Below are 72,089 nucleotides of genomic sequence, written 5' to 3' on the forward strand. Positions count from 1 at the left end.
ATGAACAGGTGCCAGCGTCAACACAGCCACATTTTCACAAGGACACACACACATTGACACACTTGACAGGGCCAGGTGTATGACTCACTGGTTGTGGGATTGCCACATCACATCACTGTGCAGGTATTCCATGCCCCACACAGGTCATACTGGAGCTGTATGAGTGAAGGGTATGGAAAGGTGTCTGACATCGGACAGCATGCTGCAGTATGCCCATGGGGGTTGTAGGGAGTATGGAAGTAAACATATGCAGCAGGCAACACACACAGAAACACACAGGGTTCCAGTATTGACATGCATGTGTGCATGTCTGCACAGGTGTGTGGTGTTCAACTGTGCCAGATGGTTGTCCAAGGCTTGGCAATGGGTGTAGCTTGGCATCACGCCACATGATGATAATCTGCATTGTGGCTCAGGTATGTAGTGTCTGCATTTGCCCACACAGGCGAGTATTGTATCCCCCATCTGGTCACCTGGGTGACTATTGTGTGTAGCCAATGCTGTGCATCGCTTGCCATGTCTGTGTTCCTTTGTCCATGACATGGATGGCATCTGGGATGTGCACACCTCCCACATGCATGTACAGTGATATGTGGAACTGTACCTGGGGTGTCCAGCCCATGTTTTGAACACAGATTATCATCAGATGTATTAGTCCTGCCCACCTGTGGCAGAAACTGGTAATGACCAGCAGCTTTACCCTGCACCTACATTGAGTGCATGCTATCAGCATTCCCTGGTGTCAGTGGCATCTGTCCATATGAGCATGTTGTCAGGCATGGTATATCCATTGTGGGTCACATGTGATGGCACCACAGGTGGTACAGGTGTCCATTGGAGAACATGGGGGAGATGCACTGTCTGCACGTATGTGCATATTGGACAGATGGACAGGGTGACATGCCCTCTGTGGCCCACTGCTGTCACTCCATAGTTACTATCAGTGGCCAATATGCAGTGTACTACCCACATATTGGCTGTTACCTAGGCATGTGTATGTGTGTATGACATGGGTTGAGAGTGTGCTCTGGGAAATACTGGAGTTTCTAACTGTGATTGCCTAGCCTTAATGTCACATGTCTGAGTATGGCTTTGCACCCCAGCCTCTCAGCCATATCACATGTGTTGTGTTATATAGCATAGCCACCATATAAGAAATATGCAAAACCCGCTCCACATTGGCCACAACCACCTCTACACAGGATACAGGTTACAAATACACACACACACACACACCTGTCATGTTTGGGTGTAGAAACCCCTACCTAACTAGTGTATTACACTACAGCACTATGCAGTTATAGTACATGCCACAGATATTACAGGAGAAGTCCTTCCCCAAAAGTGTCTTTCACAATGATTGACATCAGCAGGATTGGCAAAATAGGGCATTTGAAATGACTGCAAGTGACTAGCCTAAAATGCATTTCTCCCTACACAGACAGTGACACACACAATACATCCAGAACTGCCATGTGTGGGGATGGAACCCTACCACAGTTCTAATTCACAATATAACAATATGCAGTTACAGGATGTGCTACGGTGATTACGGGTCTACAACCTTCCCAGAGGTGTATTTCTAGATGCGTGACATCGGCAGCCTTGCCAAAGGTGGGTATGTGACATGTAAGGGGTGTGAGTACCCTAAAAGCATTGCTCTCTACACAGTCAAACATGCATGCGTATACACACACACAGTTGGCAGGTCTGGGGTTAGAACTCCCAACTAACTCCTTAGTCACACTATGGCCATACGCTATTATGGGACATGCTACGGAAATTACTGGGCTAAAATCATCCCAGAGGTGTATTTCAAGGTGCGTGACATCAGCAGCCTTGCCAAAGGTGGGTATTTGAATTGCAAGGGGTGTGAGTAGCCTAAAAAGCATTGCTCTCTACACAGTCAGACATGCACACAAACACAGACACACTTGTCAGGTTTGGGGATGGAAATCCTACCTAACTAGTTTATCACACTACAGTGATCACAGTTATGGAATGCGCTACAGAGTTTACTGGGCTGCAGCCTTCCCAGGGGTGTATTTCTAGGTGGGTGACATCAGCAGCCTAAAGTTGGGTATGTGAAATGTAAGGGGTGTGAGTACCCTAAAAGCATTGCTCTCTACACAGTCAGACATGAGCACATACACACACACACACACACACACACACACACACACACACACACACACACACACACACACACACACACACACAGGTGGCAGGTTTGGGGTTAGAACTCCCAGCCAACTTGTTAATCACACTATGGCCATACGCTGTTACGGGACATGCTATGGAGATTACTGGGCTAAAAGTGTCCCAGAGGTGTATTTCAAGGTGCGTGACATCAGCAGCCTTGCCAAAGGTGGGTATTTGAATTGTAAGGGGTGTGAGCAGCTTAAAAAGCATTGCTCTCTACACACTCAGACATGCACACAAACACAGACACACACTTAGTTGCCAGGTCTGCGATTGGAACTCCTACCTAAGTAGTTTATCACACTACAGCAGTATGCAGTTATGGGATGCGCTACAGAGTTTACTGGGCTACAATTTTCCAAGGGGTGTATTATTAGGTGGGTGGCATCAGCATCCTTACCAAAGTTGGGTATGTGAAATGTAAGGGGTGTGAGTACCCTAAAAGCATTGCTCTCTACACAGTCAGACATGCATGCATACACACACACACATAGTTGGCAGGTCTGGGGTTAGAACTCCAAGCTAACTCCTTAATCACATAATGGCCATACACTGTTACGGAACATGCTACAGAGATTACAGGGCTAACATTGTCCCAGAGGTGTATTTCAAGGTGCGGGACATCAGCAGCCTTGCCAAAGGTGGGTATTTGAATTGTAAGGGGTGTGAGTAGCCTAAAAAGCATTGCTCTCTACACAGTCAGACAAGCACACAAAAAGAGACACACACACACAGCTGCTAGGTTTGGGGTTGGAACTCCTACCTAACTAGTTTATCACACAACAGCAGTACGGAGTTACGGGATGTGCTACAGAGATTACTGGGCTACAGCCTTCCCAGATGTGTATTTCTAGGTGGGTGACATCAGCAGCCTTGCCAAAGGTGGGCATGTGAATTGTAAGGGTTGTGAGTGGCCTAAAAGGTATAGCTCTCTCCTCAGTCAGTGACAGACAGACACACACACATACACACACACAGACTCACACACGTACAGTTGCCACATCTTGGGTTTAACCTCCTTCCTAACTACATTATCACACTACAGCAGTACACAGTTACAGAATGCACTACAGAGATTACTGGGCTTCAGCCTTCCCAGGGGAGTATTTCTATGTGGGTGACATCAGCAGCACTGCCTTAGGTGGGTATGTGTACACAGTCAGTGAGAGACAGACACACACACAAACACTGACACACACTCACACAGTTGCCATGTCTGTGGTTAGAACTCCTACCTAACTAGTTTATCACACTACAGCAGTACACAGTTATGGGACGCGCCACAGAGATTACTGAGCTACATCTCTCCCAGAGGTGTATTTCACATTAGATAACTTCAGCAGGCTTGTCAGGGTAGTGCTATGGTGTGGGCGGTGTGTGCATGGCCCATAAACCATTCATGTAGGGGTGACACGCCACAAGCGGCCACACACGGGGTCATATGTCACAGGTACATGTATAGGGCTACTAGATGACTACTTTCTTGTACAGCCATGTTGCACAGCTGGCACGTGGACCACATAGTCTGTGGTGCTGACAGGAACTAGTCATTAGTAACTGCAGTGTGTGACATCTGCACCTGATGAATTTGGGGCCCTTTGGCTGTGTGCAGGGTGGGACAGGCATGGATGGCTCCTTGTCATGGTCACCCTCTTTCACACATCTATATCTATCTACCTTTGGCTTATTATGGTGTGTTGCCCTTACATATGTGTCTGTATTCCTATCCACTGTGTGTGCAAGGCATGCGTGGTGCATACTGACATGTGTTTGCACTAACAATTGCAACTGCCAGAGGTGTCTGGTCCACTGGTGTTTGCATACATGTCCTTCATGTGTTTAACTGTGTGAGCATGCCCAGTATGACCTTTCAGTATGTTGATGGCTGACATTGCCTTAATTTCTCTAAGTGTGTGAGCATGCCCAGTAAGGCCATCTGTTTTGCATGTGTGGATCATGTCCAGTGGTTTGTACTGCACTGTTGACCTTTGTGTTGTACACTGACAGGTAGCATGCTGTGTCTGCAGGGTATCCATCGATCATTTGGCATTGACTGTTGCAACATGTCTGCATAGCGGGGGGGAACACCTGACTATTTCTATGTTTCTACACAGGATGGGGGGGCACATCTGACTGTTATTATATTTCTATGTAGGATGGGGGGGGGCACACCTGACAGTTGTACACATTTGCTAGGACTGTACTGCAGTCTGCACCTGTCCTGCTGGCTGTGACTGTTGTTGGGTATGTGACCCTCCTTCTGACTGGCATGTGTGAGTCCCTTATCTTGTGGGTGTCCCAGTATTGAGGGTGGTGCTGCAGGGCTGCCTATGTTGGATGCACATAGTACACTGCCTACGCATGGTTAGGCACAGGTAGTGTAATGTTTGGCATCCCTTTTACTATATGTGAGAGTCAGAGAGAGGTGCTATTCCCTGAGTCCCTCCCATGTCAGAGTATGTGCTATGTGTTGCCTCTTTGCCAGGGCTAAGGCATACTGGGCATGCCTCCTTTTGCCTACTGGGGCAGGCTCAGGATTTTCCTCCTCCGAGTCACTCTGTGCCTGTACAGGCCTTGGCATTGGTGGCAGGCTATGTGGCCCTGCCCCTTGCTGCTCCTACTGCAGCTGTTTCTACTGGATCATATTGTGTAGCATGGCACATACAAGGACAATTTGGGTAAATGTAGTTGGTGAGTACTGCAAGGCTCCACCAGATGTGATAAGGCACTGGAACCGTGACTTGAGCATCCCAAACACATGCTCTATTATGATTCTTGTTTGTGCATGTGCATCATTATGGAGTTCTTGTTCAGGTGTGTGTGGGTTTCTGATGGGTGTCATCAGCCATTGCTCCAGTGGGTATCCAGCATCCCCCACTAGGTGACTGTGTGGGATGCCCCCATTGGCAAATTTCTAGTACAGCTGCATCAGATGCCAGATGTGGGAATCGTGATAACTTCCAGGGCAGCCAGCACACATGTTTAATATTATGCCCTTGGCATTGCACATGATCTGGCAGTTGATAGAGGTGAAATCCTTGTGGTTAGTGTAGACTCTACCCTGCTCACCAGGTGGTGCTTTGATGCGTATGTGCGTGCAGTCTATTGCACCCACTACCTCAGGGTATTCTGCTATTTGGTGGATGAAACGCATATTGCTGGCCAATGCCTCACGGGTGAGGGGGAAATAAACGTGCTCACCGACATGTGCTGCCATGGCATCCAAGAAATGGTGGAGTACCCTGGATGCTGATGCCTGTGAGATCTCTATCATATGTCCAGTTGGTCTTTGGAAGGTACCTGTAGTTAGTATTCTTAGGCCTACACATACCTTAATTTCCACTGAGATGGGTTCCCCTCTATTAGTTCTGTGTGTCAGGCATGGCCGGCACAGCTCAACAATTTGCTGTAGGAGATCCCTGTCCACACTATAGCTCTCCACTATCTCCAGCTCATGTAGCCCTTGGTAGGTTACCCTGGGTCTGCACACTCTTCTCCATCTCCTGTGGGCTGGTCAGCAGCATTCACATCCTCACTACCCTCATCCTCTTCTACAAGTTGTATGATAGCTATTGCAGCCCCTAACATTTTGATGTTGTGAGTGTTAAAAGTTCCCTGCTTGTTTACACCAGTGGTGTAGGGTGTGGGAAAAACCAGAGGGGTAGATGTCTGCATAGTTTATAGTGGCGTTCTGGGCTGGGCCAGTCTGCCGCTTGTGTAATTTTCTCGTTCTGATACATTTCACCTGGCAGCAAACCTAGTACCCATTAATTAACTCACTACAGCTGCTTTCCCTTCCCATTGCCCTTCTGTTTCAGCCCGGGGGCATGCCGCGCAATCGGTGTACTCCAATGTGCACACTGCTGCTATTTCCTGGGTTCACTTCCTTTATCTTCCTGTAGATCAGGTGCTCACACCCACTTACACTTTGTCATACGTGCTGAGCAGGTTTAGACACACCCCCTGGCTTCACTGTGCTAAGCTGGATGCAATCCCGAGCCACAGGGCTCCAATCCACTGACAGTATGCCTGACACACCCACCCATGATGTCACCTACCTCCTAGTCTTGCACTCAGCTATTCATACTCTTACACTGTTGGGACCTACCTCACATGCTGGGGAAAACCAGACTTTACTATCCTTCCTCTCATTTGCATAGGATTGCCTGCTAATACATAGTTACATATGTCACACTGTGCCTCCCCCCTTAACAACCACTATTCACTGGCCAGGCTGTATTTTGCCTGCCATTGACTTGCATGGGGAAATACTGATTTTAGTTAGACTGCTTTTTAGGTTTATTTTCTTATTTCCCCACCGATCTCATTTGCGCGCCGCTGCCCTATGCTTCAACAGCCTTGATCGGCGGACATATAATAAAAGTTGTAGTTCGTACATTTTGCATTGTTTGCAATGCTAATGGCCTTCTACTTGGCCATTGGCATGCTTCCTCAATGATATGCAGCCTTTATTTGGAGCTGTCATGTTCCCGTTTTGGATTTTGCAGTACCGTACTCAGTTACTAACTGAGTACATTTCTGCATATCACGCTAATTCTGCACGCCCTGATTCCTGCTTCCTGGATGGCAGATTTACCTCATTTGCATGGTTTAAACCTGCAAATGGGGTAATTTGCATACGGGGCTGGGAACGTGCAGCACTAGTGCTAGACTACTCGCGCACGTCAAACGAGCAGGTACGTGGATCGCTCAGCCGCCATATTGGCAAAATTTCCTCTTACACTAATCACTCATACCATGCAAGCTGTTGAAAATCTGGGGGATGGTGTACTTAATTCAGTTTTGCATGTCCTGTGCACCAAATGTCGATGCTTAGGACTGGTTTTACACCATGAGAATTGCCAAACGATCACCTACATTTTTTACTAAAGTTGGTTATACTTACAAACAATGTGCAGTTTGCAACCTTCTTACAAACCTTTAAGTAAGAAAATCATTCTGTTAGTCTGGAGAGCTTGAATCTATTTGGTTAGTGGAGTGCAGCTGGGCATGAAGGTAAAGAGGCCCTCCAGATTCAGTGACATTGTACTCAAACATTTGAACATATTTAATTTGTACCTGTTTTAATATGTGTGTTGTACTTGTTTTATATGTTAAAACATGTTGGTGCAGTTATTAGTTTTGCTGCCTCATAATGTTTGGTCACACAGTTTGTTTCTGAACTTGGGGACTTACTGTGCAAAGTCTAAACATCTCCCTGTATCTGTCCTTTTTTTTCTTTTTTGCCAGGTACACCATTTTTTTTACATCTCTGTGATGTGCAATAGGTGAATTAGAATTCGTACAAAATGCCTGCAGGGCCATGTGCTCCACGTGTGTGTGTGTGTGTGTGTGTGTGTGTGTGTGTGTCTGTGTATCCTTTGATGGAATGGTACACTGTTCAGAATTAGTTTTAGTGCCTCGTGGCCACTGAGTTCCAGGGTAGGCATGAACTCTCCTGTAATCATGAATTAAATTTAAAGGTTTTTTCAGTAAAATGCTGAAAATTTTGAAGCTGTGGCATAAATAGGCTGAAGAAAAAGTTAAATTCAGTGACAAAAGACTCATTTCGGAAATGTGCAGTCAAGCAAGAAAGTGGACAATAAAGAACATCAAAGGACTTAATAACGGGCCGAAATAGAAAGTGGTAATAGGTTTACATGTAACCTCAAAGCTTGTAGCATTCTTACAGAGAACTAAACTGAAAGGTGTCAAGCTGCATTGTCATTATGCTATTGAGTCTCTTTATGTTGTCTCTGAATAATACTTTTACCACTTTGTGGCATGTCCAATGATAAACTACATGGCACTTTCAACATTGTGTACTCATATAATTACATGCAAAGTGTAATGCACGAGTTGGTGAGTCAATGATCCCCTTTGCAATGTGGATAAAGTTATTTAATTATTATTTTCTATAAAGACACTAAACTGCAGAATCAGAAACAAATGTGGGTACTGTGTTGCTATTATACTCCTTACTTACCATAGTTTGCACCCTAGCATAATCCTGCCACCCCATGTATATCTGTGCAATATTATGGTGGCACCAGGACATAGCATAACAACTAGGAGCCCAAAATTGCTCTTTGTGTCTTGACAGCAACACAGCGCATTAGCAACAGACAGCTACTTTACTCCTCTGAACTGTGACCTGTCAAGGGGTTATGACTTCTGAAGACATTGAGGATGGCAGGGTCCCCATGTGGTGCTCCAAAGAGAGCAAAATGTGTGTGCTATTTTATAGAGAGAACACTATCAGCACCTACTGGAGGACTCTTATGAGAGTCCTCAATATAAAATGGATGTCTGGCACAACCTTCTGGTGTTGGTGGCTACTGCATTTAATACCATACATCCTGGCGCATGCACCACTACAATGACCTCAAGAGGTACCAACTTGATCTTCTATGCCAATGGTATAAAGAGGTTACTGAACTGATCCTGTGATAAATAATAAGTGTACATAACAGGTCATTGTACTGTATTTTATAAATTATTAAAAAGGCCCTTGCAGGACATATACTTAATGATGTTTTTTTTGTTACTATTTTTTAACCCATGAGCAGCTAGAGGAGAATATGCTCCTCTTTCAAAGACAGATGAAATGACACTTCAGATACAGCGGTGATTTTCATTGTTGTCATACTATAGACAGACTTTGTATAGCATCCCATCTTATATTTGTCTAGTAGTAACTGTAATGTTTTTGTATGACACAACTACATACTGCTTAACCAACCCTCTGTCTATATGCTGACATATCCGCCTAAAAAGCCGATTTTCTAGAGTTTATAGGTTCATAGGTTAGTACTAAGCTAACTGCTTATGTGATTTAAAAAGCTTGTTTCAGCTACATATTGTACTTATTTTACTGCCTGCACTTTAACAAAGTTGTTTTGTCTTTAGATTACCTGTTTAATTGTTGTAGGCTACACACTCAAGTGTGATAGCCATTTCTGTGCATTTAAAGTGTTCATTTGACTGTATCTGCTTTATTTTCTGAACCCCCCCCCCAAAAAAAATACTTGTTTTCTCGCCTTTCTAAGCTAATTTAGTCCCGTTTTTAGGTTAGTGCTGAATTCAGGGCTGTGTTATAAGTTTCTGTGTTTGCTCATACCTTACTTGGATAGAAGGAAGTTTCTCTGTTCACTGTGAGAGAGGGAGCTTTGAGCAGCCTATCTGTCCCTGGAGGAGTGGTTTCAGCCCAGAATTTAGTAGTTTATTGGCCATTTTGGGCTAATTTCTATCTCTTTCATTTCCCTTTGCAAGGTTATTGTGCTACTATACAGCTCAGCAAGCTCCTGCCTGGTGCCCTGCAGAGTTCTACAGCAGCAGAGAGACAAAAGAGAGACTTTGGAGTGATTAAGTATTATTTTTCTGCATTTTCTAGCTGCCTTTAGCTAATTCTCCATAAACACCGATTTTCTAGAGTTTCTGTGATTTAAAAAGCTTGTTTCAGCTACATATTGTACTTATTTTACTGCCTGCACTTTAACAAAGTAGTTTTTGTGTTTAGATTACCTGTTTAACTGTTGTAAGCTACACATTCAAGTGTAATAGCCATTTATGTGCATTTAAAGTGTTTTTTTGATTGTATCTGCTTTATTTTTTGAAAAAAAAAACAAAACAAAAATATATATATATACTTGTATTCCCACCTTTCTAAGCTAGTTTAGTCCAGTTTTCAGGTTAATGCTGAATTCAGGGCTGTGTTACAAGTTTCTGTGTTTGCCCATACCTTACTTGGATAGACGGAAGTGTCTCTGTTCACTGTGAGAGAGGGAGCTTTGAGCATCCAAACTGTCCCTGGAGGAGGGGCTTCAGCCCATTTTGGGCTAATTTTCATCTCTTTCATTTCCCTGCTATAAAACCTGCATTTGTGTGGTTTTGCACGCCGGGCAGTGCTGGTTAGCTAGGGTATAACTATTCCAGCTCCACAAAGTCTACTCTTCAATTTTTCCCTTGGAACTAGACAAACTTTTAACTTAAGCACTCAAATCATTCACTTCTCATGCCTGAACTTGCCCAAGACTCATAGCAAGCCCTAATAAACTTTAGCACTGGACCACCCTATACTGTAGAGAAGGACAAGGCTCTCTATTCGACCTTACCAGCCAATCACTAAAACAGTTCACTGTACCTATCCAGGCATGTACAAAGGGCAGTTTCAGGTGTACTCTCCAGTTCAACTGGTGAATCTGGGCATTTTGAGGCAATGTTACAATTGCCCGATGTACACAGACAACCCTCTCCTCCTTCCACCAAACACTAATACATGCGAGAGATGCAATTATATAGCCAAAGTGGAGGCTAAGCTCTCTCAACCCAAGACTGGATCAGGCAGTCAAGAGGAGAAGGGAATTACTTGCATCACACCACCAGTCTCACATAGACCTATGAAACCAGCACTGGCAAAAAACACACATAAATACACAAAAACATACTCAGAGGCTCAATAAAATCTGCAAAAGCAACAGAGACCTCCAAATCAGACATCCAAGCAACCTCCACACCCCCAACACAAACCATGAAACACATACTTCACAAAACCAGTGTGCCACACAATCACAGCCCTTAAGGCAAAATAACATACCCAACACACTAGTAATATGTGACTCTATAGTCAGGAACACTGACGTCCCACTCACTAGGCTGAACAAGGAGATGGTTACTGTTTGTTGCCTGTCAGGTGCCAGGATCCGCCACATAACACAAGCACTCAGGTCACTCCAGAACAAGTACAAATATGACTCTGTTATTGTCCATGTTGGTGTGAATGACCTGAGCCATGCCTCCCTGGACTACATGAAAAGAGACATGGAGGAGCTCTCTGATCATGTAGCCCAGGCTGGTATGACCCTGACCCTGAGTAGCATCCTGCCCTCACCAAGAATGATACCACGGTATAGAGAAAAAATTATCAATTTCAACAATTGGCTAAGCTTCTGGTGTCATTCAAAGGGGATCCAGTGTCTGTCAGCCTGGGATGACATGCTCGACAAGCCACGCTGCTTTGCTAGAGACGGCTTGCACCTGTCACCCTTAAGCTTTTGAATACTGGCCAAGGCTCTTGCCACCCCATAGTGCCTCTTTTAGTCAAGGCTCAAAAGACAAACCCACCGCCGTAAATAGTACAAGTAACAAAAAACTGAGGGTAGTGCTGTTCAATGCCAGAAGTCTAAACCTCAAAATGCATGCACTCGAGGCACTCCTCAGTATGGAGAAAATCAGCACCCCAGCACTACCAGTCTACAACTCATACCATACATTTTGGCCACAAAACCCAGACCGGAATACAAAATGTGGGAGAGTATCCATATTCATCAAGGATACCCACACCTCCAGGTTAGTGGCACCAGGTAGAGTCTTCAGAGATCATCCACATGCAACTAACAATGGGCAAAACTGCTATTCAAATTATAGCTTGCTACAGATCACCCACCATGTCCCAGGACCCCCACTCTGCATTCATGGAAACACTGGGAAACATAAAGTTCCTTCCTAACACCCTGATATTGGGTGATTTCAATTATCCAAACATTAACTGGGAGAACTACTCAAGTACAAACTCCCTGGCCCAACATTTCCTAGAATTTATAAACTCAAATGCCCAGGATCAACTGGTTAACACCCCCACCAGAGGAGACAACATATTGGACCTGGTCATCACCAACAAGGGCGACTGGTGTTCCACACTGGAGGTCAACCCCTCCCTGGTTAAATCTGACCATAAACTAATCATTGTGGATATCCACATTCCACTACCACCCTCGGTCAAAGAAAGCACCATGAAAAACTTTTCAAAAGCAAACTTCACATTACTTAAGACCGAGGTGGGAAGTTTCAAAGCCCTCATGCTAAAGGATAGTGCTGTCCAAGCTGCAATATCCTTTAGTAATGCACTCTACAGGCACCTACAAGAATGCATGGATCATGCTATCCCAAACAAAACCAAGACTCACTCCTCCAAGAAAAGGAAACCAGTCTGGTGGACCCCTGCCATAAACAAGCTATACAATAGAAGGAGGAAACTAGTACAGAAAAGAGAAAAATCCCAAGAAGGGAAGACATCCCTGATCAGTATCAGCAAGAAACTATGTTCCCTCATAAAATCATCCAAGGCTAGCTTCAAAAGAAAAATTGCCATGGACTCCAAAGATAACCACAAGGTATTCTTTAGCTATGTCAAGAATCTAAGTGGCAATTCTCAGATCTGCTCAGAGTTAGTGCAGAATGCCACAAAATACACTGAACCAACCGATATAGCCAACATCCTGGCAGGCTAGTTCAGTGCAAATTTCACCCCCTCTCACCCCCAAAAGGGCCCATAACTATACCAGAAGAATGTAGTGCCCCTGAAATCACAGACACTCAGGTTAAAACAGCCCTTTCCAAAGCCAAAAACACAGCATCAATGGGACTGAACAGTGTCCCAGGCTGCATCCTACATGAGCTCAAAGATGAACTAACCCCTCACCTAAACACACTGTTTATACTCAGCCTATCCACAGGCTACATGCCCACAGAATGGTGCACAGCAATGGTTATTCTGCTCCACAAAGGTGGAGCCACAATGGACCCCGGGAACTATCACCCTATAAGTCTGACTAGCTTGGTCTGCAAAGCTATGGAGCACATCATCATGGATCTTATTAACAGAGACATTGAAAACCTCCAAACATTGGACCCAACCCAGTTCAGCTTTGTTAAGGGCAGATCATGCCTTCTAAACCTGGTGGACTTCTTTGAGACAGTTACCAAGGCTATAGATGAGGGAAAGGTGGTCCACACAGCCTACATAGACCTTGCAAAGGCCTTCAACACTATTACTCACTCAGATATTATAGACAAGCTCACCAGCCTGAACATAAACCCCTATGTCACAAGATGGGTTGCCAACTGGCTCACGGACAGAACCCACATGGTAAGAGTTGCAGAAGCTAGATCTGACTCTAAACCTGTTACAAGTGGTGTTCCCCAGGGCTCAGTCCTAGGAACCCTCCTGTTCTGCATATACTTCTCAGAGTTACAGGCAAGCACAGGAGGACTATGGCTCACCAAGTTCACAGACAACTGCAAACTAGGGGCTATAATTGACTCTCCGGCTGACACAAACATCCTCCAAAAGTGTCTCAATGAGACAGATACCTGGTGTCAAAACCATGGTTTCAAGCTAAATGCCAAAAAGTGCATAGTCATCCCCTTTGGAAAAATCAAAGTACCCACAAACTACCACATAGGTGGTAGCCCCCTAAATACTGAAGACGTAATAAGAGATCTGGGGACCCAAGTGGATATTAACCTCTCCTTTGATAATGGCATTACCAAAGTGGTTAGAAAATTTGTCTATGTGGCCCACCTAATCACAAAAGGGTTTGCATCCAGATCAAAAGATGTCATTGGGCCCCTCTACGCATCACTCATCAGACCCATCATAAAGTACAATGCCCCATTTGGGATGTACCTTACAAGACACCTGCAACAACTGGAAAGACCACAGAAGTTCCTCACCAAGAGGATCACTGGTCTCAAGCAGATGCCCTATGCAGCTTGACTGAAGAAACTCCAGCTGTACTCGGTTGCATACAGCATACTCAGAAATTATCTCTGCCTGATATACAAGGCCATGTCCAACCCAGAATTGATGGACATGCTCCACCTAAAGAAAACCATATCCCCTCAAGCCACACACTCCAAGGATCTAAACCTCACCACAACAATAAATAGGACGTGCTGGAGGGATAGATTCCTGTCCCAGAGACTTCTCATGCTCTGGAACAAGATTCCAATCTATATTAGGCAGAGTTCGTTGCTAACCCTTTTCAAGAGAAACCTTGACGAATGGATGGGAAACAGAAAGTTTACCCCAGGGATCACTTCAATGGCTCTGCTGGACAGAGGCACAGGTAACTAATCTAAGGGGGCAGTGAAAGCCAACACATTCCGGCTAGGCTTATAAATGCCTTCGGGCAGATAGCCTAGTACCTACCTATGAACCTATGATGTCCACCATGTACATGACATGTTCAGAGGATTCATGGATTTTCTGACTACAGCATGCCATTGCATCATGTCCATTGCTGCACATTGACAGACGTAAAGGGTTGTTGGCCCACTGTCATGCTATGTGCATTGAGCAAGACTAGGACATCCTACAGAAAGCAATGCATACATCTCCCCATATTAGCCTTGCATCACTCAAATGAATGCCCAGGCTTGTGCTACTTATGCCTGGTGTAATCATGGCATGCAAACATTATAACACATCTCCCATTTACACATGCATCTTATACCATAGCAGTTGCCCAGCATATGTTAATAGCTGCATGTGTTGCCAGCAGTGTCTTGTCTACCTTTAACAGTGTTCATATCCTCAATACCCTCCTTTGTACCTGTGCCACATGACATACTCCCCACTTACACACCCACACACACCTTCCATGGTCTCTGATGGCAAATAGCATATTACTGATGTTAGCGTCAAACATGCATCCCTGAGGCCATTAATAGCATGCTACTGCAGCACTGGGCACACATAAACATAACTCTGCCTATGCCTAGTCAAAGTTATGGCTCATGGCATTATTGTATGCCTATCGGATATTTAGTAAATCTGTAGGTATCTGTAAGGTCGATAGATGCAGATACAATAGTGATGATTTTATTGTCTCTCTCTCTTACTCTTTTCTTTGCTGCCTTTCCTGTTTTATATTCTAATTTTACATTTATTGTTTTATTTCTATCCATTTGTGTTACTATTTTTCCCATGCTAGCCACAGCTCTGACTATGGTATGCAGTGGTTCCCACTCCATTGTGTTTTCCAACCTTCTAATGCTAGGTAACTATCTATTTCCAGGCCTGCCTCTCTGTTGAGTCAAACCTGGTGGCCACCAGTGATAGATCACATTAAGTTACCTGATCGAAACTGGAGGAGGTAGTGGTGGATTTTATGGACTAGTAGCTTGATGCTTACATTGGCCAACTGGAAATCATCCTCATAATAGCACAGTTGCATTAATGCTTGGAGCTGCTTAATGCCTCATCTGAAACAAAACCCAACAAGGAGGCTGAATTAACTCTTTCTGTGTTCCACACAGGCAGGGTAAAAAGGACCCAGGAAAGACACAGTATTGCCAAATAAGGTGTTCTCCTCCCTTTTGTGTCACCTCCCTCCTTTGCTTTTGTTCAGTCCGCCCCATCACCATCTTCCCTGGCAGTATGTGTGCCTATCCATTGTCAACCACCCCTTTGTGTCAAAAACTTTTCCTGTTGGTGTCTGTCTATATTTTCTGTTTGTTCCTGTGTTTACTAATTTTATCCTTATACCCTCTTTCTACCCCCCAACTTCACCGTACATCCTTCTTCATCTTCCCTTCCTGGAAAAAAAATAGGTACATGCCCCCCCCCCCCAAAAAAGAATGTATTCTCTCTTCTCCCCACTCCCAGTCTTTCCTTCTCTGTGCCATATCTGTGTCATGTGCTTATCTGTCCATGTCTAACTTTCCTGTAGTCCCATTTCCCCCTCTGTTTAAAGGAATTTACTTAGAATCTTGCTATAAGACACCAGTCATGGCTCGGAGCAATTCTCATAGCATCGCAAGGTTGCATGTCGCATAAAGCATGTGCATTGTCACATACATTCAACATGCCCACTACCACTACTTGTGAATTCTTTAACTGTACTTATGGTACATCTATGTTTACTGTGAATGTCGTTTACACAAGCAGAATTCTTAAACATTTAATAATCAGGGTACTAAATGCCTCCTTGCTAATTCATAATTACCTTCAAGCATGTCTCTGAATCCTAGGACTCATGGATGCACTGTACAAAACCATAAGAAATTAAGGCCATAAAAGTATATTATACTGAGCTTTACAGACAACTAAACTGCATTAATGCTGATAGAGTGTGTGAAGTGTTGTGATTATGTTCTAAAGTTATTAAATACTTCAGATTTTTTTTTTTAGTCTGAGTGGTGTGAATCTGACTGTAGGGCTTCCTGTTGGTCTTTGATGACCCCCCCCCCCCCTCTCTCTCTCTCTCTCTCTTTCTCTCTCTCTCTGTTAGTGGCAAGTGCATTTGAGCATTTAAAGCAGTCAAGCATTTAATGCTACTACACTTTGTTTTGCTACATTTTGTAGTTCATGTGAGCAGGTAAAGGTTCATATGCTGCCAAGGATTATAATTGGGCATCTTTGATCATAACTGAGCTTGTTATGTATTCTTAACATGACCATCAAATCAAACACTCTCACATGTGCATCTCCATTCATGCCTGCATTTACTCTGGCTTACTATACAAAATGGCACTGAACTTGCACATGCTCAGCAACTTATATGCAGGTGCTATCTAGCTACAGTGGCTGATTAGGTTCAAGATACACAGTGAGCTACATACTCCCTCCTTAATTTGTTTGACATGCAATAGGATAACAAGACACGTTACAAGCTAGATATCAAATCAACATTTTAACAACAACAAATTTGAACTCGTGTCCAAGTTCCTGTGTATTTTGGATTGGGTCTGGAAATTCTACCTGATCTAGTCACATAAAAACTTTGACTTGGTTTAGCAACAGGGACAGTCTCTGGGGATTCCTTCACAATTGGAACTTCAGGGATTGCATCAGGATTATTTGAGGAAAGTACACTGTGTTCTGGAATTCGAACAGGTGTAGAGAGAGAACAGAGTCATTGACATAGGCAATCTGCTGCGTTACTGGTTCAGAGACTGGTAATATATATCTATAATTCCTTCTGAAATCCATTCCTTCAGATTGTGTAATATAAGATCTCAGTTCTTCACAAATATTATTGATGATTCCCACTCAGTCATATCCTTTAGATGTTTGCATTCTCACAACTTCACCTTGTCATAATAGTCTAAGAGGTTTACTGGACTTACCGTAGTACAACTTTTGTGACTGACGTTTTCTCAAAAGTTCAATTTTAACCTTTCTTTTGTATTTGCCTTAAGTACTAACAATTGTTTACAGATCAGAAGAGTTGTTCTAGTCTGTCTGGACATCAGTCTCTGAGCAGGTGAACCAAGTAAGTTATCCTGAGGAATGTTTCTGAGATTGAGTAAGTTAAGAAAAACATCAGCACCATCTCTCTTGCATTTCTCCAATAAATGTTTTGCACTCTGAACTGCATGTTCAACTTATCCATTAGACTGTGGATACTCAGGACTACTAGTAATCTGAACAGTCCCAAGACTCAGCAAATTTCTTAAACTGCTGACTTATAAACTATGCACCATTGTCAGAAATGACTGTGCAGACTATCATGGACAGAAAAATGTCTCTTCAATTTTGTAATGACTGTGTTGGACATCAAATTAGGAAGAAGGTTAGTTTCAAACCAATTCGAATAATAGTCAACAAACACTAAGTAATGCTGACCATTCCATTTGAAAATATCAGTAGCAACCATTGACCATGGTAATTCAGGAATTTGTTGTAGCTGAAGTGATTCTTTTTGTTGGTGCTGTTTGGTGCTGTTGCAAATTGAACATGCTAGAGTTTCCTTCTCTATATCTTTTGACACAGAAGGCCAAAATACAATGCCTCTTCCCTTCTTTTGGTTGAATCAGTACCTGGGTGATCACAATGCAAGATTTTGATATATTCCTGTTCTAATGCTTTAGGAATTATCAATTTAGGACGTTTCATAATGATTCCATCTTCCATCATGATGAGCTCTTCTCGATAAGGAAAATACTGCTGTATGCCTAGTGGTAGACTGGCTTGTTGTGCTGACCATTCTTGACTGATAGCGCTTTTTAACTTTTGGAGAATTCGGTCTGAAGCTGTGTGACTTCTGAGGTCATCAAGATGTGATGACTTCCATGACTTCAAAGTCTGCTTTCACATTGTCATGTTGTTCTATTATTTGTCTGGGTGCTTGTGAAAAAGCATCAGCAAAGTATAGATATTTGCCTTTTGTATAGACAATATTGAAGTTGTACTTTTGCAATTTTAATATCATGTGTTGCAAGCATGTTGGGGCTGTATGTATTAGCTTCTTTAAAATTATCACTAGAGGTTGGTGATCAGTTTCTATTTGGATAGGTCTTCTATAAATATAGTCATTGAACACTGAACATGTGAACACTACTGCCAAATGCTCTTTTTTTATTTATGCATATTGCATCTCGGTTTGGGTTAAAGTTCTGGGTGCATAGACTACTGGTATACCTTCCTGAAAACATGCTGCACCAAGGCCATACTTTGAAGTATCACATGAAAGAGTTACAGCTTTGTGAACATTATAATATCTCAATGTGGGTGGACTAGCAATTTTCTGCTTCAGAATATCATATGATCTTTCGTATTGTTCCAGCTAGGACCATTTTACATTTTTGCATGTCAACTCACGTAACAGTGCAGAAAGCTCACTCAGGTCTGGGATGAACTTTCCTAAGTAGTTGACCATGCCAAGAAAACTTTGCAAAGATGTGCCATTCTCTGGAATTGGCATCTCAAGAATTGCTGCTTTCTTAGACAGATCTGATTCTAAGCAAGAACTGGTAAACAACTGACTCACATAAGTAACTTTTTTCAGTTTGAATTTACATTTCAGAGGATTCAGTTTATCTTTGAAAATATCAGCATATTCACTAAAATATTCTGGTAAAACTATCTTTGTTGTTCATACTTATATGGTAAACCTCTTTATTAAATTAAATCTGTACCATTCTCAAAATGTCTTTGAGGCCTAACAGTGACTGAACATGTCTTTTGAATAGTCAAAAAACTACAAGTTATAATTGTTTCCCAAAAAATGGCATGAAAGATTTACTGCACCATCAGTTTGAATCTCTTCACCACCATAAGCAACTAGTTTTGCACACTTTGCTGAATCAGGTTTCTCACCAGCTTGTATTTTAGCAAATATTTGTGCAGACAAAATGTTGCATTTAGATCCAGTATCTATTCTAATCTCTACAGGTTTCCCATTGATTTGTACAATACAAAACATTTCACTCTTTGCTGCCAGCTGATGGTCTACTGTATTAACAGTTTCATCGAGCACAGACACATCAATTTAAAAAAGTTTGCTCACAGCTCTCTATCTGATCTACTTGCTTTTTTGAATGCTTTCTTTTAATAAAATATTGTGCCACTTTAGACTTGCAAAGCCTTTTGAAATGATTCCACTTTTTACATTTCTGACATTGCTGACCAAAAGACAAGCACTTTTCTTGTTTAGGTTCATGACTGCATCCACAATTATGACAGTTAACAGTGATTTGGCTGCCACATCCTTTGGTTTATATTTCTTTTTCATCTTAACTTTATGTTGTACACTATCAACATTTACACTGGCAGATACTGCAAGCATGTTTTTCTCATCCGTAACCATATTTATGTGCTTTCCTGTAAGCTCATGTATTTGACAAATCTCTTCAGCTTTTCTCAAAGTTAACTCACTATCTCAAAGCAAGCTCTTTCTCACATCATTATTAACACCACACACAAGACAGGCTTTTATCAACTCATCTCATAAATCACCAAATCTGCACGTTTGCTTTATTTCTCAAGTTAGTAATATATGCTGCTATAGTTTCACCATGATTTTGATTTCTTGTGTAAAATATGTGCCTTTACATTGTAATATTCATTTGAAGGTTACACAGTTCTCTAAATTTACATTTTAATCACTGAGTCTTCCCATGTTTCAGCCTGTATCACGATATGGTGGTTCTCCCCCTCCCCTGCATACACGTCAGGTGCATACACAAAAGAATGTTCCCTCTTGATGGCTTCTGAGCCAGCTAAATTGAGGAGTATAAATGCTTTTGTATGTGTGTCTTTATTAGAAAATGCAGCCTGTATGAAAATTATCATAGTCTTGCTCAAACACTTGCCAGTTCTCAGCAAAAAAATCCATTTAAATATGAGCATAGACCAGGTACTTGTTTGTAATTATGCTACAGGTGGGCATACCAATCTCTCTGAAAAGGATTTACAATAACATTGCAAACACTGTGAACATTCTGGACACTTCAGATACTTTGAAAAGGTTTAGTTAATGTGAAAAAATAAAAAAGTCATGCATTGTGAAAAAATTGGTTGTTTTAGCCTTTTTGTACATTTGAAACACTTTGGAAATTATTTCAAACACTTTTATTAATATGTCACTATTTTGGATATTTTGTTTATCTTGGTAATTATTTTGAACATTTTGAATGCTTTGCCATACATTCAGCAACTGAAAAATCATTTAAACAAGTTTAAATACCCTTGAATAACTGCTGACCTGTTTGAGAGCTCACTCCTGTGTATTTCTACACTTCTAACTTTGTGCCTCATGGTTTGTGAGCTGCAACTTTGGATCCCAATCTGACACCATGTTGCATGTCTGATGTATTCAAATGTGACACTGAGGCTGGGTATGGGTTCAAGTCATTTATTGTACATAAACAGATCAAGAGTTGTAAATGGGACATGTACTTCAAACTTCATAAGCTAATTAACTGACACTCTCACATGTTAATCTCCCTTCATGCTTACATTCACTCTGGCTGACTATACAAAATGGCACTGATCTTGCAACTTTACTGTACATTGATATAATCTTCATGCGTTACTTAAATTTGTTTCTTCCTTTTTTTCAATTTTCTTATAATTCTTTTTGTGTCTGTATTCTTTTATGATGGATAGTGTTTAGTTTGCATAGTGTTTTGGCCACATTGTTTTAATTTGTTGCCTACATATTATGTTATATTTGTTCTCATGCATTAGTTGTAAAATGTTAGAATATAAGCATTACAAATGGCTTGAGCCTGAACTACACTTCTCAAGCCTGTCTAGTCTACTAGATAAATAAGCAACTGATTCAGTTCTCAGGAAACAAATACCAAATAAATCAAATATTACACGGAGCGTCTCATTTAATAAAATAGCATTTCCTTGCCTGTCACCATTCTCTAAAGGACAATTGTAGGGTCAGTATAGAGTTTTGTGAGATTCGCATGAATCAGCTAAACGATTATCTTTTGTAGTAATATAAAAACATTCATTTGAGGAAGTTGTTAACATTAATGATGGCTCAGTCACTGGTAATAATACCTCAAACACACAGAACGACCTTATAAACTTTGTTGCATTATGTTGTATTTTTGCTATAACTTGAAGGTACAGTACTTAAACCATTCATCTAATCTAGCCAAATCTTATTTCATCCTTACTACACTTTTTTTCTCCATCAGACTTGTTATTTCTTTTTCACCCATAAAAGGCTTACTTTTTTCCCTTTAGACTGTCGTGCAAAGTCACTTATGCAGATACAGAAAAAGACAAGCCTCGTACAGAACCCTGTGGCACATCACTAATTACTATTTTTTCATCTGAGTGAATTCTATTCAGTTAATACATTCTCTTTCATTTTTGTCTACCGAATGATTTATTATTCTGTCATCAAACGGACCACTCTAAGTTAGTCTAATTTTACTCAGTAACTTTTTCTGTATTAAACCTTTCATTTCAGTTGTAAAGTATGATTGGTAGACAGTAGATTAAATGCTGGTTGATTGCACAGCCAAACAAAATGTATTAAATTTATTTGATGTGTCACTCTGATGTAATTCCATGCTATCTTGAATCTAGAGTGTTAATGGAGTCCAGGCTTTCTACAACTTTATTTTGCTTAACAATTATTCCATGATATTCCTTTTCGGGTCAAACTGGCAATTCAGTGGATTTATCATCTCTTTTCCCCCAATTACTTGTAATAGAAATCACAGCAGTCTATTCCCAGCCCTTCATGAAGCTACCCTCTTTTAATGGTTTATCAAAAAGTTTTGATTAGTGTTATTACCAGTTCTCCCCTTAGTTTTCTGGAACTTCTGGTGTGGAGCCTATCAGAGATGATAGCATATTTACTTCAGATTTAGAGTTCTTTCCTGATCATTCTTTGAGTAAAAGGAATGTGATCAACCCCCTAATTCCTGACACTTCTTCTGAATAGATTGATAAACATTCCTACTCTTATTCTATAAGAAATTATTTATTTATGCACATTGTATTGCATCATTACTTTCAGTCCACAACCCAACAGCTTTGTGCTGATTTGTAAGCATGTCACTTTCTTGTGTCAGAATGCATGGCTCTGTTTCAGCCATACAGCCCTTCTAAGCCGTGCTCTAAAACTACAATTCTCCAATGACAAGTTTAGTCCACAGCTCAGATGAGTTGATCGATGAGTGAAAAATCCATTGTGAAAAGGTGTCAAGACAACATTCTGTAATTAGTCAAAATTCCAGACAATGAGTTCCCCAAAAGTATTGCAAACACCTATAACATATTCATATGTGGCACTAATCACAATATATTACACTGCATTCTAGTGTCATTGTCTGTCTTTTTTGTCTGGCAATGAAACATCTCTGTTTGATCTAAATATTACACACTACTGAATTAAATTACATTTCTAAAATAAACTGCAGCACAGATATCTATTCAGGATAATTGCATAATGTGTGGGCTTAAGTGTCACCACAATAAAGACATTCTACCCAACCATTCACAGTAGTTCACTGCTCTGACTAAATACTCTTAACTACAAATTCTAGCTGACAGTGAAGGTGCCAGTCCCAGTGGTATCAGTTGCATATTCAAGATATCTGTATGGTATATGTTGCCAGGATGCACTGTTCCAGATTACAACTGTAGCTTTAAAATAAAGTACAAAGGTAATACAAAGCATGTCAAAATAGTTAGCTTAATGGGGAAGAAGGATACTGCCTTGAATGTAATCAAAGAACCAAGGTTTGTGTAATAGGTCTAGACACTGGAAATGTATGATCCCAGTTATTCTTATTAGGGGTAATACATAATTATTGGCCATGGGATGAGTAAGGCTAATCTCTAACCAAATGAGATGGGTTAATTAGAATGCAAAAAAGGAAATTGGGTAGGCTTAAATGGCCCACAAGAGCTGCTAGCCTAGCGCTTACCTATTAAGCTAATCCAGTAAAGCTATATGAATGAGCAGCTTAAATACTGGCTTGCCCATTGGGGACCCGTCATATTGATTATGACCCTTGGAGGTTACCTGCTCAGGCTCACTCATCTCCCCTACTCTACCCCCATAGCCACCCACCCCATATCAATTACATTTATACCTTCCATAAGCACTCCTCTTTCCTGTGTAACCCCCCATCAATCACCCAGACACCTACACCAGTATCCTCCCATTTACTCTACCCTAATTATCTTCCTTCTTAATATTTTGCCTTCCTGAATCTTCATCATTCTTCTCCTTAACTACAGTATCACAACCTTTTCCCTAACATGTAATATACATCAAAACCTTGTACTACCTTAATCTCCCTTACCTCCATTCTTATTTTCATATCCCACACCACCTGCCTACGTACTATATTCCACTCCCCAACTTCAACATTTTCCACATCACCCATTGTACCCCACACTACTACCAGTTGTTTCTCTGACATCTCAACCTCTTTATTCAACTTCCATACTTGGCACCTTACAAAAATTAGATCCTTTGTCATCATAATCAAACTAAAATTAATTTGCAACCCACACCATAAGCCTCTCTTTATTACTCAACATCCTTCCATAATTACATGTCATTACCAGGCCCTCTCTCTATGTGGCGACATTCACCCCAACCCTGGACCCATTAACCATTCTGCTCAAAACCTTTCTACTAATGCCAAGAACCTCTGCTTCACTACAATTAAGGTACGTAGTATCTGTAACAAATCCACCAAATTCCATCCCTGGCTCTCTCACGTCTCTCCAGATATTGTAGCAGTCACAAAGACCTGGCTAAAACCACATATTGCTAACACAGAAATAATCCCTCCGGGATATAATCTGCCATGACACTTTAGCTGTTACATCATATGATAAACCTATACCAATATTCGGAAATATGGAATTATTACTAGTTAACCTTCACATCAAAAACAGAAAACAATTATGTATTGCTGTACTCTATATTCCTCCAGGTCAAAACATACCTACTCTGGAAGATCTACTATCCTGGACCACTGTCGATATATCAAATGAAACCATCATTCTTGGCGACACAAATATAAACTGGCAAACTCTCATCTTTGACTCCCTAGTAAATAGTATTAACTTGCACAGGTTTATTCAACTCATCTCTAACCCCATTATTAAGGTAAAAAAACAAACAGAATCAACCCTAGACTGGATCCTCGTCTCAAACCCTCAAAAATTCACCAAGGCAGGGACCCTACTCAATACCTTTAGTGACCATCTTCTTGCCTATACCCATAGAACTCAACTTCAAATTAACAAATTGCATTGTCTAAGAACAACTAGGAATCTTTTCCATTTCAATAAACAACTATTCTTAGAGTCTCTAAAAACCCAAAACTGGTCCCCTACCAAATTTCTACCACTGGATGAAGCAGTCAACTACTTCAATATAAAGTATTTTTAGATATTCTAGACAGTCTTGCCCCCACACATACCAAAAGAGTAAAGCCTAACCATGAACCATGGCTAACTAAACAAACTAAATAGTTACTTACCTCCAGGGATAAAGCCTTGAAGGAATGGCATAGAAATAGTACCCCACAACTTGAACTCAGATATAAACAACTCTGTAACAATGCCAAAAAGCAAGTCATCAATGATAAAAAAGTTATTTCTCCACTAAACTCACTACCCAACAAAATAACCCCAAATTGCTCTGGAACTCTCTTTCCTCTCTCCTAAATCCTGGTACTCAACACAACCCCTTCCCATCTCCTGACAAAGACCCTCAAGAAATTGCCCAAGCCTTCAATTCTCATTTTATTGATACTATCCTAAAACTTGTTAATGATTTCTCTCTACAAACTAACAATAGTATAATTGACAACATAAACAATAATACACTCTCTAACCACTCCCCCGTCATCAATTGTAATTCCAACAAAAACCCATCCACTCCTATATTTACATTACAACCAGTACTCACCTCTCTAGTTTGTAAACTGCTCTCAAAACTAAATCCATGCTCCCATTCTTCCGATGGCCTTCCAACTGAATACCTAAAACTTACAGCAGATTCTATAGTTCTTCCAATTAGCATTCTCAATAATCGATCAATCTCTGAAGCATATGTCCCACAGCTATGGAAAAACTCAATTATTACTCCCCTTCACAAAGGTGGTAACACCAGTGATCTATCTATCTAAAATTTTAGAAAAGTGTATTCATTCTCAATTGCTAAAACATCTCACAGACAATAACCTATTCGCACTCTGTACTCAACTCAATCTAAAAGACCCATTTTAAGCTTGGCAAACTTTATAGGCATAAACTCTATTTGGACAAGTTTACCAAGTTGAAACTAGCTAATAGTCTAATTCTACCCTCCCTCCTCTATGGTTGCCCCATTTTCGCTAACCTACACACATTTCTCTCCTGAACAAACTCCAGTCATGCTACTATAAAATAGCCAAGTTTGTTTCCAACATGCCAACTCGTACACATCAATGCCTGGCCATTAAATCTATAAACTGGTTTGAGTTCCCTCATTACCTACATTACTCCCAACTTACTGTCACCCACAGACTACTAAATAATCCAAACTACTGCCCATCCCTTCAAACTATAATACAAACACACACCCCTATTCGGCATCTTAGGTCCTCTAACAAACGACTCTTAACCATAACTAAACCCAACAAAAGAGCTGGACAATGTCTCTATTCCCATGCCATTGCTAAACTTTGGAATCCACTCCCTCTCTCTCTTACCCAAGTAAACTTTTTAAAAACATTTAAATTTGCACTAAAAGAACACTATCTCAATAACCTTGTCTGTTCTTGTAGTCATATAATTAAACCACCTTAAATGTTTTGGCCACTATACACTACAAATACTTTTACTAACTTAATATAGCTGCAGTTTACACTATTTGTCTTCGTATTCAGTCTCTCTTGCTTTCTTTATTTCTGTGGCTGAATAAACAGAATTGATTAAACAGTATTCTTACTTATGAGAGTATACAAACAGAATTACTAAAAATCTAACACACTGGGTTTATTTTTCCTTGTACTGTATACCTCTATAATATGTATTTGTCTTGTATGTCTACTTCAATTTGTATTGTGTAAAAACTTTCTTGACTTTCAAAGTTAAGGTGATGTTATGTAAAAATTTCTGTGATCGTATGGAGATTTTCTCCCCTGGCCTCCACTGAAAATGAGTCATTGGCCCAGTGGACTTTCCTGGTTAACAAATGTTAATAAATAAATAAATAAATAAATAAAGGGTTCTAGCTTAGGCAGAAATGTGAGGGGGGAAGCATGTGCTGAAATCTGCAGTAGATAATATCTGCATGGCAAGTTGTCGTGAACTGTGCTAATAATAATTCACATTGTACTTGAGGGTTTGGGAGTTAAGGGTAGACCAAGTGGAAAATCCTTCAATACTATCAGGTTACTACTATTCCATTATGCCAATATCTTCCATCTGCCTTACCTCAGAGATTGAGAAGAGACAACAGGACCCAGGAAATGGAGCTTCATCATAGCAGCAACAAAAAGTAATGTGAAGAAAAACATAAAACTTCTCCATCTACCCACTACATTCGCTTCTCATTATCTCTATGGAACACAGCTCATGACTGAATATACAATTATAGTTACATAACAGAATGGTACATGTTGCTGAAATGTAAGGAATAAGAACAACTATAATAATAACTCCCCATTTATGGTGAAGAGTGCATAAGTCAAACTAAGCAGTCATATTCAGGATTACAGTATGGTACAAGTTGCAGAATGATTCAAGTTCCCCTAGGAAACTTCCTGTTTAACCAGTGTATTTACCTCCCCATACACTAACCTTACACGGTGCATTAAATAATACAGCACACAAAAGTTATGCTAACGATAGTCAAATGGTGCATTACATTACATCTGTTGGATGGTAGACAGAAGCAATGTTGTGTCTTTCGGCTTTTCCTGGTTAGGGGTCACCGCTAATGATTGGCAATAGATTTTTACGTACCGAGTTGCCGGCTCTGACGCACAAACTTCAACGAAGGTATACCCATTCATGCATGTCTCTGCACAGAAGACGCTCTAGCTGAGAATCGAACAGGACAACGTCATACTGTGAGGCGACAACACTACCGCAGCACCACCACCGCAGTCAGAAGCAATAAGCATTCTAATCTGCCCTTTTACGTCTTTCAACATTTGACCTCCCCTCCATTTCTACCTTCTGTTTACTGTTTCTCCACTTCTATTATGTTTTTTGAATGCCTGTGAGGATTCCCTGTACTCCACCCATTTCCTTCATCATTCCATAAGTCCACAACAATTGCTGTTTCAGAGTTTCAGGGAGTAGTTAGTCTCTACAATATGCTCCTTTGTCCCCCTCTCCTTCCCCTCTATTCTTCCTGTTCAGAAAGCCCCCTTTCATATCTCCCTGACATGATCTTGTGCACCAGTATCAATTGTCATGTTCCTACCATCACATTTGGTCTCAGGAAAGAACAGCACTAACTTTAACAGTTTCTGGTCATATCATTTCTCATGGATCATTCTGCTAGTTTTCCTCCAAATTTATACCAGCAGTCTAATATAATTGTCCTTATATGGCCTCCAGAACTGTTTGTACTACTGACAATGTGTCCTGTCCAAGTCCATCTAGAGTATTACCATTTTGTTTCTAGACTCTGTCCTCCTAAGATAGACATCAACATTGGATTTACTGACACCTCTCCCTCTCACTTTGCTCCCATTGGCTCTATTCAACTGTGATCAACACCTCTAGCTTTATTTTCCTGTTCTATTGTCACCAGTGCCAGTGCCAGTTTGCATTTGTTTGCAACAAACATCATCTACCAACTCTCTTTCCATGTATTCAATCTTTTCAAATTCTTCCCTTGTCTTTTCCCATCATCCTTCACTGCTGCACTAATTTTGTATAATTAGCAGCAAGGTTCATCCTGTTCTCTATTCCCTTAGATATCTAAGGTAACCACATTGAAGAGTGCTGGATGCAAGATACACCACTGTGGCACTCTACTATTCACTTCCATAATTCCTGACATTGTCCCTATTACCATAAATCATGTGTTTACATTCAACCACCATACAGCTTTCTATTTCCTCAGTATTGGTCTTACTCCCCAGCCCTCCAATTTTCGATCAATTTCTGTAGAGGACAGAGTCAAATGCTTTTCTGAATTCCAGGTTAACGACATATACAGATATTCCTCTAAGAAGATAACCATAGCTCTGTCATAAAACTCCATCAGGATTGTCTGACAACTCCTTCAGTTCCTGAGCCATGTTTGTTACACACCTGGAGATTGCTGTCCTCTGAAAATGGTACTAGACTTTACTTCAGAATTTCCTCTTTAACTTTCCCCACCACTGTTGTTCACTATTTTTTTATACATCCCTCAGCCAGAACTGCATCTGTTTCCTGATCTTGTTCCCACAAGATGAGGAGAACAAACATCCATTCTCTCCTGATTTGCACTCCTCTATCTAGACTGAGGAGCAAAGCAAATAAAAAATGTCAGTTCCCCAAGCTGTACTCCTTTCAACTGTCATTAAATAATGACAGAGATTTGAGTTTCAGACTTCATATCCTTCAGAAAATACATGCTTATGCAAAATATGTCATTTTAACAACTTTCTAAAGAAATAAATGTCTTCCTTTTACTGTAATAAACCATGGTACAAAGTAGCAAGTGGTTTGCTACAATTACAATACAGCCTAGTAAGCACTCTATCTCTCTAGCCATGAAAGCAATTACAGCATTAGCATTTCCTTTTGAATGCTGGAACTGCAATAAAGCTCTATCAGCAACAACTTCCAATTATGCCCCATAAAACTTTGTGCCAGTGACAGTTACCCCCTTTGCCCCCTCTCTAGTTATGCTTCTGCCCTCTAACATATAAAAGAGCACCACACTTGTCATATCGTCCCTCTGTCACTTCTGCACTACTCATTGGGAATCTATCAACACACTAGCCAGATTCTGGATGATTCTGAGATGTACACCATCTGCTCTTTGTACTTTACCCTCGTTAAGAACAGTCAGTTCCTTCTGAAACCCCTTCTTCTTTCTCCTGGTGTATTTCCATTATTGTTTCCATTTTGAGCTGCTTCTCCCTCTGCACAGAATTTCTTATTGCTTTTTTTCCTGAAGGCAGAAGCAAAGTATTCAGTCAGTACCTCTGCTTTTTTTTCCAAGTCATCTGTAATATACTTTTTGCCTTCATTCAGCCTGTCCAGTTCTGTCCATCCCTTATTTATTTTTGCAATATACTTATAAAAATGCTTCATTTTTTTAGCACCTAGCTCTCTTTCAACTGTGGCCTTGGTCTCCCTCAGCATCTTTGCTACATTTTCGCTAGCTTCCTTGAATTGTGATTGTTCTACCTTTGCAGGCTGGCATAATGGTTAAGGTGTTTACTTTGCAGACAAAAGGTACAGAATTTGATTCTCACATGGGGTAATTGGCTAGGCTTACAATAGCCCACAAGGACAGTTAGCCTAGTACTAATCTATGAACACCATATCTAGGTCTTATCATTGACCCTAATTGTTAGCCTCATATGCCAGTCTAGCCATATGGCCTTCTTCTAGTTTTGCCTATTCCCCACAGTTTGTGATAGCTCAAAGTATTCCATCCCTGACCCATAACCATAGCTAGTTTATCTCCTCCATCTGCAGCCAGTCTCCTCACTCATTTTTAACCATCGCTCTCTCTCTCTCAGCAGAGTATACTCCAGTCTTCTAAACTCATACACTAGTGATGCTGCCTGTCTATTTTGTCATACACCTTGCTCTAAAGCATACAATTGCATGCTCACTGTTGGTCATCAGTGCCTTAACCTGGATGTCTATGCCTTCTGCATTGTTTAAGGCCATGCTCAGAATTCTATCTTTTCTGCTATAGTTTTGCACATTAACTGAATCCCACATGGCCTAAGACCTCAGCCATCTCCCTTTCTCTCCTTAGCCAGTTGAGTTGCTGGCAAATTCATATCTCCATAAGCACTACTTTCTTCCTCCTGGCCATTCCTTTACTTAAGTTGTTCACCCTTCTCTCTTGTTAGATCTTGTGAATGACACAATATGAATCCACCAGCTCTCATTCCTGCTTACAATACCTTAAGTTCTAGGATGTTTAACCTAGCTTCTAACCAAATTGTACCCTTTCCCTAATTTAGCTTCTAACAATTTCTGTAGCCTTACAGCATTCCTGCTGTGAAGTTCGTTCTCCTCTCTGACCTCACATCTGATGTCCTCCTTTAAGAAGATTGCTAGTCTACTCCATCTCTCCTATCTGTGCATCAACCTATATCCAGGTACCTCTATGTCCTGTTTATTCTTGCCATCGGTTCATATTTCTCTGATACCATGAATGTTCACACTCATCTCTTGCATCACTACTTTCAGCTCCTGCATATTCCTATCTAGACTTCCTACATTTCCGAGTAAGACAACCCAGTCATGATGCAGGTCACCCTTATTTTTACATACTCCGGCTTTGGCCATTGGTCTTTTTTTTTTCTTCTAAAGGAAACAGTCATTAGTCATCTACCAGCCTTCACATGGAAGAAACAAATCTCACTGCCCCAACCTCATATTTAACCCTCTACATGCCTACATCACAATATTGTTTACTAGATTACAAACTTGTTTACTGCTTGGCAGATACCTCCTTCCTGACAGAATCAGTCTTTTTTATTGATTTTCAATGAGATTTTCAGACAATGACCATGACTTCACATCAGTTCATACTATTTTGACCTCAGATTTTCGATGTAGCATGTACTGCTCTGCACCTCTTGAAGTCTATAATTGGGGGGGGGGGTTGTAGTTTTGCAGGAGAAAGCCATTTTGTACTATGACTGTATTGACATCTAGATTTTATAATGCTGGCCCTTGAGATGATGATCCTGAAAGTTTATTTTAGAATATTAGTAGCTGACAAAAAATGTGACTATCCTTTTAAATGAATAACCCTGTCCCCATAATTTTACTAAATGTCGTCCTTTTAAAAAATGCCATCTGTAAGACATTACTTCATGTAGAGTTACACTTTTCTAGTACCACCTCTCCACTTCATGCCCATGCTGTCTACAGTGCCTCAGATCATGAAGAAGCCCTAAGTTCTATCCCTTGCAGCCTTCACATTTTCAGTTAGAGGGTAGTTCTAGACAGGAAATATCATTTCATGTAGCAATCGCAAAATTATTTTAAAGATGGAATCGTTAGATTTGTGTACATACTCCATGATGTAGACTCATAAAATGATAATTTTGAATGTTAAAATAATAATGATTATCAAAATGATATGCTTGTGTTTAATTTGGTGAACATTTCCCTTAAGATTTTACTTCTTTATATATTTGTAAGTAATTGTGCTGTCCCATCTTTCAAAATATCTCATTAGTAGTTTACTAGAGGTATAGCTTCTATGTGCATCTCTAAATATATTTCTGAATCCTCTTCAAGATATTCTAATAGCATTGAAAATAATGTGAGCACTTTATTACGGCTTTTAGCATTTCTTGCTCCTGAACTATTATTAAATTTGCACAAACACGTAAGCTTTGAACAATGTATAAAATCATGCAGATAGACTTAAAAGCATAAGTAAGCATAGTCAGTGGCTGAAGTGGGTCCTTCTGGATCTGACCATTACCCTTGCTAAAAAAAAGAATAAATAAAAAATAACCTCTAGATCAAGCTTTTGATCAAAAAAAAGTGAAATACCATTGATAGGAACCCAAAGACTTCCTCATGCAGACCACTATGGTACATACATTACGTTGCAATACAATGCTAAAGCGAATGATGAGTTTTTCTTTAATGAGATGAACCTTTCAATTTATTAGGGTCCATGTTCAGCTACTGAATCCTAAAAATCTCAATCCGCAAAATACAGAATGCAAAACAGTAAAAGGGACAATTATTGAGCAATGGCAACTTTGAAAAAAAATACATCGTATGGCCATAGTTGGCCAGCAACCAGGAAGCAACATGATACATAGGGTAAGTGAAGGGGAAACTTTTACATTTGCCCTATTTTCCACTGTACTGCCATCTCAAAGTTGATATATATATAGTTAGGGGGGTGTGGGGGGTGCAGCCCCACACCTTTGTTAGTTGTGTGCAATGTTGGCCGATTATAACCATTTGATAAAAAACACAAACCTTGTGGAAATGAAGGAAAACAGCAGGTACTTGTTTCACAGCAAAAAATAATCTATATAACTCCAGCAGTATTCAGCAAAATATTGATTTAATTCCAGCAGTGAAATATTCACAATCTTCCAGCAAAAATCAATTAAAAATAGTAGTGAAATATCCACATAACAGCAAAACAAAAAACTATTTAAGTGCTTTCGTTCATTCACTATTACATTGCAAAGTCGAACCATCAGAAATACAAGGTAATAACTGTTGAACTCAGTTTAAGAACAACAAACTAATGCATAGTTAATACAAAAGATAGGGGAGGGGAAAACGTCACCCTATTGTGACCACTCTTGAAATTAAATTTTTCATTAAGGCCAGGGGGTGTGTCAGCCTACAGTTTAACCTGCCATCTGAGCTCTTTCACTTCTAGCTGGGGATTGCCATCCCCATAAATCAAGGAAACATTATCCAACACTAGAAATTTGAAATTAGAGCATAAGGGGTTTGTTAACTTAAATTTTGCTAGTGTATTTTTTTACATCTCCCTTTCTAATAGCCTGGTAAAGCTTTTTAATTAGCTCACGGAGTTTTCTTGTGGTCTTGCCTACATAGAAAGCACCACAGTGGCTGCAAACTGCAAGATAAATTATGTAGGTGGAATTGCAGTCAAAGGCATTTGAAAAATGAATGACGTGCATGTATATGAAGGGAATGCAGTGTATGTAAGTCTGCATCTGCCTAGCAGGTAATAGTGGGGGGTTGGTGGTCTGAGCTAGCTCTCATACTTCCACATACCGCTAGTCTAAAGAGCAAAACTTGCATCATTAGGTTGTGGCAAACAGTGGCCACAAGGGATATGTGCACAGATGGGGGCAGAACCGGATCATTGTCAAAACTGGCCCTAGGCAGGGTAATGGATTGTACCCCCACAGCACAACCCCCCCCCCCCCACAACCATTACAGTTTCCCATTATTTGGCTATTTCTCCCCAGTTGCCATAAACACTGTTCAAGCCTGTCAGTGTACATACTATTTTCTTCCTTACCTCTATAGTGATTACAGATGTTTGGCTTTAAATATAAAACATTTATTTCAAATTTTATATCACAAATTGTGATAGCCATTTCCTAAACAAAACAACACAGTCTCACAATGAAAACAGACCGCATGAACAACAGTAAACTTCTCTGCCTTTAAAACTAACACTCATGGAAACTTCATTGAAACCCACATTCAAAGAAAATGCATCTGGCCAGTGGTGAATTAAGTTTACCTTTGGGCTGATTTCAAACCGTAGGATCCTTGCACATATTTTAGGACCATGCATACATGTATGTGGTTTTTGATTTACCTTCCTTGTATAATACAGCACCACTTGTTACAGTGTGTTTTAAAACTGTAGTTTTGAACATTTTTCCAGTAAGCAATGAAACAAAACATATGAACCAGTGATTACAAAACTACCTGTTTCAGAACATTTTATACAAAAAGGCCACTGAAACATCTATGATTACAATCTACCAATATCATCCAATATGCACAGTCTCTACAGAAATAAAACTCATCTGAATAGTTCTGCATTAAAGAGATCTGTAGCTAAAAAAGACATCACTGCTGACAAATTTACACTTCTGACTTTAATCTGAAAATTCAGTGCCTACAGCCCTTGAAAAATAAACTGCATATGCAACATTAAAAAATGATAAGCTGGTAATATTGCAATAAGGAAGGCCTGGCAAACTAATAATAGGTTCATAGTTACTAAGCATCTCATCCAAAGGAGGGAACACTCAGAAATGCAATACCTCCACCCCATCTTAAAGGGCACTGTAATATCAGCAGTTCTACATGGTGTGGGAGTAGAATCCACTGAGGTAAGTATACTATCTGTTGTGCTAAAAACACTGCTTTCAAGTTCAATAGCACAATTACTGATGGTCATTTACTAAACAAAACAATTGCACATTGAAAACAGATTTAGCGTGAGTAACACTAAACTTCTCTTCCCTTGAAACTCACATTCCTTGAAAATGCATACCCGATGACAAAGAAACCAGTCTGAGAGTTGCAGGCACTTGTCTCCTGTAACAAAGGTACAGGCTTTGAGCCTGAGCAAGTTAATCAACTAACCTGCCACTTGGTTCTATAGCAGTCAACAAGTTCTCCATGCTTGGTGTTTAAATCCTCACACAGAAGTGTCAGGGTGTTCTAACATTTAAATTTGCCATGTGTGTGTCTTACTAAAGATGCATACAGAGTGCTTTCTTAAAGAAGAAATCAGACAGAAGAAATGTAATTTTCTGTTAATTGTTTAATTAAATGCTGTGGCACCTCCCCAGCCAGCCCCCCCCACCAGTGGGCCCCCTAGACAACTGCCTAGCTAGCATACTGCCGGAGCCGGCACTGGATCTCTGAATATGTTGGATGAGAAGAACACTAGCCACCAAGGATTACACTGTAATCTTGTGACTTAATGGCACCTACATGTAATGTGTGTCAGGGAGGAACACTAGGCATCAGGGAAACTGTAGTTACTGCGCCATAAAGGCAATTAATAAAAAAATAAATAAATGAAATAAAACAGTGGAACAGGAACGCAGTACACACCAGGAGTAGTGTTAATAGCATGTCTTACAGGTGCCTAGTTGGATTCCAACTCTTTACCCTCCCAACTCACATTAGACATCTGCATCACCACTAGACACCAGGTTTGTAGGGGAAAAAGAAAGTTAAGACTTAAAAATGTAAGATAAAAAGAAGGAAAATAATATTGAATCTTGTATCCTTGCCACATAAGCACTAACCTGCTAATTTAACTGACAACTCTGTGCATGAATGCTTTTTCAAACATATATTGAGGATCTCAGCCATTATGCAATACCTGCCACAGTTCATGAGTGACAAGGGAGAGGGACAGGGAAAAGAAAGCATTTTTCTCAACCTTGTAGAGCGAGAAATGTATATAAAGCCAACAGTAATGTGTGAAAAAGGTACTGGAATGAATTTAATAAATTACTCTTAAACAGATGCTAGGATAACAGCTTTTATATTGCATTTACTTAAAGACAAACAGTAAAAACCTCTAATGGCTGGCACGAATGACTGACTTTAATCATCAGTGATTTATGAGGGCAGGAAAACACAGGGGCAGGTATGAAGGGTGTGTGTGTGTGTGTGTGCATGTGTGCTTGTGTGTGTGCATTCATGCGAGTGTAGATATGTGTGTGTTTGAATGTGTTTATTGTATATGGGATAGTAAATGAGGGGAGTGACCATGCTAACATGATGTGTCTGCCACCACTGTTAACTACCACAGGAAAGTGTTGATCTGCAGTTCACAGTGATTCAGAGACATGTAAATTAGTTGATAATGAGATCCTTTCTCATTGCAGCTAATGGTCTCATAATTGCAATTTTACACATAGCAGAAACAGGGCCTTTTTTCCCGCAGCCCTTATCACAAGTGCTTGTGTTCTTTCTTAATCCTCGGGATGGTATTCCAAACATATTTTTATTAAATATTTGTTTACCAGGAAAGTCTAACTGGGACAGAGCCCATTTTCAGCAGAGACCCTTGGAGCAACACTCCAGACACATCTTTGGAATGTGGGAGGAAACCAGAGCATCCAGAAGATACCAATGCAAATGCAAGGAGGACATGCAGACTCCACACAGAAGACACCCCAGCCAAGAATCAAACCAGAGAACCTCTTGCTTTGAAGGTACAATGCTAACCACTGCACTACATTGCTCCCCAACTTTTAAACTATTAAACTAAAACATAACCATGATGTTCTGCAGTTCACTGGGTTAAAAGACCCTTACAATTAAGTACATTATCTCTGCAGAACTTTAAAGTCGTGTTGCTATTTTTTTGATTTTCATAGGTTTTAACTAGGCTTGCAGTCCAGGAGATAAACCCAAATTTCACTTGCCTCAAACTACTGTCTGGTTAAGAGAATTTCTCTAGGCCACACAGTAGGCAAATAAGTGTGGAGAATATAAAATCCTGTACCACAGCTCATAATCTTAACGCTCTGTGCCAAATGCCAGGCTCCAACATCAAATCAAATAGGATGCACCCTACATTACATGAATATAATACTGAGTATTGCACACCATAAGAGGCCATCAGTCACATGAAGCAAAATTATCAGCCTATCACAAAGTAAATAAAAGTACTATCTGTTGTCATAACAAAAACATCCACAGAACTGTGCAGTATGTTAAGAAGACATCCATATAATGCATTATGTCACATAATATTATATACACATAATTATGTATTGACATTTGATTCTTCAGTTCTGATGTGGTGTATAAACAAAATAACATCACATATGCTGAAAAGCAGGCTATTCTGGAATTACAAAATAATAAGGATATTGTAATTATCTCAGCTGACAAGGGTGGTGCCGTTGTCATTCTAAACTGGCTTGATTATGATAATGAGGCCAAAAAACAATTATTTGACGCTAGATACTATTCAAACATGTCTATTGACACCATGTTCAGATTTACTCAACGGATTGAACAATTCCTATTAGACGCCAAAGATCGGGCGATTATTACCACTGAAACTGCACATCAACTTCTCATTAAGGATCCTAGTATTCAGTATATTTACTTCCTCCCCAAAATTCATAAGGATGCTACCCATCCACCGAGCAGACCAAGTGTCTCTGGGAGGGGATATATCACCGAGCCATTATCATTATTCTTGACCAAGTATCTTAAACCTTTGTTAACCTCTATACGTTCACGTTTACAAGATACAACTCATTTTCTACAGATTATTTCAGATATGCAACTTGAATCTGATTGGTATCTATGCACACTTGATGTTAGTGCATTATATACAAACATTCCACACCAGGCAGGCTTGGAAGCTTTAGCTTATTGGCTCGAAATGTCTAACTTATATAGTTTGGATTTCAACTCTTTCCTGGTTGGCCTGGCTGAGCATGTTCTTACAAGTAACGTCTTGTATTATAAGGATCTTTGCTTTTGGCAAACCAAAGGGACTGCTATGGGGGCATCCTTTGCCCCTATTTATGCTGATCTCTTTATGGCTTATGTCCCCTATTTATGCTGATCTCTTTATGGCTTATGTCGAATTACATATTATCTATGAACCTTCAAGAAATATATTTCTATCTGATATTGATATATGGAGACGTCACTTGGATGATATATGGCTTGCTTGGAAGGGTACAGAATCTGGACTTATGGAATTTGTTTCATATTTAAACAATAATGAATGGGGATTGGTTTTCACTGAACATCATGATTTGAATAGTATTACATATCTGGATGTCTTAATCAATAGACTTCCAGATGACACCTTAGGGACGGATATGTTTAGAAAATTCCCACAGTACAATTCCATTTTGCATGCTTCCAGCTTCCACCCTCCACACATAGCACGCAATATTCCTAAGGCCGAATTCATTAGGGCCAAACGTATATGCTCAAAACATGCTACATTTTGCAACAATCAAGTTGACCTGACCAAAAGATTCAAACTAAGGGGCTACAAGGTGGGGGATATTGCCACTGCCAAACATCAAGTTAACTGCATGGACAGATCGGATCTACTTAAATATAGAGAACATTTCAACACATCACCCCAACCACTTAGATTCACTACAACTTTTTCCAGGAATTCCAATTGCCTTATTCAGAGTATCCACAAACATTGGAACACTTTACAGTGTGACGATGACATCTCTAATATAATACCGGCTCGATATCTTTTTTCCTATAGGAAGGGTAAAAATCTGAATACATATTTCAATCACTACAAACATAGTGACACTAGATACACTGGTTATGTCCGGACAACTCTTTCTGGTGACATTTTACGTGGATGTTTTCCATGCGGACATTGCACCAACTGTCAATATATCAATAAAGCCAAGGAATTTTCAAGTAGGAATTGTCCCCAAGTTTTTGATCTCCGCTTTTTTGCCAATTGCAGCAGCGATTGGATTATTTATTTGGCTACTTGTAACTGCGGAGCTTTTAATGTGGGGCAAACATCTCGGCCCATGAGACTACGTATCTCTGAACATATCAGTAACATTAAACAGAAGAGAATTAATAATGCTCTATATAAACACCATATGGCACATCCAACAGCCAGATTTATGTTTACCATTATTGATATGGTCTTTGGGGATCACTCTAACAAAACAGGGTGGCATACAGTACTAAATGGGAAAGAAAAGAAATGGATTATTAAGCTTGGTGGGTTGTTTCCCCCTGGATTAAATGAATATTTATAAGTATCCACCAATGGTATCTGACTATGTACTTTATAAACAGCTCTGATTGAATTGTTTTCATACACTGAAGAAGGCTGTGTACTTTGTTTCCAGCCGAAACTGGTCTGTTTGCTGTTTGTACTTATGTATTGTTACAACACAATATAATATTTTATGCATCTGGTCGCTGTTTGCTGGCTTTTCTTTTTTGTGTGTGGCAAACACTGGCCACAAGGGATATGTGCACAGATGGGGGCAGAACCAGATCATTGTCAAAACTGGCCCTAGGCAGGGTAATGGATTGTACCCCCACAGCACAACCCCCCCCCCACAACCATTACAGTTTCCCATTATTTGGCTATTTCTCCCCAGTTGCCATAAACACTGTTCAAGCCTGTCAGTGTACATACTATTTTCTTCCTTACTTCTATAGTGATTACAGATGTTTGGCTTTAAATATAAAACATTTATTTCAAATTTTATATCACAAATTGTGATAGCCATTTTCTAAACAAAACAACACAGTCTCACAATGAAAACAGACCGCATGAACAACAGTAAACTTCTCTGCCTTTAAAACTAACACTCATGGAAACTTCATTGAAACACACATTCAAAGAAAATGCATCTGGCCAGTGGTGAATTAAGTTTACCTTTGGGCTGATTTCAAACCGTAGGATCCTTGCACATATTTTAGGACCATGCATACATGTATGTGGTTTTTGATTTACCTTCCTTGTATAATACAGCACCACTTGTTACAGTGTGTTTTAAAACTGTAGTTTTGAACATTTTTCCAGTAAGCAATGAAACAAAACATATGAACCAGTGATTACAAAACTACCTGTTTCAGAACATTTTATACAAAAGGCCACTGAAACATCTATGATTACAATCTACCAATATCATCCAATATGCACAGTCTCTACAGAAATAAAACTCATCTGAATAGTTCCGCATTAAAGACATCTGTAGCTGAAAAAGACATCACTGCTGACAAATTTACACTTCTGGCTTTAATCTGAAAATTCAGTGCCTACTGCCCTTGAAAAATAAACTGCATATGCAACATTAAAAAATGATAAGCTGGTAATATTGCAATAAGGAAGGCCTGGCAAACTAATAATAGGTTCATAGTTACTAAGCATCTCATCCAAAGGAGGGCACACTCAGAAATGCAGTACCTCCACCCCACCTTAAAGGGCACTGTAATATCAGCAGTTCTACATGGTGTGGGAGTAGAATCCACTGAGGTAAGTATACTATCTGTTGTGCTAAAAACACTGCTTTCAAGTTCAATAGCACAATTACTGATGGTCATTTACTAAACAAAACAATTGCACATTGAAAACAGATTTAGCGTGAGTAACACTAAACTTCTCTTCCCTTGAAACTCACATTCCTTGAAAATGCATACCCGATGACAAAGAAACCAGTCTGAGAGTTGCAGGCACTTGTCTCCTGTAGCAAAGGTACAGGCTTTGAGCCTGAACAAGTTAATCAACTAACCTGCCACTTGGTTCTATAGCAGTCAACAAGTTCTCCATGCTTGGTGTTTAAATCCTCACACAGAAGTGTCAGGGAGTTCTAACATTTAAATTTGCCATGTGTGTGTCTTACTAAAGATGCATACAGAGTGCATTCTTAAAGAAGAAATCAGACAGAAGAAATGTAATTTTCTGTTAATTGTTTAATTAAATGCTGTGGCACCTCCCCAGCCAGCCCCCCCACCAGTGGCCCCCCTAGACAACTGCCTAGCTAGCATACTGCCGGATCCAGCACTGGATCTCTGAATATGTTGGATGGGAAGAACACTAGCCACCAAGAATTATACTGTAATCTCGTGACTTAATGGCACCTACATGTAACGTGTGTCAGGGAGGAACACTAGGCATCAGGGAAACTGTAGTTACTGTGCCATAAAGGCAATTAATAAAAAAATAAATAAATGAAATAAAACAGTGGAACAGGAACGCAGTACACACCAGGAGTAGTGTTAATAGCATGTCTTACAGGTACCTAGTTGGATTCCAACTCTTTACCCTCCCAACTCACATTAGACATCTGCATCACCACTAGACACCAGGTTTGTAGGGGAAAAAGAAAGTTAAGACTTAAAAATGTAAGATAAAAAGAAGGAAAATAATATTGAATCTTGTATCCTTGCCACATAAGCACTAACCTGCTAATTTAACTGACAACTCTGTGCATGAATGCTTTTTCAAACATATATTGAGGATCTCAGCCATTATGCAATGCCTGCCACAGTTCATGAGTGACAAGGGAGAGGGACAGGGAAAAGAAAGCATTTTTTTCAACCTTGTAGAGCGAGAAATGTATATAAAGCCAACAGTAATGTGTGAAAAAGGTACTGGAATGAATTTAATAAATTACTCTTAAACAGATGCTAGGATAACAGCTTTTATATTGCATTTACTTAAAGACAAACAGTAAAAACCTCTAATGGCTGGCACGAATGACTGACTTTAATCATCAGTGATTTATGAGGGCAGGAAAACACAGGGGCAGGTATGAAGGGTGTGTCTGTGTGTGTGTGTGTGTGTGTGTGTGTGTGTGTGTGTGTGTGTGTGTGTGTGCTTGTGTGTGCGCGTGTGTGTGCATTCATGCGAGTGTAGATATGTGTGTGTTTGAATGTGTTTATTGTATATGGGATAGTAAATGAGGGGAGTGACCATGCTAACATGATGTGTCTGCCACCACTGTTAACTACCACAGGATAGTGTTGATCTGCAGTTCACAGTGATTCAGAGACATGTAAATTAGCTGATAATGAGATCCTTTCTCATTGCAGCTAATGGTCTCATAATTGCAATTTTACACATAGCAGAAACAGGACCTTTTTTCCCGCAGCCCTTATCACAAGTGCTTGTGTTCTTTCTTAATCCTCGTCATGGTATTCCAAACATATTTTTATTAAATATCTGTTTACCAGGAAAGTCTAACTGGGACAGAGCCCATTTTCAGCAGAGACCCTTGGAGCAACACTCCAGACACATCTTTGGAATGTGGGAGGAAACCAGAGCATCCAGAAGATACCAATGCAAATGCAAGGAGGACATGCAGACTCCACACAGAAGACACCCCAGCCAAGAATCAAACCAGAGAACCTCTTGCTTTGAAGGTACAATGCTAACCACTGCACTACATTGCTGCCCAACTTTTAAACTATTAAACTAAAACATAACCATGATGTTCTGCAGTTCACTGGGTTAAAAGACCCTTACAATTAAGTACATTATCTCTGCAGAACTTTAAAGTCGTGTTGCTACTTTTTTGATTTTCATATGTTTTAACTAGGCTTGCAGTCCAGGAGCTAAACCCAAATTTCACTTGCCTCAAACTACTGTCTGGTTAAGAGAATTTCTCAAGGCCACACAGTAGGCAAATAAGTGTGGAGAATATAAAATCCTGTACCACAGCTCATAATCTTAACGCTCTGTGCCAAATGCCAGGCTCCAAAATCAAATCAAATAGGATACACCCTACATTACATGAATATAATACTGGGTATTGTACACCATAAGAGGCCATCAGTCACATGAAGCAAAATTATCAGCCTATCACAAAGTAAATAAAAGTACTATCTGTTGTCATAACAAAAACATCCACAGAACTGTGCAGTATGTTAAGAAGACATCCATATAATGCATTATGTCACATAATATATACACATAATTATGTATTGACATTTGATTCTGAACGTGTCTGTATCATTAAGTCTTACTTCAGTGTGAGCCTCAAAACATGGAAATATCTACAAAGGTGTCATACTCTGGAAGGAAACTTGTCTATAAAGAAATATAAATAAGGCCAGCCCATGTGTAGAAAACTGACATTCTTAAATCTAGACCATCACAGTTGCTCTTGTACTCACTTTCCTCACTTATCTAGAGAAAAATTGTTTTTTTATTCAGGCATGTTCAAGGGTCAGCTCCCAGTGTTCTCTCCTGTCTATCTGATGAATCTGGGCATTTTGAGGCAATGTAGAAATTTCCTCACGTACACTGACATCCCTCTCTTCTTACCCACCCAACACTACAACCTGTGAGAGATGTACTTATCTAGCCAAACTAGAGGTAAAGCTCTCTCTAACCAAGACTGTACTTGACAGTCATGAAGAGAAGGTTAACATTTGCACCACACCACACTCATCACATAGTCTCACTAAATCTACACCACTAAAATCCACACACAGTAACACAAAAATATTTGCGGAGGCTCTCAATAATAATCTGTCTAAGCAACAGAGACCTACAAAGCAGAAATGCAAGCAACCTCCATCCCCCAACACAACCCAAATGAAACATAGCCCACAGACTCAGTGTGCCACTCAACCACAGCCAATAAAGCAAAACAACGTACCCAACACACTAGTCATAGGTGACTTTATAGTCAAGCACACTGATGTGCCACTCACCAGGCTAGACAAGGAGAAGGTTACTGTCAGCTGCCTGTCAGGTGCCAGGATCCGCGACATAATCCATGCACTCAGGTCACTCCACACCAAGTACAAATATGACTTTGTCATTGTCCATGTTGGTGTGAATGACCTGAGACATACCTCCCTGGACTACATGAAAAGAGACATGGAAGAGCTCTCTGATTTTGTAGCCCAGGCAGGTATGACCCTAGCCCTGAGTAGCATTCTACCATTGCCCAGAATGATACCGCAGTACAAGGACAAAATTATTGACTTCAACAATTGGTTAAGCTTCTGGTGTCATTCTAAGGGGATCCAGTATCTGTCTGCTTGGGATGAGATGGTCAACAGACCACGATGCTTTGCCACAGATGGCCTGCACCTGTCGCCCCTGGGATTCCAGATACTGGCAAAGCTCTTGCTGCCCCTATAGTGCCTTTATTAGGCAGGGTTCAAGTAACAAATTCACCACCATAACAGGAACAGGCAAACAAAAACTGAAGGTAATGCTACTCAGTGCTAGAAGTCTAAATCTCAAAATGCACTCACTTGAGGCACTCCTTAAAATAGAGAACATTGATATCTGTGCAATGACTGGGACCTGGTTCAAGGCTCCAGAGAGCACCTCTGCACTACCAGGCAATAACTCATACCACACGTTTCGGCCATGTAACCTGGACCGAAACACCAAAGGCGGAGGTGTGTCCATATTAATTAAGGATATCCACACCTCCAGGCTAGTTGCTCAGCATAATGCATCCGTGGTTATCCAAGTACAACTAACTCTGGGCAAAACTGCAACCCAAATTGTAGCTTGCTACAGATTCCCCACCATGCCCCAGTATTCCCACTCAACTTTTATTGGTGTACTAGAAAATATTAGGGTTCAACCAAACACCCTAATAATGGGCGACTTCAACTACCCCACCATTAACTGAGAAAACTACTCGTGTACCAACTCCTTAGATCAATGCTTTCTGGAATTCATAAACTCCAATGCCCTAGATCAACTTATCCACACCCCCACCAGGGGCAACAATATCCTAGACCTAGCCATTACCAACATGAGTGGCCGGTGTTCCACACCTGAAGTCAACTCCTCGCTGGTCCAATCTGACCATAAGCTTATCACCCTTGATATCCACATCCCGCCACCATCCCCCATTAAGGAAACCACAGTAAAAAATTTCTCTAAAGCCAACTTCATGCTTCTTAGAAGTGGTGAACTTCATGACACCCATGCAGATGGACAATACAGTTGAAACTGCTGAATCCTATACAAATGCATTCTATAAGCACTTACATGAGTGCATGGATCGTGCTATCCCAAACAGAACCAAGACACTATCCTCCAAAAAAAGGAAGCCAATCTGGTGGTCCCCTGCCATAAACAAACTGTACAACAGAAGGAAGAAATTGTTGCAAAAGAGAGTAAAATCCCATGACTGGAGGAGCTCCCTGGTCAGCCTCAGTAAGAAGCTGCGATCCCTTTTAAGATCCTCCAAAGCTAGCTATGAAAACAAAATCGCCACTAAATCCAAGGACAACCACAAAGCATTCTATAGCTATGTCAAGAATCTAGATGGCAACACCCAGATCTGCTCTGAGTTACAGCACAAAGGCACAAAAATTACAGAACCAACTGATATTGCCAACATCCTGGCAGATCGGTTCAGTGCTAACTTTACCCCCTTCTCACCCCCTAAAGGGCCCATATCTATACAGGAAGAATGCAGAGTCCCTGTAATCACAACTACGCAGGTAAAAGCTGCACTCTGTAAAGCCAAAAACACAGCATCCATGGGCCCGGACAACATCCCAGGATGTGTTTTACACGAACTTCAGAACGAACTGGCTCCCCACTTAAGCACCATGTTCAATAATAGCCTTGCATCAGGCTTTCTGCCCACTGAGTGGTGCACAGTAACAATTATCCCACTCCACAAAGGGGGTGCCACCACTGATCCTGGGAATTATCAACCTATTAGACTGACGAGCCTGGTCTGCAAGGCCATGGAACGTATCATCATGGAACTCATAAACAAAGACATTGGTAACCTTTAAACTCTGGATCCCACCCAGTTCAGGTTTGTGAAAGGCAGATCATGCCTCCTGAACCTAATCAACTTCTTTGAGGCAGTCACCAAAGCCGTGGATAAGGGTAAGGTGGTTCACACAGCCTATCTTGACCTCGCTAAGGCTATCAACACCATCCCCCATTCTGGAATTATAGCTAAACTCAGTAAACTAGGTATAAATCCCTATGTCACAAGATGGGTTCCCAACTGGCTCACTGACAGAACCCACACTGTAAAAGTTGCAGACTCCAAATCTGACCTCAAGGCAGTGACAAGTGGAGTGCCACAGGGTTCCGTCCTGGGACCTCTCCTGTTTGGTAACTACTTCTCTGAAGTACAGGCTATCACAGAAAGCCTCTGGCTGATGAAGTTCACAGATGACTGCAAACTAGGAGCCATAGTCAAGTCCCCAAATGATGTGGACATCCTACAGAAGGGCCTCACTGAGACAGATGCCTGGTGTCAGAGCCATGGCCTCAAGCTCAATGCCAAAAAGTGCAGTGCCATCCTCTTTGGTAAAAACTCTGTACCCATGAACTACCACATAGGCAGCAATCTACTTAACACTGAATGCGTGATAAGAGACCTTGGGACCCAGGTGGACAATTGTCTCTCCTTTGATAGTCACATCGCCACAGTAGCCAGGAAGTCCTTCTACATAGCACACCTCATCATAAAAGGGTTCTCATCCAGGAAAAAATAGGTCATTGTTGCCCTCTACTCATCACTCACTAGACCCATTATAGAGTACAATGCCCCTTTTGGAATGTACCTCACAAGACATCTGCAGCAGCTGGAAAGGCCACAGAAGTACCTCACAAAGAGGATTACTGGCCTCAAACAAATGCCCTATGCTGACCGCCTCAAAAAACTCCAGCTTTACTCTGTAGCATATCACCTACTTCGAGGTGATCTCTGCCTAACATACAAAGCTATGTCAAACCCAGAGCTGTTGGACATGCAACACCTAAAGAAATCCCAATCCTTCCAAGCTACATGCTCTAGGGACCTAAACCTTGTCACCACAATAAACAGGACATGCTGGAGGGATAGATTCCTGTCCCAGAGACTTCCTATACTCTGGAACAAGCTATCCATCTATGTCAAGCAAAGTTCTTCATTAGCACTCTTCAAGAAAAATCTTGATGAGTGGATGGGAATTAGGAAATACACCCTGGGGATCACTTCTGTGTCTCTGCTGGACAGTAGCACAGGAAAATAACTTTCTTGGGTGGCGTAAGCTATGGTACCTTGCTGGCTAGGCTTACATAGGCCCTTGGGCCAATAGCCTAGTACCTACCTATGAACCTATGAACCTATGACAATTTTTCCTGTAGCATGTGCATTATTAGGCTGTTTCTCTCCTTTTGCTACCAAATTGCCAAATACCTCTGACTATCCTTTTGTTTGGCTAAATAATTGACAATATACATCCTGTGTCCTGAAATGCAGTCAGGGTGTATCACACTATGGCATACCTGTGTACCTCAGCAGAAGCAAATTTCTGATGCTTTGAGTGTTTCTTTCAGCAGTCTAGGTGACATCACATATTTGTTATTGGCAATATTCATTCACACAGTAATAAGTGTATTTGTTGAACAAGTTTTAGAATCATTGTTAAAGACGCATGAGTATGGTAATAGCTAAAAGATGTCATTCCATGCAACTCCCACAACACTTAGGTATTGTTGTTAAGGTATATGCAAGGTTGTAATGCCTTCCACACATTTTGACTAGCTACTTCACAGGCAGGGACTAAAGAAGGAGGTGTCTTTATTTACATAAAAAATAAATGTACTTCAAGGCTGGTCAAACAAGACAATGCACTTGAGCTACTTCATGTTCAAATCACCATAGGTAAAATCCGATACCACTTCTTGCAAGCTATAGGTCCCCCTCTATGACCCAGGAAACCTATACCATGTATTTAAACTTATTAAAACACTAACCATTCAACCCAATGCCATATTCATGGGTGACTAATTACCCTACTATTAACTGTGAATCCTATTTGAAATCAAACGTACATGCACAGAGATTCCTTGAGTTTGTGAACACAAACTCCCTGGACCAGATAGTCAAAACACCAACCAGGGATGCAACCATACTGGATCTGGTTCTCCCTAATATGGGAGAGTGATGCACACCTCCTACTATAATACCTTCCCTGGTAAGGTCAGACCACAAGTGAAGTAGAAATAAAACCTGGACCCCCAGCTCAACCGGAAATATTGAGGGAACTATTCTAAGGCTAACCTCCTGCTATTAAGTGAGAACCTGGCAAAATTTCAAGCCCCTATATACCCTGAGAACACTTCTGCCTATGCAGAACTGTTCATAGAAACCCTGTACAAGCATGTTAATAGCTACATAGAGGCAGCTGTACCCATCAGGAAGAAGTACATAACTAACTGAAAAAACAAGCCCTCCTGATGGAATCACAAAAACAATCAGATGTATAACAGGAGGAAGAAAATGATGGCAAAAATTAGGAGGTGCAGCACACAGAAGGACAGAAGCACTCTCATCAAACTAAACAAACAACTCAAAAGACAAATAAAGTCTAACAAAGCCATATTAGAGGTAAATTTGGCCTCCCAGGCCAAGGACAACCACAAAGCATTATTTAGCTATGTCCACAACCTCAAAGGCAATACACAATTGTGTGCAGAGCTCATTGTAAATGGAGCAACCTATACTGAGGCAGAAGATCTAGCAAACCTCCTGGCTGATACATTCAGCTCCAACTTTACTCCTCTCTACCCCTCAACCTTCCCTCAGGAAATATCATCCAATAGAACTTCCCCTACTATCACTAGGGAACTTAATGCTCTCTCTAAGACTAAGAACACTGCTGGGCCCAGGCAATATCCCAGGATGCCTTCTAAATAGCATGAAACATGACATATCAAGGCCTCTGGAATTGCTGTTCAACTGTAGCCTCCAAACAGGTCTCATGCCTCATGAATGGAGAAAGGCAACAGTCATCTCTCTGCACAAAAGTGGACCATGTACAGACCTGGGAAACTATAGACCCATAAGTCTCACAACTCTTATATGTAAAGCCATGGAAAGAATTATCATGGAGATGATCAACAAAGATATAGTAAACCTCCAGACACTGGACCCAACCCAGTTTGGTTTCATCAAGGGCAGATTATGCCTACTCAACCTGGACTTTTTGAGAAGGTCACAAAAGCAATGGATGAGAGCAAAATCATTCCCACTGCCTACCTTGACCTGGCCAAGGCATTTGATACAATATCCCACTCAGGCAATTTGACAATCTCAAGAGGTTAGGTACAAACCTATATGTCATCCGGTGGACAGCCAACTGGCTCACAGACAGGACTCAGGAAGTTAGAATTGGGGAGTTCACCTCTACAAAGAGGCCAGTCATGAGTGAAGTCTCTCAGGGATCAGTCCTTGGACTGCTCCTTTTTGGCATTTACTTCTCAGAAGTCAAAGTCAATGTCAGTGGTCTCTGGCTGAGTAAATTTGCAGATGATTGAAAATTAGGAGCTGTCACTGAATCTCACACTGACACAAATGTTCTCCAGGAGGGGCTGACACAGACAAATAACTGGTACTAGAGCCATGGACTAAAACTAAATGCCAAGAAATGCATAATAGTATCCTTTGGGAAGTCATCCATCCCTGGTAACTATCATATTGACAACACATCCCTTAGAGTTGACCCAGTAGTCAGGGACTTAGGGACACACATAGCTATTAGTCTAGCCTTTAATCATCACATGTCTACAGTGGTGAGGAAATTATTCTATGTTGTGCAACTTATAAACAAAGTTATGGCATCAAAGTCCAAGGAAGTCATTGTTCCACTGTATTCAGCATTCATCAGACCTATCATTGAGTACAGTGCACCCTTTGGTATGTACCTTACTAGGCATATCCAACAACTGGAACATCCACAGAGGTTTCTCACTAAAATAATAAAGGGTATAAGTGATATGTCCTATGCAGACCACCTCAAGGCCTTATCCCTGTATTCTATCTCCTACAGGCTTTGGAGGGGAGATCTATGCCTGGCATACAGGGCATTGTCAGACCCCACTCTGATGGACCTCCTGCATATCCACAAATCAAACAGTACCACAATTACTCATTCTAAAGACTTAAACCTTGCCTGTGACATAAATAGGACCTGATGGAGAGATAGTTATGTATCCCAGAGACTACCCCGTCTATGGAATATACTCCCCATCATTGTGAAGCAGAGTTCCTCCCTAACCCAAATCAAGTGCAACTTGGACAATTGGATCAGAAAATGGAAATTCATCCTTGGTTTGGCACCTATGTCTCTAATGCAAACAGGTAACATGTTTATGGTTCATCTCACAGGCCCATGTTTACACTTATCAAAGGTATCAGAACTTGTCAGAGATTTGGGATGCATGGCTAGGCTTAAAAAGGCCTTTGTGGTTGTTAGCCTAGTAAACAGCTAAGAACCTATGAATCTATATGTGTGACGTACCCAAGAAACTCATTGCATTCTCACAGTTAATCAGGAGCTGTAACACAAGCCAGGTGAGATCATTATTATTGTTGAGGTACCTTTGATGCACATTGGCTGTGTCAGCAGGGGACACAACCCGACACATCTTTGTCTGCTGTGTGAAAAATTCCCATATTTTGAAAAAAAAATTCCTATTGAAAACTTACAGTGAAACCACCATCTTTCACTACTGTCACAGTATGCCATCATTACAGGATATAAAAGTATACTTTTCCATAGAGTTCTGCTAAGCTCTACATAAAGATCTACATAATGTTTCTATTTGCTGACAAGACAGTAACATCATCAATAACAACCATATCATACTCATGACATTCAAAATCAACACCAGTTTTCCTCTGAAACATATCTTATATTGATAGAAAATCAAATAGCAAATGTAAGAAATGATAACTCCCAAATATGCTAATGTATGTTGTATATTTACTTAGCCCTTTGAACACATTCCGAGGTCAATAGTTTGAAAGAACAGCTAGTATATAAAAAAACACTTTGTACCTGACAGAGTGATAGTTACATTAATTAATTCACATAATGGATAATATAGCCTTCGGTCAACTTTGTTTAAGCCTGTAGAGTCTGATCATACAGCTTTTCCACAAGCACTAAACATTCACTCAGACTATTGGCCTGGTTTCCATTGTAATGATGTATGCATATAACACGTGGTCTAATAATTTCAGGTGGTCACATGGGTAATAAGTAAAATACTTAAAGAGACAACAGAGTATGAATTTTGCATTCACTAGAAAGCTGTGAAATGCCATGAAATCAGTCAATGTACTCCTCTAACATACTTCTCTATGCACTTGCTACTGCCTTTGATAGGAATCCGTTAATTAAGTCTAGGTCTAAACGTACCTAGAGATACAGTACCAGTGACGCATGTGTGCAAACTGCATGAAACTCATGGATTATTCTTCAGGCCTTGTACTCTCAGTGGTTGTTACAGTAATACTTTGTATGCTGCATCTCACAGCAATAACATGTCAAATGCCGTATACTTAATGGCATCCCTGCAAAGAAGGTACAATAACAAAAATGAGATGATTATTATTAACTTGTGCCCTTGTCTAGTTTAAATCAGAAGCAACATGCAAGATGTCAGTTTGCAGCGTTGCACAGACTTGACTTGGTGCACTACCTTGCCTTGTTTCTTTTTGTTACAGAGCCAGCATAACTTTCTAGTTCATGTACTGCGTTCAGATTTTGAACATCATGGGTCAGCCTCTTACAAAAAATGTCTGCGCATTGTTTCAAAAGGATTTTTATATGGCTGTGCCCATGGAAGACATTTGTCATCTGCTTTATGCTCTTGTAAACATTTGTCCTGCATTCTTGAATATGGGCTTGACTCATGAATACCTCCACTAAGTGCAGCTGTCATGTACATGTCCTGGTGCACTGTGCACATGATGGTGCACTATTTTGAATTTATTAAATGGCTCTATACTTAGCACATAGCCTCAAAACAAGCATAAACATCAGAATATGCTAATGAAAGCATAAGTAGCTGAATTACTTGCTAATTAACCAATCTAACATGGTGGAGCTATACAGAAGCCTATAAAGCAATCACATACACTTAATATAGACCTTTGCCCTGGAAGCCCAAACTCTTTGCATTACAGACAGTTAGGGGTTGCTTCTGCCATTACTAACCTGTTTGCGCAACAGGCTTTAATCCAAGGTGCTGTTGTTGCTGACAGACCTCAGCCTAGAAGAAGACAAAGAGTGTTTAACTTACTAGGGACAGCATGACACAGAAATTGGAGAGCAATATCAAGTAAACAGGGAAACACTAGAGGAAATGTGCAACCCTCACCTGAGGCCCTATGGAAATCTTGCAGGACCCATCCCAGTGGAAACAAAGGTATGTTTAGCTTTACGTATACTAGCTACAGGTACATTCCAGAGACCCACGGGCGAATATAATGGAGTGTTACAGGCTACAGCTTTTAGAATATTATATCACTTTCAAAATGCAATGCTACCACATGCAAGAGATTATATTTCTTCCCCATTTATCATAATTCCCACCTTATCTCCACCCTACTTTATGCCTCTCCAGTATATATCAACCTAAGGCAATGTGATCTAAACAAGCTAGAGACCTGCTACAACAAAATCGCAAAATTCGCCACAGGGGCATCCTACTGTAGTCACCACTGTCTCTCACTTGCTGAACTGGGCTGGCTTGAACTCCCTCACCTCCTTCAGTGGTATCAACTCTCACTCACCCACAAACTAGTAAACCATCCACTAAATGTCCCATCCCTCCAGAATCTACTCCAACCCTATCGCACCACCAGACCACTAAGATCCAGCAACAAAAATCACTTGCAGATCACTAAAGCCAATAACTCTGCTGGTGAAGCACTATTCTCTTGCGCCATAGCCAAATTATGGAACTCACTCCCACCCACAATTACCTCCGTACCATCATGCACCAACTTCAAAACTTTATTAAAAGCACCTAAAAACATGCTGGCTATGCCCTTGCAACTCCCACTCTAATATCATCCACCCCATCCAACTACTACCTTTCTTTCACCTCCACTAACTACCTTGATGATAGCAAGCTCAGATGCTCATAAGCCTAGTACTTATTATACAGCAGGAACTTCTCATTGTTACATTTGTTAATGCCTGTTATGTACTTCACAGATAAAGATTCTAGTTGTCTACTGATGTACTATGTTCTTCATCTGTAAATATGTTGTAAGTAATTTCTATGTTAAATTGTTAATCACTATGTAATCCAATGTAACTACTGTCTGTTTATTTTACTGTGGAGCTTTTCTCCCCGGGCCTCCGCTGAAAATGGACCCATGTCCAGTCGGACACTCCCGGTCAACAAATTTAAATAAAATAAATAAAACAGTAATAAAAATTTACCCCAAGGAGAAAAAAGAAAACATGCAGGAATTTTATGCAGTAGCACACTTCCATGAAGTTTTGGGGGCCATAGATTGCACACACATAGAAATAAAAGCCACACCTAGTGAACTGGTAAGGAGGTACATTAACAGTAATGGATACCACTCAACAAGCTGTCAGGTTTTTCACATGTCTCTTGTATTCATATGAGATAGTGAGGAACAGTGATGGGTTCAAGTTGTTTATTGTACATAAACACATCAGGAGCTGTAACTGGAACATATATTTAAGCTAACTGACTGACTCATTACTTCAAACACACTCACGTGCATCTCCATTTATGCCTGCATTCACTCTGACTGACTATACAAAATGGCACTGATCTTGCACATGCTCAGTAACTTATATGCACGTGCATCTAGCTGCAGTGGCTGACTAGGTACAATACACACAATGGTCTACATCCTCCCTTTTTGATTTGTTTGACATGCAACAGGAGAACAAGATATTTTATAAGTTAGATATCACATCAACATTTAACAAAAGATTAATTCAAGTCCAAGTCGTTTTGTATCTCAGAATGGGTCTGAAAAGTCTACCCAATCTGGTCACATTAAAACTTTGACTGGGTTTAGCAAGAGGGACAGTCCCTGGGGATTCTTTTACAATTGGAACTTTGAGGATTACATCAGGATTACTTGAAGAAAGTACACTGTCTTCTGGAATTCAAACAAGTTTAGAGTCACTCTGAGAAATAGAGTCATTGGCACAGGCGATCTGCTGCGTCACTGGTTCGGAGACTGGCAATATGCGTCTTCAATTCCTTCTGAAATTCATTCCATCAGATAGTATGATGTAAGATCTTGGCTCTTCACAAATATTTTTGAAAATTCCCACTTGGTCATATCCTTTGGATGTTTGCATTCTCACAATATCTTCTTGTCTTAATGGTCTGAGAGGTTTGCTGGATTTATTGTAGTACAACTTTTGTGACTGACGTTTTCTCAAAAGTTGAGTCTTAACCATTCTGTTGTTCTTTGCATTTGGTATCAATAATTGTTTACTGATTAGAAGAGTTGTTCTAGTCTGTCTGGACATCAATATCTGAGCAGGTGAACCAAGCAAATTATCTCGAGGAATGTTTCTGAGATTAAGAAAAACATAGGTTCCATTTCTCTTGGATTTCTCCAACAAGTACTTTGCACTTTGAACTGCACACTCAGCTAATCCATTGCACTGTGGATACTCAGAGCTACTAGTAACATGGACAAAGTCCCAAGACTCATCAAAATTCTTAAACTGCTGACTTGCAAACTGTGCACCACTGTCTGATACGACTTTGTATGGGCTACCATGAAGAGAAAAATGTCTCTTCAATTTTGTAATGACAGTGCTGGGCATTAAATAAGGAAGAAGATCAATTTCAAACCAGTTTGAGTAAGAGTCAACTAACACTAAATAATGTTGATCATTCCATCCAAAAAGATCAGTAGCAACCATCGACCATGGTAGTTCAGGAATTTGGTTTAGCTGAAGTGGTTCTTTTTGTTGGTGCAATTTAGTGCTGTTGCACATTGAACATGCTAGAGTTTCCTTCTCTATATCTTTTGAAATAGAAGGCAAAAATGCAATGCCTCTTGCGCTTATTTTGGTTAAATCAGTACCCAGGTGGCTATGATGTAAAATTTTGATATATTCCTGTTGCAATGCTGCAGGAATTATCACTTTAAGACCTTTCGTGATGATTCCATCTTCCATCATGAGCTCATCTCTGTAGGGAAAATACTTCTGTATGTCAAGTGATAAATTAGTTTATTGTGCTGGCCATCCTTGACTGATAACATGTTTCAGCTTCTGGAGAATTGGGTCTGAAGCTGTATAATTTCTGAGTTCATCGAGATGTTAGGAGGAAAAATGTTTAACTTCCATGACTTCAAAGTCTGCTTTCTCATTGTCAGGCTGTTCTGTTGTTTGTATGGGTGCTCTCGTCAAATCATCAGCAAGGTATAGAAATGTGTCTTTTGTGTAGACAATTGAAATTGAACTTTTGCAATTTTGACATCATGCATTGCAAGTGTGCTGGGGCTGTATGTATTGGCTTTTGCAGAACTGTCACCAGGTAGGTGATCAATCTCTATTTGAATAGGTTTGCCATAAATATAATCATTGAACTTCCAACATGTGAACACTACTGCCAAAACCTCTTTTTTAATTTGTGCATACTGCATTTCAGTTTGGGTTAAAGTTCTGGATGCATAGACTACTGGTATGCCTTCTTTAAGACATGCTGCACCAAAGCCATACTTTGACACATCACAAGAAAGAGTTACAGGTTTGTGAACATCATAATATCTCGATGTGAGTGGACTAGCAATTTTCTGTTTCAGAATGCCAAATACTTTTTGGTGTTGTTCCAACCAGGACCAGTTTACAATTTTGCATGTCAACTCACATAACAGTGCCGAAAGCTCACTCAGGTCTGGGATGAACTTTCCTAAATAGTTGACCGCATCAAGAAAACATTGTAAAGATCTGACATTTTCTGGAACTGCCATCTCAAGAATTGCTGCTTGCTAAGATGGATCTGGTTGTAAGCCAGAACTGGAAAACAAATGATCCACATAATTAACTTCTTTCAGTTTGAACTTACATTTCTGAAAATTCACTTTAAGATTTACTTCACAAGCATGGTCTAGAACTTTCTTAAGGTTTCTATTATGTTCGCCTTCGCCATTGCCCCCTATAATAATGTCATCTACTATAATAGCATATGGATAACTCAGATAATTTTTTTTCCATCGCATTTATCCCAAATGGCATTCTCAAAAATCTGTATCTTCCAAATAGTTAACAATGAAGATTTGTGAACCAGCAAAATTTGCCAAAATCAACTTTTTGCATCTAAGACAGAAATACAGTGGCATTTGGCAAGAGAGCGGCTATGTCTTCTAGTGTGGGCATCTGATGATGAGGTTATTTAAGCACTTTGTTTAAATCTCTCTAAACAATACATATTCGAATATCGTCTGAGCTTTTCTTATGAGCTATGACTATGGAGGATACTCATTCATTTGGTTCTTTTACTGGAGTAAGGTCACCTAAATTCACCATTTTGTCAAGTTCAGCTTTTACTTTGCTCAGCATTGCTACCAGAACCCTTCTTGCTGGTCTAACAACTGGGCTTACTTCATGGTTTAACTTCATGGAATATGTGACTGGAAGTTTGCCAAGCTCATCTGTGAAAATATCAGCATATTTACTAAAAATATTCTGTGTAAAACTATCGTTATTGTTCAGACCTATATGGTGGACCTCTTTATTAAATGCAATCAGTCCCATTATCAAACTGTCTTTGAGGCCTAACAATGACTGGAGTGTCTTTTGAATATGTAAAACTGCATGCCATAGCTGTTCTTAGTAGAATAGCCTATGAGAACTACTGCACCATCAGTTTGAATCTCTTCACCACCATAAGCAACTAGTTTTGTACACTTTGCTGAATAAAGTTTTTCTCCAGCTTTTATTTGGCAAGCATTTGTGCTGATATAACATTACACTTAGATCCAGTGTCTACTTTAAGCTGTACAGGTTTCCTATTACTCTGAAGGCTACAAAACATTTCACTGTTTGCTGTCAACTGATAATCTACTGTGTTAACTGTTTCATTAATCACAGAGACACCATCAACATGGAAAGTTTGCTCACAGCTTTCTATCTGGTTCATAGGTTCATAGGCAGGTGCTAGGCTATTGGCCCTAGGGCCTATATAAGCCTAGCCAAAAGGTACCCTGGCTTTCGCCACCCAAGAAAATAATTTTCCTGTGCCACTGTTGGGCAGAGCCACAGAAGTGATCCCTGGGGTGAATTTCCTATCTCCCATCCAATCATCAAGATTTTTCTTGAAGAGTGATAATGAGGAGCTTTGTTTGATATAGATAGGTAGTTTGTTCCAGAGTATGGGAAGTCTCTGGGACAGGAATCGATCCCTCCAGCATGTTCTGTTTATTGTGGTGACAAGGTTTAGGTCCCTAGACCGTGTAGCTCATAGGGATTGGGATTTCTTTAAGTGGAGCATGTCTAAAAGCTCTGGGTTTGACATAGCTTTGTGTGTTAGGCAGAGATCACCTCTGAGTAAGCGATATGCAATGGAGTAAAGCTGTAGTTTTTTGAGACGGTCTGCGTAGGGCATCTGTTTGAGGCTGGTAATCCTCTTTGTGAGGTATTTCTGTGGCCTTTCCAGTTGTTGTAGATGTTTTGTGAGGTACATACCAAAAGGGGCATTGTACTCTATAATGGGTCTAATGAGTGACGAGTAGAGGGTAACAATGACCTCTTTTTTCCAGGATGAGAAACCTTTTGTGATAAGGTGTGCCACATAGAAGGATTTCCTGACTACTGTTGTGATATGATTATCAAAGGGGAGACCTACTGTCCACCTGTGTCCCAAGGTCTCTTATCACACTTTCAGTGTTAAGTAGACTACCGCCTATGTGGTAGTTCATGGGTACAGAGTTTTTACCAAAAGGGATGACAATGCACTTTTTGGCATTGAGCTTGAGGCCATGGCTTTGACTCCAGGCATCTGTCTCAGCAAGGCCCTTTTGTAGGATGTCCACATCTTTCAGAGTTTTGATTATGGCTCCTAGTTTGCAGTCATCTGCGAACTTCGTTAGCCAAAGACCTTCTGTGTTAGCCTGTATTTCAGAGAAGTAGGTACCAAACAGGAGAGGACCCAGGACTAAACCCTGTGGTATTCCACTTGTCACTGGTCTGAAGTTGGATTTGGAGTCTGCTACTTTCACATTGTGGGTTCTGTCAGTGAGCCAGTTGGAAACCCATCTTGTGACATAGGGATGCATACCTAGTTTAGTGAGTTTATCTAAAATTCCAGAGTGGGGGATGGTGTTGAAAGCCTTGGCGAGATCTAGATAGGCTGTGTGATCCACCTTACCCTCATCTACGGCTTTGGTGACTGCTTCAAAGAAATCTATCAGGTTTACAAGACATGATCTGCCTTTTACAAAAACTGAACTGGGTGGGGTCCTGAGTTTGGAGATTACCAATATCATTGTTTATAAGTTCCATGATGATACGTTTCATAGCCTTGCAGACCAGGCTCATCAGGCGAATGGGGTGGTAGTTTCTGGGGACCATGGTGGCTCCCCCTTTGTGGAGTGGGATAACCGTCACTGTGCGCCATTCAATGGGCACATAGCCTGAGGTGAGGCTATGACTGAACATGGTACTTTGGTGGGGTGCCAGTTCATTCTGTAGTTCATGTAGAACACAACCTGGGATGTTGTCAGGTCCCATGGATGCTGTGGTCTTGGCTTTGGAGAGTGTGTTTTTTACCTGTGCAGCCGTGATTACAGGAACTTTGCATTCTTCTGATATAGAGATGGGCCCTTTAGGGGATGACAGGGGGGTAAAGTTAGCACTGAACCTATCTGCCAAGATGTTGGCAATATCAGTTGGTTCTGTATATTTAGTGCCATTTTGCTGTAACTCAGAGCAGATCTGAGTGTTGCCATTGAAATTCTTGACATAGCGAAAGAATGCTTTGTGGTTGTCTTTAGAGTCAGTGGCAATTTTGTTTTTGTAACTAGCTTTGGAGGATTTTATGAGAGATCTCAGCTTCTTACTGAGGCTGACCAGGGAGTTTCTTCAATCATGGGATTTTATTCTTTTTTGCAACAGTTTCTTTCTTTTGTTGTAGAGTTTGTTTATGGCATGGCAAGGGACCACCAGATTGGCTTCCTTTTTTTGGAGGATAGCATCTTGGTTCTGTTAGGGATTGCAAGATCCATGCACTCGTGTAAGTGCTTATAAAGTGCATTTGTGTAGGATTCAGCAGTCATACCTCTATTGTCCGTTAGCATGGGTGTCGTGAAGTTTGCCACTTCTGTCTTAAGAAGCGTGAAGTTGGCTTTGGAGAATTTTTTACTGTGGTTTCCCTAATGGGGGGTGGGGGAGGGATGTGGATGTCTAGGGTAATTAGCTTGTGGTCAGATCTCACCAACGAGGAATTGACCTCTGGTGTGGAGCACTAGTTGCCCATGTTGGTAATATCCAGGTCTAGGATATTGCTTCCCTGATGGGGGTGTGGATAAGTTGATCCAAGGCATTGGAATTTATGAATTCCAGAAAACGCTGAGCACAAGAGTTGATACATGAGTAGTTTTCCCAGTTAATGGTGGGGTAGATGAAATCACCCATTATTAGGGTGTTAGGTTGTACCCTAATACTTTCCAGTGTATCAAGTAATGAGGAGTGGGAATCCTGGAGCATGGTGGAGGATCTGTAGCAAGCTGCAATTTGGATTGCTGTCTTGCCCAGAGTTAATTGAACTTGTATACTCTTGGATGCATTATGCTGAGCAACTAGCCTGGAGGCATGGATATCCTTAATGAATATGGACACACCTCCGCCTTTAGTGTTTCGGTCCAGGTTAGGTGGCCGAAAGGTGTGGTATGAATTATAGCCTGGTAATGCAGGGGTACTCTCTGGAGCCTTGAACCAGGTTTCTGTCACTGCACAGATGTCGATGTTTTCCATATTAAGGAGTGCCTCAAGTGAGTGCATTTTGAGGTTTAGACTTCCAGCATTAAGTAGCAATACCCTCTGATTCTTCTTGCTTGTACCTGTTACTGTGGTGAATTTGTCATTTGAACCTTGCCTAAAAAAGGCACTATAGGGGTGGCTAGTGCCTTAGCCATTATCCAGAATCCCAGGGGCGACAGGTGCAGGCCATATCTGGCAAAACATCATGGTTTGTCGATCATGTCATCCCAGGCAGACAGATACTGGATCCCCTTAGAATGACATCAGAAGCTTAGCCAATTGTTGAAGTCAATCATTTTGTCCTTGTACTGTGGTATCATTCTGGGTGATGGCAGGATGCTTCTCAGGGCTAGGGTCATACCTGCCTGGGCTACAAGATTGGACAGCTCCTCCATATCCCTTTTCATGTAGTCCAGGGAAGTACGTCTCAGGTCATTCACACCAACATGGACAATGACAGAGTCATAATTGCACTTGTTGTGGAGTGAACTGAGTGTGTGCATTATGTGGTGGATCCTGGCACCTGACAGGCAGCTGACAGTAACTTTATCCTTGTTTAGCCTGGTGAGTGGAACATCAGTGTGTCTGACTATAGCGTCACCTATGACTAGTGTGTTGGGTACGTTGTTTTGCCTTATTGGCTGTGGTTGAGTGGCACACTGAGATTGCGGGCTATGTATCATTTGGGCTGTGTTGGGGGGTGGAGGTTGCTTGTGTTTCTTCTTTGGAGGTCCCAGTTGCTTGGGCAGGTTTTTACTGAAAGCCTCCATGAATGTAGGTGTGTGTTTTGTGTTTCTATGTGTGTGTTTTGATGGTGTAGGTGTTGAGGGACTATGTGCTGAGTGTGGTGTGGTGCAAGTGTTTACCTTCTCCTCTTGACTGTCTAGTCCAGTCTTAGGTGAAGATAGCTTTGCTTCCAGTTTGGCTATATAAGTGCATCTCTCACAGGATGTAGTGTTGGCTGGTAGGAGGAGAGGATTGTCTGTGTACATGAGGCAATTGCTGCATTGCCCCAAGATGCCCAGATTCATCAGGTAGACAGGAGAAAACACCGGGAGCTGACCCTTAGACATGCCTGGATAGGTGGTTATTTGTTAAGTACTAGTAACTGTTTTCCTCTAGACAGTGAGGAAAGTTGGGTGCTGTAGTAATTTGTAGCTTATTTAGTGCTTACAATGAGTTCTGAACAAGTTCTGAGCTCAAAGAAATAGACAAGTGCTGAAACTAAAAAGCTGGCTAGTTCTAAGAAACAAAATTAAGCTAGAAGGCTTCCCTCCAACACAGAAGAGCTTGGGGGCTCAAAAGCCCACAAATAGTCCTGGACACAGCAAATCTGTATCCAGACTAGACTAACGACAGGAAAGGCAGGAAACAAGCTTAGAATTTTTTTTTTGTTAAGTGGAAAGAGAGAAAGGAAGAGCAAAAACTAAGCTGATCGGCCTTCTCAAATGTTCTCATTGTATTATGTAGAATGAGGTAATGACACTAGGCTGGGAGGAGGGTCCCAGATCAAATTTACAGTAGGGACGGGCAACTGCAAAGCCACCAACTATAAGAACAACATACCAATAGCGAGGGGTGCAGAAAAGTTTCTCACATCAGAAAAGCAGCAGTGAGCCTTTAAATGAAAGCTTTAAACAGCTAAAGGAGCCTCTAGAGAAAGCTTTTAGCTACAAACAAGTTATCAGAATCAAACAACCCAACAGATGCTTAATAAAAGTGAACAATTTCCAGTTAATACCTCACACACAGTGAAACTAGCTAGAAAAATATACAGTAGACAAAGTGCTATAAATAACTCAAAAAATAATAAAAAAACAGGATACTTAATGTTATATATTATAGATCTGAGTTTGGTCAGTGTCCTTCCTTCGATTAGCTCAGTGGGAAATGGCAGAAACACTCACAAACTTAACTTCTTAAGTAACAGAAAGTTGAAACCTGAGACAACTTTTAGAAAAAAAAGCTAAAAAAAAAACAATGAGGTGCTTAGTCTAAGCTGTAGTCCAGGTGACCTCAGTCAGCCAATGACCTTAAACAATTCTCTCTCACTGAAATGCCTGATGGCTTTGGATAAACCAATATGTCCCTGAACATGTGCTCAGACACAAAGCCTCCACCAACACTAGGCCCAAACACAAGCCTGAATATGGACAATGCTACAAATATCCACACTACTTAGAAACAAACTGCAGAAATGTTTCTCACAGCAGAAAAGCAGCAGTGAGCCTTTAAATTAAAGTTTTAAACAGCTAAAGGAGCCTCTAGAGAAAACGTTTAACTGCAAACAAGTTATTAGAATCAAACAACCCAACAGGTGCTTAATAAAAGTGGACAATTTCCAGTTAATACCTCACACATAGTAAAACTAGCTAGAAAAATATACAGTAGACAAAGTGCTATAAATAGCTCGAAAAAATAAGCAAAAAAAACAGGATAGTTATATATTATAGATCTGAGTTTGCTCAGTGTCCTTCCTTCTATTAGCTCAGTGTGAAATGGCAGAAACACTCACAAACTTAACTTCTTAGGTAACAGAAAGTTGAAACCTGAGACAACATTAAAAAAAAAAAGCTCAAAAGAACAAATGAGGTGCTTAGTCTAAGCTGTAGTCCAGGTGACCTCAGTCAGCCAATGACCTTAAATAATTCTCTCTCACTGAAATGCCTGATGGCTTTGGCTAAACCAAGATGTCCCTGAACATGTGCTCAGACACACAGCCTCCACAAACACTAGGCCCAAACACAAGCCTGAATATGGACAATGCTACAAATATCCACACTACTTAGAAACAAACTGCAGAAATGTTTCTCACAGCAGAAAAGCAGCAGTGAGCCTTTAAATTAAAGTTTTAAACAGCTAAAGGAGCCTCTAGAAAAAGCTTTTAACTGCAAAAAAGTTATCAGAATCAAACAACCCAACAGATGCTTATTAAAAGTTGACAATTTCCAGTTAATACCTCACACACAGTGAAACTAGCTAGAAAAATATACAGTAGACAAAGTGCTATAAATAACTAAAAAAATAAGCAAACAAACAGGATACTTAATGTTATATATTATAGATCCGAGTTTGCTCAGTGTCCTTCCTTTTATTAGCTCAGTGTGAAATGGCAGAAACACTCACAAACTTAACTTCTTAGGTAACAGAAAGTTGAAACCTGAGACAACTTTAAAAAAAAAACTCAAAAGAACCAATGAGGTGCTTAGTCTAAGCTCTAGTCCAGGTGACCTCAGTCAGCCAATGACCTTAAACAATTCTCTCTCACTGAAATGCCTGATGGCTTTGGCTAAACAAAGATGTCCCTGAACATGTGCTGAGCCACACAGCCTCCACAAACACTAGGTCCAAACACAAGCCTGAATATGGCAATGCTACAAATATCCACACTACTTAGAAACAAACTACAGAAATGTTTCTCACAGCAGAAAAACAACAGTGAGCCTTTAAATGAAAGTTTTAAACAACTAAAGGAGCCTCTAGAGAAAGCTTTTAACTACAAACAAGTTGTCAGAATCAAACAACCCAACAGATGATTAATAAAAGTGGACAATTTCCAGTTAATACCTCATACACAGTGAAACTAGCTAGAAAAATATACAGTAGACAAAGTGCTATAAATAACTAAAAAAAATAAGCAAAAAAAACAGGATAGTTATATATTATAGATCTGAGTTTGCTCAGTGTCCTTCCTTCCATTAGCTCAGTGTGAAATGGCAGAAACACTCACAAACTTAACTTCTTAGGTAACAGAAAGCTGAAACCTGAGACAACATTTAAAAAAAAAAGCTCAAAAGAACCAATGAGGTGCTTAGTCTAAGCTGTAGTCCAGGTTACCTCAGTCAGCCAATGACCTTAAACAATTCTCTCTCACTGAAATGCCTGATGGCTTTGGCTAAACCAAGATATCCCTGAACATGTGCTCAGACACACAGCCTCCACAAACTCTAGGCCCAAACACAAGCCTGAATATGGACAATGCTACAAATATCCACACTACTTAGAAACAAACTGCAGAAATGTTTCTCACAGCAGAAAAGCAGCAGTGAGCCTTTAAATTAAAGTTTTAAACAGCTAAAGGAGCCTCTAGAGAAAGCTTTTAACTGCAAACAAGTTATCAGAATCAAACAACCCAACAGATGCTTATTAAAAGTGGACAATTTCCAGTTAATACCTCACACACAGTGAAACTAGCTAGAAAAATATACAGTAGACAAAGTGCAATAAATAACTCGAAAAAATAAGCAAAAAAACAGGATACTTAATGTTATATATTATAGATCCGAGTTTGCTCAGTGTCCTTCCTTTAATTAGCTCAGTGTGAAATGGCAGAAACACTGACAAACTTAACTTCTTAGGTAACAGAAAGTTGAAACCTGAGACAACTTTAAAAAAAAAAAGCTCAAAAGAACCAATGAGGTGCTTAGTCTAAGCTCTAGTCCAGGTGACCTCAGTCAGCCAATGACCTTAAACAATTCTCTCTCACTGAAATGCCTGATGGCTTTGGCTAAACAAAGATGTCCCTGAACATGTGCTGAGCCACACAGCCTCCACAAACACTAGGTCCAAACACAAGCCTGAATATGGCAATGCTACAAATATCCACACTACTTAGAAACAAACTACAGAAATGTTTCTCACAGCAGAAAAACAACAGTGAGCCTTTAAATGAAAGTTTTAAACAACTAAAGGAGCCTCTAGAGAAAGCTTTTAACTACAAACAAGTTGTCAGAATCAAACAACCCAACAGATGATTAATAAAAGTGGACAATTTCCAGTTAATACCTCATACACAGTGAAACTAGCTAGAAAAATATACAGTAGACAAAGTGCTATAAATAACTAAAAAAAAATAAGCAAAAGAATAGGATACTTAATGTCACTTGTTTCTTTGGATGCTCTCTTTTAATAAAAGTATGTGCCACTTTAGACATTAAAGGCCTTATGAAATGTTTAAATTTTTACATTTATGATGCTACTGACCAAAATCTAAGCATTTCTCTTGTTTAGGTTCATGACTGTCTCCACAGTTGCAACAGTTAGCAATGAGGTTTGCTGCCACACACCTGGGTTTATATGTCTTTTTCCTCCCAACCTCACATTGTACATTATCAACATTTGCACTAGCAGACACTGCATGCATGTTTTTCTCATTTGTAAGCAAATTCGTATGCTTTTCTGTAAGCTCATATATTTGACAAATCTCAATGGCTTTGCTCAATGTTAAATCACTGTCTCAAAGGAAAATCTTTCTCACTGCATCATTATTAATACGACACACAAGCCTATCTTTTATCAGCTCATCTCTCAGATCACCAAATCTGCACATTTTAGCTTTATTTCTTAAGTCAGTAATATATGCTGCTATAGCTTCACCAGGCTTTTGATTTCTTGTGTAAAACATGTGCCTTTCCATTGTAATATTTGTTTGAGGGTTACACATTTCTCTAAATTTACATTTTAAGCACTCATGGTCTTCCTGCTTTTCAGTTTATTATCACAATATGGCAGTTCTCCCCCTCCCTGTATAGCATACACAAATGAACTTTCTCTCTCAATGGCTTTCATTCAGTGGGAATCATCCAGGAAATGAGTAGTGCAACCCCTTTGAGCTCAATGAACCCAAACTCAGATAAGCAAATCGAGAGAGTGAATAAAGGTGAACTGGGAGCCAGGAGGAAAACGAAGTCCATTGAACAAGTGTCCTTACCTACAGACAATTCAGCTAGCATGAGTAACACCATGCTATGAAAAGCAATGGCATGGGTTTGCTTAAAAGCAGTGTTCTCCCTTTTCCATTGCCTATAAACAAGGCAACAGGCCAGGGATTGAGCAGCAGAGGGAGAGCAAAAAGGAAACTGACTTCTGACAATGCCAGCTACAAATCCTTGAAAAGGATGTGGCAAAGGCCAACAACACCTTGATATGGAACATCTCATGTAGAGGTTTAACAAACAGTGAAGTATCATTGTTGAACAAATGTATGAACTTTATTCCAGCTCATAAAGCTGATATTACTGACTGTTTAATTGATCTTAAGGCTTTTACACAAAATGTTATATTGAAAGTGCACTTTACAATTTCTGCTGATGTCAGCAGTAATTGTAATAATTTTAAGAAACCTAGTCTATATACCCCCACTAATAATGCCACGTTAGAAGTTTTTGAGAGGTTATGTGAAGATGAAATATTTAAATTGTTCAATGAAAAGGGACTGGGTAAAGCTTATAAAAACCTTTCCAGAGATGAGTGTGTTGCATTGAGAGGCCTGTGCAATAACAATACAATTTCCATCAGACCTGCGGACAAAGGGGATCCAGTGGTCATAATGGATCATGACTTTTATGTTAACTCTAGGCATGAAATGCTTAATGTGCCTGAGACCTATACCAAGGTGACTAGAGCTGAATTAGACATCATGGTTGTGAAGGTTAATAATACTCTGTTAGACTGCCTGCTAGGACATGACATTACACTTGAATTGTATTAATATTTAATATGTGAAGAACCAGTCATTCCCTTTATACAAGGCCTTCCCAAGGTACAAAAAGACCCTCTGAGACCACCCTTTAGGCCAATTGTTTCAGGTAAGGGGTGGTGCACTGAAAGCATCTCCATTTATGTTGAGAAACATCTAAGACCAGTTCTGACAAAAATACATTTGTATTAAAAGATACCAAGCATTTCTTAAAGGATTTGTATGCATTTACATCTGGAAAACCTCTACACAATAATAATATTCTTGTAGCCCTTGACGTTCAGTCTTTGGTCGCATGTATACCAAATTTGATTTCTGTTAACATGTTGAAGTTATATCTGCAAAAACACAGTGAGCTCAATAGGGACTTGATAGAGTTGTTATGTTTATTCACACAGTGAGTTCAATAGGCACTTGATAGAGTTGTTATGTTTATTCACACAGTGAGTTCAATAGGCACTTGATAGAGTTGTTATGTTTATTCACACAGTGAGTTCAATAGGCACTTGATAGAGTTGTTATGTTTATTCACACAGTGAGTTCAACAGGCACTTGATAGAGTTGTTATGTTTATTCACACAGTGAGTTCAACAGGCACTTGATAGAGTTGTTATGTTTATTCACACAGTGAGTTCAACAGGCACTTGATAGAGTTGTTATGTTTATTCACACAGTGAGTTCAACAGGCACTTGATAGAGTCGTTATGTTTATTCACACAGTGAGTTCAACAGGCACTTGATAGAGTTGTTATGTTTATTCACACAGTGAGTTCAATAGGCACTTGATAGAGTTGTTATGTTTATTCACACAGTGAGTTCAACAGGCACTTGATAGAGTTGTTATGTTTATTCACACAGTGAGTTCAATAGGCACGTCATAGAGCTGTTATGTTTATTCATGGAACTGATATTAGAGAATAATGTTTTCACTTTTGATGGCTCACTATGTTTACAGAAGGATGGCATAGCTATGGGCACATCATTTGGGAAGAGGAACACATTATAGGATCTGCACAAGGAGTGGTTTTCTACAGAGGATTTGTGGATGACCTGTTCCTTGTTTGGGAGAGGAGTGAAGATACATTGAATAGTTTCTATGAACATATATACACTACAGCAACATTTTCAAAATTTACAATGAATAGCTCTAGAGAGAAGTTAGACCTCCTAGACATTACAGTCATGAAAATGGCAGATGGTAAACTGAAAACTAGGATGTATCGTAAGAGGTGCTATAGAAATACATATTTACATAAGAGAAATATGCACCCCCCCCCCATATATTTAGAAATATCATTAAAGGCCAGTGTTTGAGGGCCTCAAGACTAAATGCTACTAAAACAGATTGTAAGATAGAAATTGATAACTTGAAGGATAGATTTGAGGAGAGAGGGCATAATGTCCTTCAGACAGAGAATATTTTGTAGGCAGTCATACATATGAGGAACACCAATGGTAAACTTTATTTTTCTAATGGACCGTGGGGGGGGGGGGACAACATAAGGTGACCACACGTGTGTATACCTTTGACTTACTCAAGTAATATCAGGGAAGTTGAGAAGGTGATGAGAAAGCATTGGCAAATACTCACTACAGATTCTGAGGTGAGTCAAGTGGTAGGACCTAAACCCCTTTTTGTGTATAAAAACAAAAATAATTTAAAAAGAATGCTATGCTATCCCAGTAATGTAATTAACAGCAGACAAGAAGAAATAGCATATGGTACATTGCCTTGTACAAAATGTAATTAGTGTATGTACCTGGATAACACCAGGACTTTTACACACCCTGATACAAGGAAATGTCTTTAATTTAAAGTCTCAGCAAATTGTAACACTTGTCATCTTGTTTACTTAGCCATATGTCAGGAATGTTTTTTCTTCTATATAGGCAAGACAGACAGAAGGCTGTGTGACCGTATAAGGTAACACTTATATAATATCAACAATTCTATATGCACCAATGCATTGGTCAAAACATATTGCAACCTGTGGCAATGAACATAGGCTTAAATATATGGTTATATAAGTTGTATTTGAGGATGATCCTGGGGATGATAATAAGGAAGAAAGTGGAAACTTGTGAGCTCAAATGGATAATTAGGATGAGAGTGAATAAGGGCAAAGGACTCAATGATAAAATTTGTATTAAACCAGTACTTAAGAACAGGCCTCTACAGAAATAATATAAGCCTACAAAATATGTCTATTCATCTTATTATATTGTTTTATACTGCAACACAGTTGTGAGGCAAAATGTGATTAACATCATGCTAGAATTAATTATTTTTAACTTTTTTCTGTATGTCCTTTTGCATAGTTCTCATTTTTATTCATGTATAGTAGTATAGTTTTGTATTATTAGATAGTGTTACATTCTATTTATGTTTAAGTTGTCATATTTTTGCATTGATGCAGTTTTAGAATATAGTTTCCACTGTGCTTATATATTAAGTATATTAAGTGGAATTATTGGTTTGTAGCATAGTAGTGAGGTAGAATGTAATTAATTTTATGCCATAAATAATATACTTTTTTCTTAAGCTATACTACATATTTTTTAGTCCTATTCGTGCATAGCAAGTCTTGCATTAAAGGCTGATTTGCATCATTAGACAGTGATACATTTTATACAATCTATTTTTGTATACGCTGTTACAATTTTGTCATGCACAGTAGATTCTGCATTCAGGGTTACTTGTTTTAATAGACAGTGATACATTTTATTCATATATAACTTGTTACAATTTTGCAGCGCTCCAGGTTCAGTATGTCATTTCCACTGTCATGTATATACATTAAGTGGAATCATTGTTTTTTGAGATAGGTTTTGCTTTTAGAAAAAGAATCAATGATGTAATTTATTAATTGGATAATTGTTATAGAATTTTTATTGGTTGAAGTTCTTTTAAAAAGTCTTTGTACCAACAGAATATTGTCTGATGAAGCAGTTGTAAAACTGTGAAAGCGCTCACAAAATAAAGAATGTTTTATACTTCTTTTCTGGATTGAACTTTGATGTGCTTGCCTTGCCCTGGGTTGGTTCACCAGTTTCTTTTCATTTAATGGGATTAATAAGACTAATGATGATGAAGCTCAATCCTTTGTAACAATTGCTAGAGCAGATATTACTGTATAAGAAGCTGAAGATTCTTCAGAGCTGGTCAGAAAAGATTTTCTTGTAATTGGAGATTCAATTATTAGGTGAACTGATACTTGTATTGGAAGAGAAGATAATAAACATCAGATGGTGGTATGCTTGCCAGGAGCAAAAATAGAAGATGTGAGACAAGCCTTGGGAAGCCTTAAAGTAAGGAAGTACAGTTTCGTTTTTATTCTTGTCAGTACAAATGATCTCATCGACAAGGATTTGCTATCTGTTAGTAGGGAATTGACAGCCATCTTAGAAAGTATAGCTTGTACTGGTGTTAGGACATATTTTTCACAAATCATCTATAGAAAGGAAAGTCAGGTGAATGTGAATGAAAAGATATTTTGGGTAAATACCTAGAAGGAAAAAAATGTCCTGTTTCAAAAAATGGAAATGTGTAGTACATCCAAGCCTAATTTTGGGCATGTGTTCAGACAGGATGGAATGCATTTGTCAAGATCAGAGAAGATAATTTTTGCAGCAGATATTTTGCAATATTTGACAAACACTAGGCATGATTTTTGCAAGGTCAAAAATTTAACAGTTCACAGATAACAACATTTAGAACAGTGATGGCAAACCTTTTGGTGTCGGCTTACAAAAATTCAGAAAATGCCTATCTTGACTCTGATGGCGTGTCACCCCCCCCCCAAACAAAAGAGAAACAATTTTTTACATATTAACTTATTAAAAAATACAGTCAAATCGTATGTGCTGCTATGCATTATAAAAGTAAACAGAAATCAGTGACTTACAATAGAGAAAATGATATGTGCACTTATAATTTGGCTTGAAAAATAGTGCACCAAAAAAATAATACCCTACTTTTATTAGTAATTCTAAATTGAACTGAAAAAAATATGGGACACATTGCATTTGATGTGATTAGCATCAATGAATGACTTTTTTGTTGTTGAGTTTTAATAAATAAGTGCAGGGTCACATATTTCTTGGATTTTTGTTCATTCAATTTCTCTGGTAACTTTGGTGTTGGTGAATGCTGGTTGTTATTGTTGAGTCTTTCGCCTTTTCCAGGTTAGGGGTCACCACAGCGGAACTCCGGTCCGCTAATGATTTAGATTTTTAGGTGCCGAATTGCCAGCCCTGATGCACAACCTTCAACAAAGGTACATCCATTCACGCATGTCTCCACACAGAAGACGCTCTAGCTGAGAATCGAACAGGACAACATCTTACTGTGAGGCGACAATGCTACCGCAGCACCACCACCGCAGTCATGCTGGTGTGTCACCCAAAATGTCATGGTGTGTCACCTTTGACACGTGTGTCATAGGTTCACCATCGCTGTGCTAGGAGCATTAATAATAAAGTTTTTTTGTTTGAAAATTTGCTACATTCCCACAAGATTGATGTTATTATTTGTGAAACACGGTTAAACAACGACAAAAAAACAGTTCTGTCAGGATATAAATGTTTTTACTGTAACAGACATTCTAACAAAAAATCAGCTGGAGGTTTTATGACAGGGATTAAAGATAGTTATGAGACCTGTGATTATTACATGTTCAGTGATAACACCAATACTATAGACGGTGTAACTGTGATGATAAATACAACCCTGGAACATATAACAATTGTTTGGAGTGTATAGACCACCAAATTCAAGTGCAGACGACCTAGAGGAATTCATACATTTTTTGCATGAAATACAGGAGGGAAGAATAATATTAGCGGGAGATTTAAATTTATCAGAAACTGACTGGAATAATATTGATTCAACAACATTATTAAGGAAATTATTCACAATGTATATTCAGGGACAGCAACTGCTTCAGATTGTAAAAAAAAAAAAAAACCTACCGGGGATGGAACAGACATTGTTTGTGTTCCTAGAGAAATTACTGTTACTTTGAGTCAAGTTTTACCACTATTGATGTTCAGTAATCATGGCATTATAAAGGTTAATTTGCTGCTAGAAAATTCTGCCAAACTGAAATCTAAACCAATGCACAGAAGGTTAATTACAGATTATATGGAAGCAAAACAGTCACTATGTAAAACTAACTGGAGTGAGGTGTTCAGTGGAAAACTGAAGATGGAATGTAGAAAGTTTTGAAAGAGAAATTGTTTGAGTGCAAAAAAAAATGTTTAACATCAGGATCCTGGCATACAATGTTAGGGGGATATATTTCCATAAGAACAAGATATCTGATTAAGGTGAGAAACAAAAATATAAGAAATGGAAGACGGGTCGAATTACAACTTTGAAAACTGAAATAAACAAGCTGGGCAAACAAATCAAGCATATTGTGAGACACAATAAAGAAAAAATTGAAGAAAATGTATAGAAAGATATTGAGCATAATAGGAAACCTTTTTATAGATACATAAGATGTGGAAGCAGTAAAGACATACAAATTGATAAACTGTACAGATTCTGAAATTTATTCTCAGACACAATAGATTATAGATATATTTACAAAACCCTGGAAGATGCTGACATTTGTGCAGTCACAAAAACCTAGTTCAAAGCTACAGAGAGCATACCAGCCATACCTGGTTACTCATCCTGTCATACATTCAAACCCCAAGCTGTGGGCAGCAAAGCAAAAGGAGGAGGAGTTTCAATATATATTAAAGACATACACACCTCCAGGCTAGTCAAACAGTCTGATTCACAGGAGACACTCCAGCTGCAGTTAACCATTGACAAGACCCCTATTCAAATCATAGCTAGCTACAAGCCTCTTAACTTTGACTCAAGATGCCCACTCCACCGATCTGGACCTCTTCAAATCTATCAAAATTCAACCCTACCCTGATCCTGGGCGACTTTAACTATCCAACCACAGACTGGAAGAACTACTCATGCCAAAACACAAATGCCCAGTGATTCCTTGATTTTGTCAATGCAAATGCCTTAGACCAGCTGGTCCACACCCCCACAAGAGGTGATAATATCTTGGACTTGGTATTAAACAACATGAGTAACCACTGCAGCATCCCTACAGTGTCATCCTCCCTGGTAAGATCCGATCAAAAGTGATCACTTTCAAAGTCACCATCTCCCCCAACCCCCCCAGCTAGGATCAAACAAAAAAACTTCTCCAAAGCTGATTACAGCCTCCTGGTGGCAGGTATAAACAGCTTCACAGCCCACTCCCCCCTCCATAGAACTGGCACATATGTCCAAACCTATACCAAATTACTATATGAGCATTTATAAACAGTAGCTGCATGGAACCAGGAATAACAGACAAGACAAATCCTCCTCCTCAAGGAAAACTAAATCTGTCTGGCAGACATCTGCAATAAATAAACTCTATAATAAAAGGAAAATTTGCTGTCCAG

The sequence above is a fragment of the Protopterus annectens genome, chromosome 1.part2 (genome assembly GCF_019279795.1).
Source record: "Protopterus annectens isolate FY-2018-M chromosome 1.part2, PAN1.0, whole genome shotgun sequence".
In the NCBI taxonomy this organism is placed as follows: Eukaryota; Metazoa; Chordata; order Ceratodontiformes; family Protopteridae; genus Protopterus; species Protopterus annectens.